The sequence below is a fragment of the Rutidosis leptorrhynchoides genome, chromosome 7 (assembly GCF_046630445.1).
Source record: "Rutidosis leptorrhynchoides isolate AG116_Rl617_1_P2 chromosome 7, CSIRO_AGI_Rlap_v1, whole genome shotgun sequence".
NCBI lineage: Eukaryota > Viridiplantae > Streptophyta > Magnoliopsida > Asterales > Asteraceae > Rutidosis > Rutidosis leptorrhynchoides.
Genome location: NC_092339.1, coordinates 343,130,821 through 343,202,909, shown reverse-complemented (window position 1 = coordinate 343,202,909; position 72,089 = coordinate 343,130,821). Strand labels below are relative to the sequence as shown.

Sequence of the window (72,089 nt, the reverse complement as noted above, 5' to 3'; positions counted from 1 at the left end):
GAACTTTTGTATCCTCTTGCATTTCTAGAATAACAAAGTCGACGGGAAAGATAAGTGAGCTAACTTTTACAAGAATATCCTCGGCTATACCTATGGGAGTATAAAATGATTGGTTTACTAATCGAATACCCATCCGGGTTGGTTTTAAGTCTCCTAAGTCAAGTTTTAAATATAACGAGTAAGGCATTAGGTTAACACTTGCACCTAGGTCGGCTAGTGCATCGTACACTACCGAATCACCCATCATACATGGAATGATAAAACTACCCGGGTCTCCCAATTTTGGAGGTACATTTTGTTTCTTCAAGATGGCCGAACACTCCTCATGGAGGAATATGGCAGAAACGTCGTGGTATTTACCCTTCGAAGATATGAGATCTTTCAAAAACTTCCCGTAATTGGGCATATCCCTAAGAACCTCTGCGAGTGGCATGTTAATGCTAATTTGCTTGATCATGTCCGCAAATTTCTGATATCGACTCGCGAGTCTATCTTTCTTCAATGCTTTTGGGTATGGAATAGGTTCCTTATACACCTTTACTGGTGGTTCTTCACTTTTCTTCGATATGACCTCTGGTGGATCATCTTTTTCTTGTTCGTTGTCAACTTGCTCATTTTTATCAACCGGTACTTGTAAAATAGAAGGAGATAAAGGAACTTCCGGGGACTTTAGAGTCTCCGGGTTAATAGTTAAACCACTTCTAGTAGTTATAGCAATTACATGCTCATTTCTTGTTTGGTTGTTGTTGGGATTCACTTGAGTATTTGAGGGGAGAGTACCTGGTGGTCTCTCTGATAGTAACTGTGAGATCCTTCCAACATCTCTTTCTAAATTCTGAATTGTGGCTTGTTGATTTCGAATTTGCTGAGTTTGGAGCTCTGCATTTTGCTCGTGCTTAACCATAAAATCTCTCAAGAGATCTTCTAAACCGGATTTCTTCTCGGGTTGTGGTTGTATGAGTGCTTATGGTTGTGGTTGATTGTGTTGGAAATTATTTTGATAAATTCGTTGAGGTTGATTTCGGTTATTTAAGTGATTGTAACCTGGTGGTGCATTTCTTTGATTTTGATTTGGGAAATTCCAGTTATTTTGGTAACCTGGATTTCCTCCTTGATAGTTATTATTATTTGAACCTGAAGGTCCTCCTATTTGATAGCTGTTTATAGGAGGATATTTTCGGTTGTTTGCTTCTATTGCTGGAAAATCATTGAAATTCATTTCACCTTTTCGCAAGTAACCTAAGAAATTTGCTTGCTCTTCCATTGTACTTTGATCACAATCTCTAGTAAGATGGGGACCTTGGCACAGTTCACACCCTACTCTGATAGCGTGCATTTCTCTGGTTACCTTCTCAATTTGCCGTGTTTGATTTGCTATTTGGACTTTTAAAGAAGCAATTTCATCATTACTTTCGATACTAGCAACCTTTGATGATCTAGAGAATTCCATCTCTTGATGCCAATTATGGGAATGGGCTGCTATATCGGCAATGATTGTGTGAGCGTCTTCAGGTGTTTTCTTCATGATCGAACCTCCGGCTGCAACATCTATATCTTTTCTAGTTGCCACATTAACTCCTTTATAGAATATTTGGACCTTTTGGAATGTATTCAACCCGTGTTGAGGACATACCCTAAGTATTTTGTTGAATCGGGTCCAAGCTTCATAAAGAGTTTCATTAGGCTTTTGCATAAAGTGGTTTATATCACTTTGCAATTTTGTTGCTTTTGAAGCAGGAAAGAATTCTGACAAAAACTTATCCATCATATCATTCCTGTCTTCAATATAACCTTCTGGTAATGAGTCTAGCCAATCTCTTGCATCATCCTTTAAGGACCATAGAAAGATTTTTAAACATGCAACTTCATCGGTGACATCTTTGATTTTGAAAAGCTTGCAAATGCATACAAACTTACGAAGATGCTCGTTAGCATCCTCATTTAGGGCTCCACCGAACTGACATGTATTAGTCACCATATGGAGAAATTGACCCTTTATTTCAAAACCGTCAGTCATAGTGGGTTGAATAATTGCGTGGCCTTGACCTGTTCTTGTTGCCTTCATTAATGCTTCCATCGTTTGATTTGTAGCCGCCATCTCTTCTTCTTCTTTGATAAATGGCTCTATGATTGGTTGGATAACTGGTTCAGAGTCAGATTCTAAGGAAAGTGATTGTAAATTCTCAGCAAGAGATTCTACTTCTTAAGCTCTTAAGCGTTCGTGGAATTCCCTTTCGGGTTCAGGATATGAAGGAGTTAATTCAGTGTTGGAGGAACGTAAGTTCATGCATTAATTTCTATTATGAGATCATAACACAAAAAGCTTTTCTAGTTTTACTTACTTGTTTCTTTTTTAGTGTTCTATGTTTTAAAATTACTAGTACTTCCTGCTTCTTTTTGTTGTTTTTGTCCTTTATTAATTCTTTGCGGTTCCGGATTAAGTTTAACGAGTTTAGGATTTTCTGAACGGATCATACAATTGGGAAATTGTACAAAGAACTAAAGGATTTATTCATAAACTTTGAACTTTCTTGGAAATGAATTTCCTCGAGAGGATCGAATAACATAAAAACAATGATAAAAACCCTTAAACAAACAGATTTTCCTTCTGATTTTGCCCACGTTTCGAATAGCCAAAAGATGCAGCAGAGGGGCAGGATCCTTCTATTGACCAATAAAATTGGTGATCCAACAACCCGGTCCACGTACAAATCCAACTACTACTACGAATCAGAAAAATTATCTATTTATTTAACTGCCAACTCCCCGGCAGCGGCGCCAAAAAGTTGATGATTCGAAACGCAACCTTTATTTATTGAACGGATTTGAGTTGTTTTGTTACACGAATTGATTTATTGTATATGTGGTATTTTAATGAATTCAGGTTGATTTCACACATATATAGGCAACTAGTCCTATCCGCGTAGTTTAGTTTATTGGTAAATCCGATTCGTTCCACAGGGAGATGGAGTGTTTAATGGTTTTTAATAGTCTTTGATATTAAACTAGTTTAAAAAAAGTTTTGGATTAGGAATAAATATCATACAAAAAAAATAAAATACAATTTAAATAAAATTAACTAAATTACAAATTTAATTATTAGAAAATTGGTTTTTAATCTTCAAGTTATATTTGAATCGATCATAAAACCAATTACTTTTCATGTTTTCATGTTACAATTTTGATATTAAACCAATTGAGTTGGGGAGTGATATTGGGGTTTTGTTTCTCTGAATGTGCTAATGTTTAACAACCCCTCATATTGGTCTTCTAACCCGTATCTTTTTAGCATGAGGGTTATTTAAGTCATAAAAATTATTAACAGTACGTAAATGAAACTGATAGAAATATTAATTTAATTTACTCAATGAATAAAAGTAAAAATAACAACTTACAATATAAATAAATAGGAGTGTTTACTTAAATGTGTCACCTCTAGATCCATGGATTGTTTTGAGTTTAAGTCCTATTAAAATGTTTTAGTATAAAACTTTATATTTTTCTTTCGAATATATAAAGTTTCGACTAGCTAAATTAAATCTAATTTTCATCGGATCTTATTTAGATAGTTACTATTCCTCAAGTATTTAAATTGAGACCTAATTTAGTATTGACTTTCGCCAATACCCAAATCATAATGGTTTCCCTTTTTACAATTTCACTATTATATAACTATTGATATTACCCAAACCACCGAACTTTATTTCTAAATTAGTGTTAATAACTTATTCATAAATTCGTCTAGATCATTATTAATGTTGAAGCTTAATTTATATAAATAAAATAACTTTCGTTATTTGAATCTAATAAATTAAGTGACAAGAGTTAAATATCTAGGTACATAATAATGGTTCTTTTAATTAGGCTCAATGTTAAAATACTCAAGTTACATTTTAATTTTTACAAATGATAACAATCCATTTCACTAGGGGCTCTACATCTAAGCAAACACTAGGGAAATTTAGCTACTCATTATGCTAGGGTAAACATAAAAATAAAAACATACAAACATAATAATAACGATAAAAATTGATAACGATAATTTTAATAGAATAAACTTACGAAAATCTTCACTTTCATTAACTTCAAACGGTAGAAAAATTACAATAACAATACCCTTTCACTCGTACAATAACACCCTTAATCACGAACAATACACCCTTAATATTGAAACTATCCTAAATATTGAACTCGGAACTGAAAATAAAATTGATACAGAGTACTTAATAAAATAAAAATGAAAACAGACGTGAATAATTATTTTTTTGTGATATGTTGATATCTCTCCTATCTCTCGTAAATTGTCTGTCTCCTCCCTCTTTTAATTTGTGTAGTACTCTGTATGTATAGCATATGCCTCTTGAAGTAGTAGGTGGAATTGAGTGTTCACTTCTCTTTTTTGCTGTAAAGGACCAAAGGCTTGCAAAAGTATTATATTTAATCATAAAGCCACCGTCCCATTTTCTCATTGATCTTTATTTTCACTAATTTATTCCATGTGTTGTGTAAAGAGACTGTAAAGCTTCCATCCAGCATAAAGAATTATTTATTTACTATAAAGTTGGCCAACTCATTTTGCTTTGTTTGAATTTTACATTTTTCAACATTACACGTTTTGTATAGGAGCTATACAATCCGTGTACTTCATTTTTAGAACTAGACATGCAAATAAAAGTTGTAGTTCTATGAGTTACGGACGTCTGGACACCTGATTCGCCTTTTTTCGAGTCCGTATGATTTAGTTATGATTTTTTTTTCGTGCAGGCGCGCAGATTTCGTGATTCCGATCGTTTTAACTTGTAGTCTTGAGGCGCGATGTTTGTAGTCTTGAAGCGCGATGTTGTAGTCTTTTTTTTACTCATTAGAAATCTTCATTTTGATCTTTATATCATTGAAAATCGATAATAGCATTTCATTCGACGCTTTGGACATTTTAACCATTTACACACCGAAAACTACTCGAATACACATAAAAGTCATAATATTTTGGATTGATATTGCGACAAACTATATGTATATTTTTAGCAATATCAAGACGAATGAAATGTGTTCCGTATGCTTCGGCTATAGGATCCATTATGTATGCCATGTTATGTACTAGACCTGATGTCTCGTTAGCTTTGAGTTTGGCGAGTCGTTATCAACAGAATCCAGGTGAAGAACATTGGATTGCTGTTAAGAGCATTCTTAAATATTTGCGGAGAACTAAAGATATGTTCTTGGTTTACGGTGGTTTGGAAGAAGAGTTGAGTATTAGATGTTATACAGATGTTAGTTTCCAAACTAAACGAGATGATTCTCGATCCCAGTCAGGGTATGTCTTTGTCATGAATGGCGGGGCAGTTGATTGGAGAAGCTCAAAGCAGAGCACAGTTGCACAGTCTACACCGGAAGCAGAATACATTGCTGCCTCAGAAGCTGCTCAAGAAGCTGTCTGGATTAGGAAGTTTATTGTTGAACTCGGAGTAGTTCCCAGCATTGAATCCCCTATGGAAATGTACTGTGATAATTCAAGTGCTATTACTTGCAAAAGAATCACGTGTACGTAAAGGTAGCAGACACATTCTTCGAAAGTTTGACTACATTCAAGAAGTCGTTGAGAGGAATGATATTAGTATTCTTAATGTTCATACATATGATAATGTGGTTGACCCGTTCACGAAGCCCATGACACACAACAAGCATGATGATCATGCTAGTAGTATGGGACTTCGTTATGCTGCTGATATTTTTAATTTATAATTTAGTATTTGGATATTTTTGGAACATTAAACAGTTTTATCATAATGAATTGATATATTGATGGTATGATCGTTTTCATATATATCACTGTGTTCTATATTAGCATGTTTAATCCATGAGTAATTGTTGATTATTCAAAATCTCCATAATCAATCATGTTATGGGAATAACATGAATTAAGATTAATATGAAGTTTTGGTTATATTTATTGATGATAAATAGTTAACTTGTAGAGACCAAAATTCATATGTATTCATTGATGATGAATGTTGGAATGACCCATCCGAGATGTCACTACATGGATCATTGTCAGTAGTGAATCTTTTAGTGATTATGTCTTTATGTCCTTAGACTTGAGATGCACGCCAGTTTTGATATGTGGAACATTGTACTTTGATATGGTTAAACGCTGTCCTGAATAAGGCTGTTATAAAGGCCATTATTGGGTATAATGTAAAGCTCGTGATAGACACGTGTATGCAATATAGGATTTGTTCCTCTAAAATGTTTGGAGTTAGATACTTTTTGAGCTCCTAGATGAATGGATAAGATATTTGTGTGGTCGCACCCAAATGTAATTAAGATGATACTTAATTAATTTGGTGATCTAATTCAGTTCTAAGATCGAGAAACAAAATTGTTAAACAAATGAGAATGACCAATGATCCATATCTCAAGTTTAACTAAAGTATCTGAAACAAAAGGACGAATGACATTTAAAACTTACCATAAACAGTTTCGAGAAACTACCCTCACATGAATTTGGGGACAATGACGTGTTGCTAGACGCTTACCATTATTTGTATAGTTACTTAGTTTTATGCCATGCACAAGTGGGAGTCTGTAGGATTAATGTGCAAGGTACAACATATAACTATATGGCCAACTTCATTTGAGCCTTCGGGGTTACACACATATACACCGAGACGTCAAATAAAAAATATATATGATGTATATATATTACTCAAGTAACAAAATAGTAAATCGAAATTAATTCATTTACTATTCATATGAATAGTAAATGAATCGAAATTATTTAATTTACTATTCACATGAAAGCGAAAGCGACATGATATAAATTATTAATTATAAGTTACATAACATACCCTTGAAGTATTTGAGAAATACGACTTTATGATATATATTCGTTCTAATTTGGATTCACGAATTTTTCAAAAAGGTTCACGGGTGTTTTGAAAAAATATCTTTATATATCGCACCAAATTAATTCATATCGTATCCTTTCAAAAAACTAAAACACATATTACATATTTTGATTTCATAATATTAACCAAAGGTTGATTAATATTACTTGGGTTTGGACTAGCATCCATTGACGGTCGTTTGAAGTGTAGTGTGGACTATCCAAAGAGACGGTCATACTTTTGATTGTAAGTTTCTCTCCGTCTCATCAATTCTCCGAGAAAGGTATATCGTTAACTCCTCTTTTGTTTTATATTCATGACAATTATTATGGTGTAACTGGATTATTGGGAAAGATTAATCGTATGCATATTTCATTAAATAAGTAAAAATTTAATCTTGTTAAATTTTGTTCATAAAATAATAAAAGATTATTATTTTAACTATCCGCTGCGTTAATCTGTTTTGGTAAAAGTACACACGATTTTCCAACACCAAATTATTGCAGGGGTGTTGCAAAATTGAACTATTAGGTCGTAAAAAGCCAAATATTTGTTGAATGAAATATGTTGAAGGTCATGCCTTATAGTAATAAAATGTGGAAGGAAGCAAAATTATTTGTTTCCTAATTTGTAATATAAAACTAGTGTTTAATTCAAGTCCTTTAAATCAATAATAAAGATGATATGATCACGATGTCAAAAATTATCGGTAACAATAACAGTAATAATTTTTGTAAACATCAATTTTTTCTTTATGTCATCATCAATGTCATCGCGGGTAGACTTCATTTCTCCATCATCTCGTTAATAACTAAGTAGAAAAAATTTATAAATAATTTTATGTCAAATTTGTGTCGTATACCTCATATGGGGTGGACCAGTGAGAGGCTCCACAAATACATCAAACATTAACGTAATTTTCATAGACGTCTTCGAACAAGGGTAAGATGGACGATGACCGATTAGGGCTCAAAATTATAAAAGGGCACAACAATTTTTTGATATATATCTATATATAAAGATATAAAGAGTTGATCAACGTCTTTGTTTCTAAATATGATAGGAGGTGAGTTATTTAAATACTGAGTAAAGTTTATATATAGTTGGAGGATAATATTTGAGAATAAAACACATTGATAAGTGGGAATGGACACGTGATATTCATGCGACGAGAACATCTAATCAATTTGATAATTTGATGAACGATGTTAAGGATGTTCGGTTAGTTAACGCACCGGATTCTTGGAGATGGAGTATAACTACCGATGGTGAGTTCACAGTTAGTGGCACAAGGCGTTTTATCGACAAATTAAGTCTTCCTATCGGTACATTGTCAACAAAGTGGTACAAAGTTTTGCCACGGAAGGTAAACATTTTTCTATGGCGGGTAGCGCTAGATAGGTTACCGACTCGTCTCAATTTTTTCGCTCAAGGTAAGGATATTGATGATATAAGGTGTGTGTTGTGTTCGTCGCGTATTGAGTCGTTGAACCATGTTTTATTTTCTTGCGAGTTTGCCATGGAAGTGTGGAGGCGAGTCCGTATTTGGGTAGATATTAACCTTCCAAGTTTTGATGTTTGGTCCGATTGGTTGACGTGGCATCAAACCTGGCAAGTCTCTTTGAGCATGAAGAATCGTCTCTTTGTTATTTTTGCGGCTACCACTTGGTTGATTTGGAGATTTCGTAACGACTCTTTATTTGCCTCGAATAAAATTAAAAAGAACGAGATTTTTGATTTGATTTGTATGTTTTCTTTTAATTGGGTAGTTGATAGAGGGAAAGAAAATGTAAGTTGGAATGATTGGCTTTTAAAGCCGTTGTAATTTGTAATGTTTCGGTTGTTCTCTCCTTCCTAGTTTCTCACTAGGGAGGAGGTAATAAAATATATATATTTTTTTAAAACACATTGATACGACCGTCTTGAGAACTTTTTCATATTAGTAAATTTTATTGTAATCCTTTTATATTTATTAAAAAACTTAACGTGTATGTCCATTTTAATTTTCGCTCAGTACCTTCTAAATTGTTGACACGGCATGGTAATTTGGTCCTAACTTTTTATGTTACTACAAAGTCTTTTTTAGTTTGAAACATAAAAATATGTTTTTGTTAGAAGTTTATGTCATGTATTACTCAAGTCTTTTTATAATTTGAAACATATAAGATTGTTTACCTTTTAATACATAATGTTGCATTTTCTAGATCTCTCTCTTCTTCTCAAAGCTAACTATTTACCACAAATTTCCCCATGAAATTCTCTTTGGTCCATATTATTTTTTTTACGTTTTCAATCTTGATCTAACCTTATCCTTACTGGTCTTCGGCTAATTATCCTATTTCTCTTTGTTAATGTGAGCATCGTCAAAAATTGATTTAATGAGAAAATACGCGGAGATATTAGATTTAGGGGTGAGAATGGTGGCTAGGTTTCATTCTCATTGTCCTCAAACTGCTCGTATGTACTATCATCCACCTTCAAAGTCTACTTGTTGGAGTATGATACAAATTCAAAGCGAGCGGAAGCATTTTTAAAACTTTACAAAATTATACTCTTCCACGGATCATTGTACAAAACTTTAGCAAACAAAACAAAATTAACGAAATTAAACAAGAGAAGATTAGAATACAACCTTTGTAGCCTTTTGAAGATCGAATCTGAAAAACTCAAAGAAGAGTTCCTCTAAACGGTAGACACCCAAAGTTCCAACCTTGTTTCAATCTATACCTTCTACTTAACGGATCTTTTCTTTTTTCTTATTTCCACCAAAACCGAACCCAATTATAGATCTCAAGTATTTTGGTTACTTGAAAAAGAGAAAGAGAAATATCATTTTGTATGTGTGTTTTTGTAGCTCAAGTTTCTATATCTTTTCAATACCAAGATTTGGTATTATATAGAATTAAAATTGATACAATAATACATATAATACAAATATAAAGATTTTGAAAGATTTGCAAAATCAAATCTTTATATAAAATAAGATTTACAACTCAAATCAAATCTTATTTATATCAAATCAAATCTTATATATTATATAAAATATGATTATAGTACAAATCTTTATATAAAATAAGATTTATAAATCAAATCAAATCTTATTTATATCAAATCAAATCTTATATATTATATAAAATATGATTTGCAAAATCTAATCAAATCTCTACATATTTAGATTTGTAAGTATATGTACACACATAAAAAAAACTTACTTAATTTATTAAACCATTAACTAATGATTAATAAATTAATTTCCGATTAGAAGGTATATCAAACAATTTACGATTGGCCTTTGTGTGTGACCGAATAGGATAAATGGACTTTTATTATTAAATGTCATGGGCATATCTTCAGAATATATGTACCACGGTCAAACCACGGTCGAACCACAGCCAACCCGAGAACATATTTCCAACAGACTCCCACTTGCACTGACATTAATAATATTGGCTAGTCTTAAAGACACACCATGTGTAACAACTAGTCTGCTACGTTACACTCCTATATTTTTATTTATATCAATCATCCTTTTGTTCTAGATATCTTTATGAACGTGTGACATGGTTAAGTGTCAATCATCATCATTCAAGATTATATTTCCCGATAGAGATTTGTGGTGATCAAATAGACTGCTATTGCATCAATTCAGTCGTAGCATGGCCATGCATTTAATACAGCACAAATCAACGAGGGGCCCAGAGATATCGCTTCAACTTGCTATGAGAAGAAGGAACAAATTGCTTCAACTGTATAGACATCCACCACATCCCATATTGTACCTGATCTGCACCCTTATGACTGGCATTTACGCACAGCGTTAAATACAGGTCAAAGTAGAATATAGTTTGTATCAGGATTCCTCATACATATCCACTCTAGGATAAATGATATTGCCATCTTAGAGCTTACTTGTGACTTAAAACCATGAAGTAGCATCTAAGTGTGGTCATTCCAGAACCTTGAATCAACTATCAAGTTCCTCATGAATGTAGTTTCATATAAGCCTATATTACTACACTTCATAGCAGCCTTAATTCAATTCTCTCTTCCTTAGAGAATGACCGACTGTGGAAGTTTATGAAATAGTATTCATTGGAAGTTAAAACATGCAAAATGAAACATGGCAATATACAATGAAATGATCGCATCGTGCGTATAATATAATCTCAATATATTAATCATCAGATCAATTGCAACATATATTATTGCCCAATGTTTAAAGTTTCAAACTTAACATAATAAATACAATCAAACTTTATCATTAATGACACGAATGCCAATAGACATGCTATGAGCATCATGCTTAGTCTGTGGCAAAGGCTTGGTGAAAGGATCAGCCAAGTTCTTAGTCGTGTCTACTCTACTTAATAATATGTCATTTTCTGCTACAAGTTGACGAATGTAATGGTACTTTCTGAGTATATGCCGTGTGCGCTTTTGTGACCTCGGTTCTTGAGCCAAGACAACCGCACTCACATTGTCGCAGAAAATCTCAACAGGATCATGGATTGTAGGAACCACTCCTAGATCCCCGATGAATTTCTTTATCCACATGGCCTCTTTAGCAGCTTCATTTACCGCTATATACTCGGCTTCTATCGTAGAATCAGCAATAGTACTTTGCTTGCCACTTCTCCATGTGACGGCTCCACCGTTCAACATAAATACAAAACCTGATTGTGAAGAGCAATCATCTCTATCTGATTGGAAACTAGCGTATGAGTATCCTTTGACGCTCAGCTCGTCATTCCCGCCATAGACCAAGAACATCTCTTTGGTCCTCCTAAGATACTTTAGAATGTTCTTGACTGCTATCCAATGAGCTTCACCAGGATTGGCCTGATAACGACTAGTCATGCTTAGTGCATACGACACGTCAGGCCTAGTGCATATCATCGCATACATGATCGATCCTATAGCTGAAGCATATGGAGTACGACTCATGGTAGCTGACTCCAAGTCAGAATTAGGACATTGAGACTTGCTCAATATCATTCCAGGGTTCATAGGAACGCACCCTTTCTTAGAGTTATGCATACCGAATTTCTTCAGTATCTTATCTATATATGCACTTTGGTTTAGCCCAATTAATCTCCTTGACCTATCTCGATAGATCTTTATTCCCAAAATATATGATGCATCTCCTATGTCTTTCATGGAGAAAAATTTCCCTAGCCAAGCTTTGACATCTTTCAGTGTCGGGATATCGTTTCTCATGAGTAATATGTCATCGACATATAGTACAAGGAAGACTACAACACTCCCAGTAGACCTAACATAGACACATGGCTCATCTTCGCCTCTAATAAAATCAAATTCTTTGATCTTCTCATTAAAGCAAAGATTCCAGGTACGAGAAGCTTGTTTAAGTCCATAAATGGACCTTTGAAGCTTGCACACACTATTAGGATACTTAGGATGTACATAACCCTCAGGTTGTGTCATAAACACATCCTCTGTTAGTTTACCATTAAGGAAAGCTGTTTTTACATCCATTTACCATATCTCATAGTCATAAAATGCAGCTATGGCAAGAAGTATTCTAATGGATTTCAACATAGCTACTGGTGAAAAAGTTTCATCATAGTCTACACCATATTGTTGCGTGTAACCCTTAGCCACCAGTCTGGCTTTGAATGTGTGTACATTTCCATCCATATCGGTCTTCTTCTTGAAGACCCACTTACACCCAATAGTTTTAATACCTGGTATATGATCAATCAAGATCCAGACTTGATTATCATGCATGGATTGGATCTCGTTGTTCATAGCCTCCTTCCATTTGGCAGACTCGGGGCCTGTCATCGCTTCCTGATAGGTAATAGGTTCATCAGAATCTATATTTTCGTCATCACCCTTGATGTCAAAGCAGAGGGGTATAAAATACTATTAATTTTACTAGGAAAAACTATTAAATACGATACAATTTTACACAAGATATTTATTTATTTATAGAATGGATATACTTAAACCTTGCTACAACACTTATAGACAGTGTACCTAATCGTACAGTAGTGTAGTTTTTAGTAAGTCCGGTTCGTTCCACAGGGAAATCTTTAAACAAAGCTCAACGCTATATTAGTTTACTTTTATAAAAATACAAATATATATATATAAGTAATATTATTATTATAAAGGAGGGTTTTTACCGTTTAATGACCGGTTTGTCGATTTTAAGACTTTAGTCGCAGTTAAAACCTAATGTAAAATATAAAATAAATACAAGACTTAAATTAAAGCGTAAAGTAAATAACGATAATGAAATTGCGAATAATAAAAGTGCGATAAAATAAAATTGCGATAATTAAAAAGTACGATAATTAAAAGTGCGATTAAATAACAATAAATAAAAGTGCGATAATTAGAAGTGCAATTAAATATAAAATAAAGGAAATTAAATATGAAATAAAAGAATTATGCTTATTTAAACTTCCGTAATCATGATGTTTGACGTGTTGATTTTAGTTTTATGCCCATGGGTTAATTGTCCTTTGTCCTGGATTATTTAATATGTCCGTCTGGTTTTTGTCCGTAACAGTCCATCAGTCATAAATATAAAGTGCGAGTGTCCTCATCAAATTATTCTTATACCCGAAGTTAAATATTCCAACTAATTGGGGATTCGAATTGTAACAAGGTTTTAATACTTTGTTTAATGAATACACCAGGTTATCAACTGCGTGTAAACCAAGGTTTTACTACTTTGTTAACAATTACACCAATTACCCTTGAATGTAATTTCACCCCTGTTTTAATTATTCTAGTGGCTATTAATCCATTCCCGTGTCCGGTTAAATGAACGATTATTCGTACATATAAATACCCCGCCCATCGTGTCCGATCGAGTGTATATGGTAATTTATAGGGACGCCCAATTGTAAATCTTTATATTAACATTAACAAACTATCATTTAGTTAAACAAATATAAAGCCCATTAATAGCCCATAGTCTAATTTCCACAAGTGTCGTTCTTTTGTCCAAACCCCAATTATGGTACAAAGCCCAATTACCCAATTTTAGTAATTAGCCCAACATCATGATTACTTCATTTTAAATAAGCATAATAATAACTTAGCTACGAGACATTAATATAAAAACGTTGAACATAACTTACAATGATTAAAAATAGCGTAGCGTTACACGGACAGAATTTCGACTTACACCCTTACAACATTCGCTAACATACCCTTATTATTAGAATTATAATTAAAATTAAAATTAAAATATAAATTATATATATATATATATATCGTATATATGAGAGAAGAGAGAAAATAGAATATCAAATTTTGATCAGAATTCGGTTTGCTTTATAGGGATTTTTGATTTTTGGGGCTCCGCGACTCGCGGCAAAATCCTCCTCAAACTCCGCGAGTCGCGGAGAATGTATTTACAGCTCACACCCTTGGAGTCTTTCTCTGCCGACGGTTTATAATATATATATATAGTATATATATAATTAATATAATTAATTATATATTATATTATATTTATATACATAGTTAACTTGTAATTTTTAGTCCGTTGCGTCGAGCGTTAAGAGTTGACTCTGGTCCCGGTTCCGGATTTTCGAACGTCCTTGCGTACAATTTTATATTTTGTACTTTGCGTTTTGAATCTTGTACTCTTGTAATTTCGAGACGTTTCTTATCAATAATTGGAACCTTTTTGATTGTCTTTTGTACTTTTGAGCTTTTTGGTCGTTTGCGTCTTCAATTCGTCGAATCTGTCTTTTGTCTTCACCTTTTATTATTTAAACGAATATCACTTGTAAATAGAACAATTGCAACTAAAAGCTTGTCTTTCTTGAGGAATAATGCTATGAAATATATGTTCGTTTTTAGCATTATCAAATATTCCCACACTTGAGCGTTGCTTGTCCTCAAGCAATATCGTCTTGAAATACTAGAATCACTTCTTTATTCTTCACACTTTGTACATCAGTGATTTCTATACGGCGGTATAAACAATGGTAGTAACGATATGGTTTACAGTCCCACATGACTATAAAAATTTAGATCCATTAAGGAAATTGGATCTTTATGAAAACATTTGATCTTTTGAAAATTAAATCTAGTTTTTACCCTAGATAAGTTTTCCGGAATAACCCTTTACCGGTGTTTGCAAAATATTTTTGTGGGTTTGGTGGGTTTCAGATTTGAAAATTTTAGCTCAAAACTTGCGGTTTTGTGTCACCCACTTGCTAACCTTGTATTTGGAAAGCAACACGTCCAGTTTACTTGTTCCGTATATTACCTTTCGGCAAACTACCGTCCGGTTGTAAAGGAAAGCGTTGAACAAGCAACTGTTAAGGCAATGTCCCGTGACATGCTTTTGATTATGGTCTATAACGTGTCGGATGCAATTACTATCCTTGGTAGGAGCAATAGTAAAGCTCACCCTTATAATTTTTCGGTCTGGCACAAGGTCCTGTCTTTGACCACTATGCAACCACCGTTCTTACGGTTGACACCCGATTTAGTTCAGGTGACCTAATGAATTCCAGGTGAATTCCTAGGATTTTACGTTCAATGGTAATGAACGCATTGAAAATAGGGTTTTCAGAAAACAAATCGGTTTGTAATTTTGATCAAAATATTTTCTCGTTTAAGCTCGAGTTTAGATATCATCGAATTCCATGAGTTTGTAATTCTCAATCTTTAAGGTCAATCTCTAGGATTGAGTAATATCAGTCTTAAAAGCTGATTTTTAATCTTTAAGGAGATTATCCTTTCTGGGGATCTGATTCATTACTCTTATCAAGCTAATTTGCACGGTGCCTCCCCATTGTACGAGATAAATCATTCTCATGGTTAGGATAAATCTGACCACATGGCGACCCTGTTTAATGCTGAGGTCCGTGGATTTCCTGCTGATTTTAGTGATGACTTTTCTAGATTTTTCGTCAACCTACAGCTGGTCTGGACGACAACTTCATGACCTAGATCAAGAAGCGCGTTTCTTTTTCGGAAGACTTTACTTCCTTTTAGTGATGGAATTGATTCATCGTGTAGATCCATCTCTTCTTTTCTTTTATCGGGTAAAACAGTTTAGTTTAGTCCAAAGCAAAAGTATTTTCAGTTATTTGTTACAGATATATGTGACATATGTTTAAGATAACTTGGTAAATTTTCCCACACTTTAGCTTTTATTTTCCTTTTTATCGTCCTCTATTCCATTTTAAATGAATTTTAACATTTTAGTTTGTTTCTTAATTTATGTCCTTTCCGAGGTAACAATAATTTCGGTGTTAAAACCTAGTTTTATCGTTCATAAATATGTATAAACATGATTTTGAGTTCATTTAATTTAAAATTTTGAAAAATTTTACTAGAATTGGGTAGTCAGTATATAAGACTAGGGCTGTTCTTTTTTATCAGAGAGCACTAGATTCTAATACAACTACTGCTTTACTAGTATTTTTAATGGTAACCAAGTGTTTAAGATAAAAATTTTAAAATCAGAAAGAATTTAACCCCTTCCCACACTTAAGATCTTGCAATGCCCTCATTTGCAAGAAATCAGTAACAATTTAAATTATTGAGGGTGATTAGTGTGAAAATGATTAAATTTTACCAAAGTTTCCAAATATATTGGCGTTTGTTTGCTGAATGATAAATGGTGCATATCATTTGTTCATTCCGTCTTGTTGTTATTTCACATATATTTTGCATCTTGTCGTCAAAATTAGTTGCTTTTGCTGAACTTAATGCCAGTCTTTGAAAATGCGTTGTTTTACCCTGTTGTGTACATAAGATAAACTGCAAACATATATACATATTTTTGAAGTTTGGTATATTACCCCACATTCAAAAATTATTAAAATCTAAGAATAAAAGTTAGACAATTATAAAAATGATTACAATATTAACAAAAGTATTAAACGTATCAATAATTACAAATTACAAAATAAAAATAAAATAATAAGTAAACTAAGGATGATATTGGTACCAATAGGGGTTCCAGGCATAACCATAAGTGCTATAGAATGCTTCGGCAGGGTCATACGTAGGATATGGTGGCTGCATCTCTATAGACCAAGGAGGGAAGATGGGTTTCGGTGTAGGAATATAGTTTCTACCTATATGTTGGCAATGAGCTATGATTTGGTTCTGATGAACTTGCCAATCTTCAAATGCTCTCTGTCTAGCATTTTCGTATTCCTGAGAAGCTATAAACCTATGCATTTCTTGCATCTCATTCCCCCCTCCTACATTACCTTGCTGCTGGTTTCTCTCCACCTGTGGATGTCTACCATGGTATCGTACTGCGGAGTTATTTCGCCTCTTCAAAACTTTCGCACCATGGTATACATTTAAACCTATAGTATCGCGGGGTTCCGGCTCTTCTAGTAATAATCCCCCCCGACTTATATCCACACCGAGATATTCACCAATCAAAGTAATAAAAATACCACCTCCTATTATGCTATGTGATCGCATCCCCCGAACCATAGCTGATAAATAATAACCCACACAATATGGTATACTTACAACGCTTTGTGGGTCTCGAATACACATATGGTAAAACAAATCTTGTTCATTTACTTTTTCCTTGTTCTTACCCCTTTGTGTAATCGAATTAGCTAAAAACCTATGTATTACTCTTAATTCGGCTCTATCTATATCCAAATAAGAGTAATTTCCCCCTTTGAAACGGTGATGGCTTGTCATTTGACTCCACACACCGTGTGTATCAAAATTTTTATCTATCTTTCTACCGTTTAGTATCAATCCTCTACAATCGGCAGACGCTAACTCCTCAGGCGTATATATACGTAAAGCCTGAGCCATGTCCAGTAAAGACATGTGGCGCATCGAACCGCCTAACAAAAATCTAATAAAAGAACGATCGGTTAAACTAGCTACCCGATCATTCAACTCTATACTACATAACAATTCTTCACACCATACTTTATATACAGGTCTACGTATGGTGAATAAACATATCCAGTCATTAAAAGAAGAATTACCATACCTCTGTACAAGTAATTCCCTAATTGGCCCGGCCAATTCTACAGCTTCTAAGGGTCCCCATTCTATGACCCTCGGTACCTCAACAACCTTGGAATGAAGAGTATGCAAACCCCGTTGATATTTTGGATAATCTATCCAAAGTCTGTCAAATCTCAGGTTCGGGTGCAACTCTTCCAAGTGCATATCGGAAAAGGTCATGACTGGATGAGGTATATCCTGCTTGTAGTAGTTATCCACCTCCTGTTGTTCCAAATTCTCAGCAGGAGCATTGCGGGCTTGGGATGAAGATTCACCCCTTTCATTCTGCAAAACACATCAAACATAATTTTTGTGCATCCAAATATGCATTAGTGTCAGCAAAATCATCAATCAAAATAATTACAATGACATTATCAATTTATATCAAACTTAAGCTTATTTTCACATTTTTATCAAATCTACACTTTTTCAAATAAGCATATACAAAAATTTTCGCCAAGTTCATAAGCATTCAACTCAAATAACATGTCAAAATAATCATTACTAGCAATTAAACAAGTCTCAAATGGCATTATCTTTCAAAAATCAAGTTCATGAATTTTAGACTTGAAAAAGTCCACTTTAATTCTCAAAATCATGTTTAGGCTCAAAGTTTGGATCATTTAACTACCTAAACACGTTACACTACTCAATTTAGCAACAATTCATGACAAAAATCGGCCATAACCTGTTTATATCAAAAAGCCCCAAATTTGCTCAAGAACACAAACCCTAGATTATTCAAAATTTGAAGTTTAAGGCTTCTAATCATGTTAAACAGCATCAATCTAGGTTATACAATCATAATACATAAACAATTTAAGTCTAATTACACTAAAAAGCATCAAAATCAAATTGGGGAAAAAATGACTCAAGAACACCAAATTTCAAATTAAATGGTGTTTAGGTGTAGAAATTTACCGTTTTTCTTGAGTAATTCTTAGATAGCATCCTTCTCAACATGATTTTAGCAAAAAATTTGGTGATTAACGGTTAAAAATTGGGATTTTTGGGGTGTTTTTGGGTGGTTTTTCGGGGTTATGTTCGCAGTATTTTTGGGTGTGGAGTGTGAAACTGAGCTGTTGCAGCTCTTATTTTTTTTTCTGTAATCCGGTCCTCCCTCGAGTCGCGGGGATTTACCCTCCAAACTCCGCGACTCGCGGAGTTTGGTATATTTTTTTTTTTTTTTATAATCATTAACTTATTAAAACAATTAAGTAATTAATTTTAAAATTTTGTTTCCCTTGTTATTTAGGACGAGGTCGTTTCGGATCGATGTCCTAGTCCGTCCTTCGACAAAATTTTTAAAATTTGTCTTTTTGTAGCGATTGTTTTAAAAGCTAAGATTTTTGAGTTTTTTTAATGTTTTTGGCATACTTTAAATCAATAAGATTAAAAATAATGATAATAAAAGTTCTCGTCCCTCCCTCGGGTAAAGCAATTTCGGTTCAAAGACCTAGTCTTCAACTTACGACGAATTTTAAAAATCATATTCTTAACTTAATGAGATAAAGTAAGTTTTTGTTTTTAAATTCACACAACTTAAATATGAAATTCAAAATTAATATTAAAAATTCACACCAAACTTAAAATTTGAAATGCATAAAATTAAAAATTTATATTTTAAAAATTAAAAATTCACACCAAACTTAATTTAAAAATTTATAAATTCATATCAAACTTATATTAATTTTTCAAATATTTACAATTTTAAATATATTGTTTTTATAAAGTTTACAATATTAATTTAAGATTTAAATATTAATTTTAAAAACATGGTAAAAATAAAATTAAAAATCTTTTTGTCTTTTTATCCCACTTTAATCAATCAAATATTATCAAAAATATGCGCCCCTCTTTTCGGTAAAGTAATTTCGGTTCCAAGACCTAATTTAACTCATGACAAATTTTTGAAATATTTTGGTTTGATTGTTTAAAGATATTTATACCTTAAGAATAAACGTTAAATTTCGCAGTGATGTAATAAATTTTTGAATGATATCAATAATTTCGGTCGCCAAACCTAATTTTATTCAATACCAATTTAATACTTTTTAGCGAACAAATTAGCGTTTATTATCAAAAGGTTAAAAATAAAAATAAAAATAAAAACTGTACAGACATACCTGTGAAATAGATTTCTTAGTTATATGATCTATCCCATTCATAAGATAGTCGGTTTAATTGGTTTTCCATGGCTACATAGGCGTAACCTCGAGCATTCAGTATCTTTTCTTCTAAACATATGAACGGTCCGTCTCTGCATAAAGTAACAAATTCGGTATTTGAATAGGTTTGATTATTTGAACATTTACCTCCATGTGACCATTTTCCGCATTTGTGACATCGTTCTAGGTGTCGTGCTCTTCTTTTCGCTGCGGATTTTGATTTTCCTTTACCAAATTGTAACTTATTATCTTCGCATCTGGATTCTTTTCTAATTCCGTCCATTCTTTCTCTGATTACAGATACTATTTCACTCGGTAGTATGTCATTATTACGTTTAGTGATCAAAGCGTGTAGCATTAGACCATGGTTTAGTTCACAGGCAGTCTTCATTTTGTAAAAACCTAAAAAAAAATAAAAATTCAGAATGGGGGGAGAAGACTAGTTCTTTAGGGTCTGCTAGGGAAAGACCATTCGGGTTCCATTTTCGAGAACTACACGAAAACAGACAATCTAACTCTAACAGAAATACATATTATCCTTTAAAGACTTGATTCTCCCCACACTTAGTTAGCTGTGGTGTCGAAATTGTGATTAACTTCGTTGTCGACTTCCATCGGACCATGTATGTAATGTTTAACTCTGTGACCATTAACTTTAAATTCAATCCCATTTGAATTTATTAATTCTATCGTTCCGTATGGGAAAACTCTTTTGACTATGAATGGTCCAGACCATCTTGATTTCAATTTTCCAGGAAATAGCTTGAATCGTGAATTGAAAAGAAGAACTCTGTCTCCTTCTTTAAATTCTTTTGAACTTCTTATTCTTTTATCATGCCATTTCTTCGTTCTTTCTTTATAGATTAACGAATTTTCGTATGCTTCATGTCTTAATTCTTATAATTCATTTAGTTGACTTAATCGTAGACGTCCGGCTTCATGTAAATCAAGATTACATGTCTTCAAAGCCCAAAATGCTTTGTGTTCAATTTCTACTGGAAGATGACATGTTTTTCCATAAACAAGTCTAAAAGGTGTGGTTCCAATTGGAGTTTTGTAGGCTGTTCTAAAAGCCCAGAGTGCATCCTCCAATTTAATGGACCATTCCTTCGGATTTGATCCTACGGTTTTCTCTAGAATACGTTTTAAAGCTCGGTTGGTATTTTCAACTTGTCCACTTGTTTGTGGATGATATGCGGTGGAGATTTTATGAGTTACTCCATATCTTTTAAGAACTTTCTCAAGTTGATTATTACAGAAATGAGTACCCCGATCACTTATTAAAGCTTTCGGTGTTCCAAACCTTGCAAAAAGACGTTTTAAAAAGTTGACTACAACTCGTGCATCGTTAGTTGGGAGAGCTTGTGCTTCCGCCCATTTAGATACATAATCAATGGCTACGAGTATATATAGATTATTATGAGATTTTGGAAATGGACCCATAAAGTCAATACCCCAAATGTCAAATACTTCACATACTTGGATGACATTTTGTGGCATTTCATCACGTTGACTTATTTTTCCGGCCCTTTGACATGCATCACAGGATTTGCAAAGAAGGTGTGCGTCTTTGTAAATTGTACGCCAATAGAATCCAGCTTCATAAACTTTTCTTGCTGTTAGTTGAGGCCCATAATGCCCTCCTGTTGGTCCTGTGTGACAATGGTTTAAAATTTTACTAGCTTCATCTCCAAATACACATCGGCGTATTATTCCATCGGGACAACTTTTAAACAGATGTGGATCTTCCCAAAAATAGTGTTTTATATCACTGAAGAATTTCTTTCGTCTTTGGTACGATAATCCTTTTTCAAGGAATCCACAAACTAAGTAGTTTGCATAGTCTGCAAACCATGAGATTTCTTTATAATCTATCTTCAATAGATATTCATCAGGAAAGTTGTCTTGTATGGCCGATTCATTTAGAACTTCTAATTCGGGATTTTCAAGATGAGAAAGATGATCAGCGGCGAGATTTTCTGCTCCTCTTTTATCTCGGATTTCAATATCAAACTCTTGTAAGAGTAAGATCCAACGGATTAATCTTGGTTTAGCATCTTGTTTTGAAAATAGGTATCTAAGAGCAGAATGGTCGGTATAGACCACCGTTTTTGCTAGAACGAGATATGATCGAAATTTGTCAAAAGCAAAGACAATAGCAAGGAGTTCTTTTTCAGCAGTTGTATAGTTTGTTTGTGCTCCTTGTAACGTCTTACTAGCATAATATATAGGTTAAAATCATTTTTCAATCCTTTGTCCTAAAACGGCTCCCATTGCAAAATCACTTGCATCGCACATTAGTTCAAATGGTAGATTCCAATTTGGTGTTATCATGATCGGCGCATTAGTGAGTTTTTCTTTAAGAATATTAAAAGATTTGATACACTCATCCGAAAAGATGAATGGAGCATCCTTTTCTAGGAGTTTATTCATAGGAGTGGCAATTTTAGAAAAATCTTTTATGAAACGTCGGTAAAAACCGGCATGCCCTAGGAAACTCCTAACTCCTCTAACATTGGTGGGATGTGGAAGTTTAGCAATTACATCTACTTTAGCTCTATCCACTTCAATTCCTTCTTTTGAAATTTTATGTCCAAGAACGATGCCTTCTTTAACCATGAAATGGCATTTCTCCCAATTAAGTACTAGATTTGATTGTTCGCATCTAATTAGCATTCGTTTCAGATTAACTAGACATGATTTAAATGTATCACCGAAGACTGAAAAGTCATCCATGAATACTTCCATGCATTCTTCTATCATGTCGTGAAAAATCGCCATCATACACCTTTGAAAGGTTGCAGGGGCGTTGCAAAGTCCAAATGGCATGCGTTTGTAAGAAAAAGTACCATAAGGGCACGTGAATGTGGTTTTCTCTTGATCTTCGGGTGCTATTGGAATTTGAAAATATCCAGAAAATCCATCTAGAAAACAATAGTAACTATTTCCGGCTAATCTTTCCAACATTTGATCTATGAAAGGTAAGGGAAAGTGATCTTTTCTGGTGGCGTCATTTAATTTTCTATAATCAATACATACACGCCATCCTGTTACAGTCCTAGTAGGAATAAGCTCATTTTTCTCATTTGTAATGACAGTCATGCCACCCTTCTTAGGTACGCATTGAACTGGGCTTACCCATGGACTATCAGAGATTGGATAAATTAAACCTGCATCTAGCAGTTTAATAATCTCTTTCTTAACTACATCTTGCATATTAGGATTTAGTCTTCGTTGGCGTTGCACATACGTTTTATGACCTACTTCCATAAGGATTTTATGTGTGCAATACGAAGGACTTATTCCTTTAATATCATGAATCTTCCATGCAATGGCTGGTTTATGAGCTTTCAACACAGAAATGAGTTGAGATTTTTCATCATTTGTGAGAGAAGACGATATTATTACAGGTAATTCAGATTCACCATGTAAATAAGCGTATTCCAAATGGGTTGGAAGTGGCTTTAACTCTAATATCGGCGGTTCTTCTATCGATGATTTGTATCGATATCGGTCTTCCTCTTTTAACATTTGAAGTTCTTCTGTTGTTGGTTCATATCCATTATCCATAAGTGTAGCTAACATTTCAGCTTCATCAATTGGTTCAGTTCCTTCTCCTACAGAACATTCTCCCGTTCCTTGTAATTCTGGAAATTCTTCTAACAATTCAGCATATGGATCTACAGTTTGAATATAATAGCATGTATCATCTGCAGATTGCGGTTGTTGCATGGCTCTATCCACTGAAAAGGTAACACTCTCATCCTCTATACTTAGGGTCAGTTTCTTACCGAACACGTCTATCATTGCTTTAGCCGTGTTTAAGAATGGTCTTCCTAATATGAGAGGAACTTGAGAATCTTCTTCCATGTCCAAAACAACAAAATCTACTGGAAATACTAAAGTACCAACTTTAACTAGCATGTTCTCCATTATCCCTCTAGGATATTTTATTGATCTATCGGCTAGTTGTATGCTTATTCTGGTTGGTTTCAATTCTCCAAGGTCTAGTTTAGCGTATAGTGAATACGGCATTAGATTTATACTAGCACCTAAGTCTGCCAATGCTTCTATTGAACTAAGACTACCCAGAAAACATGGAATTGTGAAACTTCCTGGATCAGATAGTTTTTCTGGTATCTTATTCAACAGCACTGCTGAACAATTAGCATTCATAGTAACAGCCGAGAGTTCTTCCATTTTCTTTCTATTTGAGATTAGATCTTTCAAGAATTTAGCATATCTTGGCATTCCTGAAATCACATCAATGAAAGGAAGATTTACATTTATCTGTTTAAACATATCCAAGAATTTGGATTGCTCGGCTTCAAGTTTCTCTTTCTTCATTTTACTCGGGTAAGGAAGTGGTGGTTGGTATGGTTTAACATAAGGTTTATCCTTAACTGTGTTATCTTCATTAACCTTCTCAACTACCGGTTCTTTTTCCTTATCTTGATCAGGTTGTGGTTCTTGTGGAGTAGGAATAGTTTCATTAGAAGTTACAGGTATTTCAGGTGGTTTAAGTGTTGTACCACTTCTTGTGGTAATGGCTTTAGCTGTTTCATTCTGGGGGTTAGCATTTGTATCACTAGGTAGACTTCCCGGTTTTCTTTCACCTATTAACCTTGCTAGGTTACTCACTTCTTGTTCCAGATTTTGAATAGAAGCTTGTTGATTTCTAAATGCTTGAGCATTTTGTTCATTAGTTTGTTTTTGAGATGTGAAAAACTGTGTTTGAGTTTCAACTAGCTTCGTCATCATATCTTCTAAATTCGGCTTTTTATCATCGGTTTGTTGTGGTGGTTTGTTTTGAAAATTAGGTCTTTGCTGATTGTAAGTATTATTGGATACTTGTTGATTGCTAGGACCTTGTTGGTTGTTGTATGGAATATTTCGGTTATAATTCTGGTTTTGATTGTAAATTGGTCTTGGCGGTTGATAATTATTCTGATAATTATTTCCAGGCCTTTGGTTTATGTATAAAATATTCTCTCTTTGTTCCATTGTTAATTCAATACTGAGACAATCTTTTGTCAAATGTGGTCCTCCACACTGCTCACAACTAATTCGTATTGAGTGAATATCTTTAGTCATCTTTTCCATTCGTCTCTCCACAGCATCTATCTTTGCGGAAATGGAATCTAAGTCATGGCTAGAATCGGCTCTAGCTGCTTTAGATGATCTAACGATATCTTTTTCTTGGTGCCACTCATGTGAGTGGGAAGCAGTGTTATCAATAATTTTGTAAGCATCAGTTTCGGTTTTCTTCATAATAGAACCACCAGCTGCTATATCTATGTCTTTTCTTGTAGTGATGTCGCATCCTTGGTAGAATATTTGTACTATTTGACAGGTGTCTAAACCATGTTGCGGACATCCTCTTAACAACTTTCCATATCTAGTCCACGCCTCATATAGAGTTTCATTTGGTTTCTGTGTGAACGTAACAATTTCTGCTTGAAGTCTTACGGCTTTAGATGCAGGAAAGAATTGTTTAAGAAATTTGTCAACTAAAACGTCCCATGTATCAATCGCCCCTTCAGGTAATGATTCCAACCAATCTTTGGCTTCTCCCTTTAAAGTCCAGGGAAATAACATGAGATATATCTGTTCATCCTCCACTTCTCGGATTTTAAATAGTGTGCAGATCCTATTAAAGGTACGTAGATGTTCATTTGGATCTTCCTTCGGCGCACCACTAAATTGGCATTGATTAGTCACCATGTGTAGAATTTGTCCTTTGATTTCATAATCTGGCGCATTAATGTCTGGATGAGTAATTGCGTGACCTTGGCCAGTGCGTTTAGCTCTCATTCGGTCTTCCATACTTAAAGGTTCCAGATTCTCCATAATTGAATTTGTTGAATCGGTATCACTAGATGATTCTGATTTAATGGTTCGTTCCTCAACAATCTCTGTTTGAATGATTGGTGGCTCCGGAGGAAAGTTTAATGGTTCAGGATCTATGAACCGTTCCTGAATATTCTCCGGATTCTCAATTGTGAGGTCGGGTTCAAAAAATGGATTATCGGAAATTTGAACTGAAGTACTTGGTCGACTGGATGACGATTCTAAAGAAAAATCAACGGCGGTTATATTTGCTAAATGTCTTGATCTAGTTACAGGTGGTGAACGTACAAAATGTGGTGAACGTCTTGCTCGGTGCATTCACTGAATATCCTATTAGTTTTTAAAAAGGAAAGAAAAATTATAATAAGTTATCCAATCAATAGACTTTTCTGATTTTGCCCACGTTTCGAATAGCCAAAAGATGCAGCAGAGGGGCAGGATTCGTTTGGTCTCAATATAATTGAGGACTGTTTGGCTCCAATAATCCGGTCCACGTACAAATCCAACTATTACTACGAACCAGAAATTTTGATGTCTATCAATTTAACCACTTAAAATAAATTTTCGTAATTTTAAGAAATTTAGATAAGAAGTAGAATAAAAATCTATGTCCTAAAAACTAGAATAGCGAGAAATAAGAGAGAAAAAGAGTTCGTCGAATAAGGTCGAAAAAGAAAAAAATGGTTGAAAAATAAAAGGTGACGGAAAAATAAAAGAAACTTATAAAAACTTAAAAATACTTGACTAACCTAACCTTATTACTACAACTAACTTAAAATTATAATCGCAAATTGAAATTACTAATTGGAATGATAATTGATACATAGTAAAAGGTCTAAAAATATTAAAACTTACAAGAAAAACTAAATCTCAAATGGAAATAACTTAAAAAGAAACTAAAACTTAAAAAGGCGTCGCAAAATTCTAAAGCACTTAAATCTTAGTCTAAAGAAAAAGTACTTAAGGAATTCTACGGCAAAGCCTAAAAATCTAGGAGTAAAAATAACTATAGCAAAAACTAAGTTTAAAATTAATTATGAGAGAAAAATACAAATATTATGCTACAATGATTAAAAAGGGACAAAATATAAAAATATACAAAAAGTTGTAAAAAGTACAATTTTTATAAAAATATTATTTTTATATTATTTATTTAATAAAACTACTAATTTTACAATTTAATAAAACTAATTAATACTAAATAAAACAAATTAAATAAAAAGTAAATCTTAAAATAAAACTAATAATAATAATAATAATTATTAGGGTTAAATAATAATAATAATAATTAATTAATACCCGTAATTAATGCTGAATTAGGGCTTCTGTCCGTGTGTCAGGTACCCTCCGCGAGTCGCGGTAATTATTGCATCAAACCCCGCGAGTCGCGGGGTTTCAAATTTCAGCTGACAGCTTTAAATTCGACGCGTTTTTTCTTTATTTATTTTTTTTTTATTTTCTGTTTTCTGTTTTTATATAAATAAAAGATATTAAAATAAAACTTATATTTTTATAAACTAAAATAAAAATAAAGAAACTTATAAAACTTAAATATTTAACAAAATCTTAAAAATACTTATATTTTTGTTTTTCTTTTTATATTTTTGAATAATTAACACGTATTTTTACAAAAACGAATTTTTAATAGAAGTAAGCTAAAAATCTTTTTTTTTTTTTATATTAGCGTTGCGCTTCCGGCGTTTAAGAGTGTCCCCGGCAGCGGCGCCAAAAATACTTGATGTCAAAGCAGAGGGGTATAAAATACTATTAATTTTACTAGGAAAAACTATTAAATACGATACAATTTTACACAAGATATTTATTTATTTATAGAATGGATATACTTAAACCTTGCTACAACACTTATAGGCAGTGTACCTAATCGTACAGTAGTGTAGTTTTTAGTAAGTCCGGTTCGTTCCACAGGTAAATCTTTAAACAAAGCTCAACGCTATATTAGTTTACTTTTATAAAAATACAAATATATATATAAGTAATATTATTATTATAAAGGGGGGTTTTTACCGTTTAATGACCGGTTTGTCGATTTTAAGACTTTAGTCGCAGTTAAAACCTAATGTAAAATATAAAATAAATACAAGACTTAAATTAAAGCGTAAAGTAAATAACGATAATGAAATTGCGAATAATAAAAGTGCGATAAAATAAAATTGCGATAATTAAAAAGTACGATAATTAAAAGTGCGATTAAATAACAATAAATAAAAGTGCGATAATTAGAAGTGCAATTAAATATAAAATAAAGGAAATTAAATATGAAATAAAAGAATTATGCTTATTTAAACTTCCGTAATCATGATGTTTGACGTGTTGATTTTAGTTTTATGCCCATGGGTTAATTGTCCTTTGTCCTGGATTATTTAATATGTCCGTCTGGTTTTTGTCCGTAACAGTTCATCAGTCATAAATATAAAGTGCGAGTGTCCTCATCAAATTATTCTTATACCCGAAGTTAAATATTCCAACTAATTGGGGATTCGAATTGTAACAAGGTTTTAATACTTTGTTTAATGAATACACCAGGTTATCAACTGCGTGTAAACCAAGGTTTTACTACTTTGTTAACAATTACACCAATTACCCTTGAATGTAATTTCACCCCTGTTTTAATTATTCTAGTGGCTATTAATCCATTCCCGTGTCCGGTTAAATGAACGATTATTCGTACATATAAATACCCCGCCCATCGTGTCCGATCGAGTGTATATGGTAATTTATAGGGACGCCCAATTGTAAATCTTTATATTAACATTAACAAACTATCATTTAGTTAAACAAATATAAAGCCCATTAATAGCCCATAGTCTAATTTCCACAAGTGTCGTTCTTTTGTCCAAACCCCAATTATGGTACAAAGCCCAATTACCCAATTTTAGTAATTAGCCCAACATCATGATTACTTCGTTTTAAATAAGCATAATAATAACTTAGCTACGAGACATTAATATAAAAAGGTTGAACATAACTTACAATGATTAAAAATAGCGTAGCGTTACACGGACAGAATTTCGACTTACACCCTTACAACATTCGCTAACATACCCTTATTATTAGAATTATAATTAAAATTAAAATTAAAATATAAATTATATATATATATATATATATCGTATATATGAGAGAAGAGAGAAAATAGAATATCAAATTTTGATCAGAATTCGGTTTGCTTTATAGGGATTTTTGATTTTTGGGGCTCCGCGACTCGCGGCAAAATCCTCCTCAAACTCCGCGAGTCGCGGAGAATGTATTTACAGCTCACACCCTTGGAGTCTTTCTCTGCCGACGGTTTATAATATATATATATAATATATATATAATTAATATAATTAATTATATATTATATTATATTTATATACATAGTTAACTTGTAATTTTTAGTCCGTTGCGTCGAGCGTTAAGAGTTGACTCTGGTCCCGGTTCCGGATTTTCGAACGTCCTTGCGTACAATTTTATATTTTGTACTTTGCGTTTTGAATCTTGTACTCTTGTAATTTCGAGACGTTTCTTATCAATAATTGGAACCTTTTTGATTGTCTTTTGTACTTTTGAGCTTTTTGGTCGTTTGCGTCTTCAATTCGTCGAATCTGTCTTTTGTCTTCACCTTTTATTATTTAAACGAATATCACTTGTAAATAGAACAATTGCAACTAAAAGCTTGTCTTTCTTGAGGAATAATGCTATGAAATATATGTTCGTTTTTAGCATTATCAACCCTCAAATATGTGTAAACTATATTTCTTTGGTGTTCGACGCACTCTATCAGATCTACGTATGGGTGGTGGCTGTAGGTCAGTTTCTCTTTCAATTGCAGGCTCGTCGACCTCTTGAGGAGAATCGGTTCCAATATCGGTTTCCATGTCGGTTGATTCTTGAATTTCTTCAAGGTCAATTTTGCTCCCACTGGTTCCTTTCGATATGAGATCCTTTTCAAGGAAGACTCCCCTTCGAGACACAAAGACTTTGTTCTCAGTAGGATTGTAAAACAAATATCCAAAAGAATCAGTCGGGTAACCAACAAATAAACACTTTTCAGATCTGGGTTCAAGTTTATCTTGAGCTTCACGACGAACGTAAGCCTCACAACCCAGATTCTTAGATATGAGAGAGACACAGTTTTACCATGCCATATCTCATATGGTGTTTTGGAAACTTTCTTGGTTGGGATGAGGTTAAGGATCCTTGCGGCAGTTTGTAGGGCATAACCCCAAAAACTGATTGGAAGCATTGTACGGCTCATCATGGATCGAACCATATCAAGTAATGTTCGATTCCTCCTTTCAGCCACACCATTATGTTGTGGTGTTCTAGGAGGAGCTAATTGTGAGATTATCCCACAACCCCGTAGATGATCACGAAATTCATCATTAAGATATTCACCACCTCTATCAGATCGGAGAATCTTAATTCTTTTGTTCAGTTGATTTTCTACTTCGTTTTGGTATGCCTTGAACACTCCAAAAGTTTCAGACTTTTGTTTAATTAAATAAACATAGCCATATCTACTGAAGTCATCAGTAAATGTAACGAAGTATCGTTCCTTGTGTCTAGTAGGCGATCTGAACGGACCGCACACATCAGTGTGTACCAACCCCAACAGATCCTTTGCCCGTTCACAGCTTCCTGTGAAAGGTGCCTTTGTCATTTTTCCTGATAAGCAAGATTCGCATTCATCATACGATATTATATCAAATGATTCTAGAATTCCATCTGACTGAAGTTTGGCTATGCGTTTCTTGTTTATGTGGCCTAAACGACAATGCCATAGATACGTTTTATCCAAAACATCTTTGGATGAATCAACATTGTAGATTGAACTATCATTTAGCTTTGCTGTGGTTTCTAAGATGCCTTTACAAGGACTAGCCTTGAAATAAAACATCCCATTTTTGTGAACAAATATTGATCCATTATCAAAACTAAAATTAAAACCATCATTAAATAAAACATCAAAAGATATAATGTTTCTTGCCATTTCGGCACTGTAGCAAACATTAGATAAAACAATACATAAACCAGAATCAAAAGAAAGCTTGTATTCTCCAATCATGTCAACAGAGGCAACATTCTTATTCCCCATGATTAGATTAAGCTCTCCGGTCTTCAGCTTCCTACTTCTTGTGAGTCCCTGCACATTTGTACAAATGTGAATACCACATCCCGTGTTCAATACCCAGGAATTAGAAATAGTAGTATTGTTTAGTTCAATCATGAACAAACCTGAAGGTACGGCGACTCCCTTAGCCCGTAGTTCATTAAGTTCCTTCAAGTACTTAGTACAATTGCGCCTCCAATGTCCTTTATCCCCACAATGAAAGCATATTGCTTCTTCAGGAGACTTGGTTTGCGGGATCTTTGAAGTAGAAGAGTTAGCAATGCCCTTAGGTTTAGGTTTAAAGTTGGACGTGCCAACCTTACCCTTGCCCTTGTTCTTGCCCTTTGCTTTGTTTTTCTTCTTCTTAATCCCACCTTCACGAATGGCTAGAACGGTAGTTGCGGGTTTAGCTTTGGCCATGTTAGCCTCAGCGGTTTTTAACATGCCATGGAGCTCCATGATTGTTTTCTCCATATTGTTCATATTATAGTTCATAATGAATCCTTCATATGCACTAGTCAGCGAGTTCAGGATAAAATCCTTTGCAAGCTCCTGACTTATGGATAAACCAAGGCGCTCCAACCGGTCTATGTACCCTTTCATTTGTAGTACATGGATACTAACACTACTTCCCGTTGACATTTTGCAAGATACGAGAGCTTTCACGGTGTCAAACCTTTCTTGCTTTGCTTGTTGTTGGAACATGTCCTTGAGTTGGTTAAGCATGTCATATGACCCTAAGCTCTCCATACCCTTTTGGAGCTCTGGAGACATGGTCGCCAACATCAAGCATGCTACCTCATTAGACTCGGAACGCTGTTTTTCAAACTCGTCCCTAGCCGCTTGAGTAGCTCTCGATCCGGGTTCTGCCGGTAAGGGTTCCTCAATAGCCCTGATCTTTCCTTCCATCCTAAGAGCAATTCTTAGGTTGCGAAGCCAGTCCATGTAGTTCAAACCCGTAAGCTTGTCCTTTTCGAGGAGCCCTTTAAGGCAGAAATTAGTGATTGATGACGGAGTAGGATTTGTGTTTGTTGCAGTCATCTGTCATATTTTTATTTTTAAAGTAAGTTGTATTAGTTAGTTTGATATGTTTAAACCTTGTTAAGATAATTACCCAAGTGTGTTTAATATTCAAACAATTATAATTAACAAGGCTAAGATCCATATTTCACTTATGTTAACGACGGGTTCGCCGCGGATCGCCAACCATAAGCTATTTAGGTAGGTAACTATATTACCAATTTCATCCATTATGAAATTCTTAGGTTCTGCGGGATTTAGTGATAATCAATTATTTCACTTGGCATGTTTAATTCCTTCTACGCTAATCCTTCCTCGTGGCGGGTTTTCCGCAAACCACGATTTTAGATTGTAAACCGTCCGTGATAGATACACGTGAAATCTGGCCCAAGACTCTCGGGTATCGCGAAATTCACCTCACCCTTCCCAACACCCAATTAAAGTCCGGCCCAAGACTCTCGGGTATCGCGAACTCTAACAGGTAAAAGGTTCGGATGTGTGTACTACTCATGGATAGCGTAAAGTTTACATTTAAAACGGGTTTTTGTTTTCTTTTAGCAAAAGTAGTTTACACCATTTTAAAACATTTGCTAATTATATATTGCGTGTTGCGTTTGTTAAACTAATTTTAACCAAACCGTTTTATATGATTATTGTCCCTTTTGTTTTTTTTTAAAAAACATTTTCTAGCTAGCATGGCATAGACAAATAATAAAACAATAATAATCATGACACGCAATTATCGGTAGTATGCCTCGAGTCCTATGCGTTTTTCCGGTGAGCCAACACACGAAAAAACATGGTCAACTAGGGACATAACCTTGTGTGAGAATTGGCTCCCACTAAAACCGCCATCTCCATTATATGCTCGGATGGGCCGCCTTGTGAACATCGTCTTCTTGATTTCAATCTTGGTTGCATTATCTTACAAAATAACTATTCTATTTTCTATACTATTACAAATACAATATAAATAGAAAGACGACATGCAAGTCGTTTAATAAATTATTACATTCATCCCGAATAAATAATAAATTAAATCATACAACTAAACATCCACACAAGGGTCTTATTGAGGCAAATACTACCGATTTCATACAACAATCACATACATAACAAATGGAGTGCCAACCGTCCATTTTCATATAACATGTTTCGATAAGGATTGATTTAAACAACACTTAATGGCACTTATAATATTCAATCCTTGTTTACATAACATATGTATGTAAACCCACTTCATATTTTGTAAGTATGGTTTTCATGCCAAAACCATCCAAATAAACATATTAAGTGAATCAAAACATGTTGGAGATTTATTCACCTTACCAAAGCATAAAGTCTAAAATTAATAATTTTAATTTTCTCATTTCATGTAAAACATGAAAAGAATTCATGTACTTTATTTTCCTAAATATTGAATCTTTAATAGTCAACATGCAAGTTACCATTAAAATTTTCGGATTTTGGCAGATTCATACATGTAACTTTAAATGGTCATATCTTACTCATTTCTAATCCGTTTTCGATGAATTTTTTTTTCAAATTTAAGTTCTTTCAGTTAGCTTTCAAATGCAATTGGTCTCATTCAATAATATTGAGTTTAAAGCCCCGAAACAGTCCATCAAATACGGACTGTCCAGGCTGAAAAAAATTAAATGAAAAAAATGAATTTAACCCATTTTACATTTTGCCAAAATCCAAGATTCAAATTAGTATTTAGGAAACATAAAACATAAATTATGATACTTGTTTTGCATGTTTGTTATGCATGATCATCTCCAAGAATCATGCACAACGCATCCATCAAAACTAAATATCATAAGAAAAGTTTGTTAAAACTTGTACAAGATGGCTCGGATACCACTGTTGGAGTATGATACAAATTCAAAGCGAGCGGAAGCATTTTTAAAACTTTACAAAATCATACTCTTCCACGGATCATTGTACAAAACTTTAGCAAACAAAACAAAATTAACGAAATTAAACAAGAGAAGATTAGAATACAACCTTTGTAGCCTTTTGAAGATCGAATCTGAAAAACCCAAAGAAGAGTTCCTCTAAACGGTAGACACCCAAAGTTCCAACCTTGTTTCAATCTATACCTTCTACTTAACGGATCTTTTCTTTTTCCTTATTTTCACCAAAATCGAACCTAATTATAGATCTCAAGTATTTTGGTTACTTGAAAAAGAGAAAGAGAAATATCATTTTGTATGTGTGTTTTTGTATCTCAAGTTTCTATATCTTTTCAATACCAAGATTTGGTATTATATAGAATTAAAATTGATACAATAATACATATAATACAAATATAAAGATTTTGAAAGATTTTGAAAGATTTGCAAAATCAAATCTTTATATAAAATAAGATTTACAACTCAAATCAAATCTTATTTATATCAAATCAAATCTTATATATTATATAAAATATGAATATAGTACAAATCTTTATATAAAATAAGATTTATAAATCAAATCAAATCTTATATATATCAAATCAAATCTTATATATTATATAAAATATGATTTGCAAAATCTAATCAAATCTCTACATATTTAGATTTGTAAGTATATGTACATACATAAAAAAAACTTACTTAATTTATTAAGCCATTAACTAATGATTAATAAATTAATTTCCGATTAGAAGGTATATCAAACAATTTACGATTGGCCTTTGTGTGTGACCGAATAGGATAAATGGACTTTTATTATTTAATGTCATGGGCATATCTTCGGAATATATGTACCACGGTCAAACCACGGTCGAACCATAGCCAACCCGAGAACATATTTCCAACACTACTGGCAATAACTTGAAATCTAATGTGCCATTGGCCTTCGAGAATCATGTGAAAACGAACATTTTAAAGCGATCATAAGCTTCAATACTCGTACCGGCTAAACTCAGAATTCTTTAATGTTTGTGTGGATTTTGTACATAAATAAACAAATGTATTTGGTTAGGAGTCACATTCTTCTTTTAGATGGGGCATGTTCGGACAAAAATAATTCATTCATCTTGCAAGTAAAATAAAAAACTAAAATAAAATGTAACGTACTCAATAAAATAAGACTGGCCTTTTGGTCATTTGTATAGATTTCGGACCAAGCAAGATAGTGTGATTAAATTTCGAGGAGCTTATGTAGTCGAGTTAAAGTTAAGGATGATTATGTTTAGCTTGTATATCACAATGACTATTAATGTATGTTAGTTGATATAATAACAAAATTTCTTAGTACATCAGTAATGTTGTTACGTATTATGTGTTGCAGACTTGCAGATGTTATGTAATAGAAACGATAATGAGATTCACGTTATGTTGTGTGTTCGATAACTCATAGGAGCTTATGGGATTGTTCATTATCAATTTAATATGTACAGTACACAGTTGTATATTGTATGTTCAATTTAAGTGTCTTTGATATTTAGCTGTTGTTTTACTACTGTCAGTTACTACTACATTATAACTTATGACTTGTTCATTGAGAGTGGCCAAATCACTATACAATATTTATAATTTCTTTTTTTAAAGTATATATGAAGAAAAAGTGATTTCATTAATATTTTATACTTATTGTGTTTGAAATTTACTTTTATGTCCAGTAGATGAAGAAAAAGTGAGCTTTTGATTGAATTTATTGATTATAGATTTAACGATATATCACCATATCTCCTTCATGCAAACACCAATTTAGTTTCAAAAACTCAAACACTCATAAACTTATAGATGACAAAATTGCTAAAATAGTCCATGTAGTTTGTATCAAAATGCTGATTTAGTCCCTATGCTTTTTTTGATAGATTTCCTCCTCGTGGTATGCAAATGTTGCTGATTTCGTCCCTCTGACTGACAGACGTTAAAAAATTCCGTTAACTTCAGTCACATGTCAAGCACATGAGGGTGTTTTAGTCATTTACAATCCCCATCATCTTTACCTTCTCCATTCTTCTACCATCATCCACATTCATTCATCTTTCTCAAATCCCCAAATCCCAAACCCTAATCAACACTAAATTCATTTCCATTCTCAAATCTAAACTTTAACCCAAATCCAAATCCAAATCCAAATCCTATCTTCCCAAATCAAAAATTTTAGCAATTAAATTCATAACCCACTCATTTTACTTAACAAAAATCCACCTGCTTCGTATAAACTAATGCTTCGTATCAGTAAATGAAAATCAACTTTAGAATCACAAAACTAATGCTTTGTATCACAAAACCCACCATCTGCAAAAGTCTCCACTAAAGTTAAATCCTCTCATTCGAATACATAACAATAAAACAAAATTCGATCAAAGTACAAAGTGTCAATCTTGCCTTCTGTATATTAAGATGTTCAGAATATAATTATTATCTGCAAAAAGCTAACAAAATAATAGAAAATGTTTCCCATTTTTTCAGATGATCCGGATATGGGTTTCCCATATTTTCAGATCTATTCGGATTCGGACCCATGTCAGATTTATCACCACCACCATCGGAACTATACCACCACCGTTTGCAATCGAAGTCAGCTGAACCACTCCTGTTTATGCTTGAAACCACCAACCTCTGAATCTGATGACTAAATCAGCAACCTTTGAAGCTGCAAATGGGTTCTACTTTGATGATTAAATTATCAACCTTTTGAATCCGGGTTGTGGTGGTGGCGATTGAAGGTGAAAACGAAGGGGTGAAGATGACGGGTTGTAGGTGAACGATAAGAGGTTGCAGGTGAAAGATGACCGGCGGCGGTGGTGGTGACGGGTTATGTGACCTCCGGCGACGGTGGTGGTTACGGGTTTTGTGACTTCCGGCGGGGTTTGGTTACTTACTTGATTGATCTTTGGTTTGAGATCTAGATAGACTAGATCTAGATAGAAAGCAATTTTTAGGTTGTTTGTGTTTGATGTGTCAGATTGGATTTTGGTTTTGTAAATCGCGTGATTGAAGATGTAAAGATTAAAAAAGATAATTGGTAGTGAGTTGAAGATCAAAGAGATAAAATGGTGCTTTATTGTTGTTGCTGCGATTTAGTAAACAAAGGATAGGGAAATTGCTATTATCATTCAGTTTGTATACAAACTGAAATCGACATATTCTATTAGTTTTAATTTACATTTTTAGGTTTACATTTGTATTTATATTGCTTTTTTGTTTGTAGTAATTAATTAATTATTAATTATTGGATTTAAGTTTGTATCTTTTGAGATTTAATTTGAGTGTTTATGGATGAAGATGATTAGAGTATTTGTGTTAGTGTTGAAAAAATTATGGATAATGTTAGAAGTTTGTGTTTGTTAATTGATATGTATAAAGAAAATAAAAAATTAGGGTGAGGAGATAAAGACGAAGGAGATGAAAGAGACGACGTAAAAAAATGAATTTTGTTACAAACTACGGGATCATTTTAGTAATTTTGGTACAAATTACAGGGATGATTTCAGCAATTTTGTAAATAAAGGAAAGAAATAGACGAAAATACCCTCACATGTCTGGCACATTATTGGAGTTAACAGAATTTTTTGACGACCGTCAAAAATAGAAATTAAATCAGCAATATTGACAAACTACTGGGACCAAATCCATCAAAAAAAAGGATAGGGATACAAATCACATAAACCATTTCATCAATTTTGTCCTTATAGATTTACAATTATAAATTATATTTTTGATGGTAGGCCACAACCCCTCTCAGCCCCTATAATGGTCCATCATTGACCAAGTGCTCGGTGCTTTTATATTTGCTTTTATTTCATCATTTAAAGTTAAATTGTTTTAGTACTAATAAATTTTATTATATTCAATTTTTCGTAGTTGTTTCTTTTATGTTTATGTCAGTTAAGATCAATGGAAGTCAAAGTTCGTAACGCCCGACTAGTTCTCAACTTAACCGACTAGTCCCTCCATGAATCTGCTACCAACTAGCGACTTTTAAAACCTTGAGATGATTAAAGAAACTAATATTATAAACAACTAGCTTAAGACCCGTGAAATTCGAGAGATTTTTTAAGGGTCAAACAAATGTCAACAATTTTATATAGCATTTGTTAGATTGCTATCCATATGCAATAAACTTTTGCTAAGTGAAGTAATCTGACAACAACAACAACAACAAGAAAACCCAATACCACATGAGTGGTGTATGAAGGAGGTGAGATGTAGACAATCCTTCCCCTATCTTTGTATAAAAAGAAGTCATTTTTCCACCCAAAGTGATACACTCCAAGAACAAAAGTTCAGTACACTCCGGTTATTGTTTAAATAACATGCATGTTGTTTAGTAGAGAATGTGTAAGAGTAAGTAATGTGGGGGCTAGTTTTATTAGACATTTTCTTCGAACTTCATTCATTTACATTTTTTTTTTCGTACATGCATTTATTAGAACACAGAAAATATAAGATTTGATGCTAAAAAAATGAAGGTAAGAAAACAAATTCATTGTAAAACACAACCTAATTTTAAAACTAAGACAAACTTTTGTAATTGCAGTGAAACTCGACCTATTGAAGCCACAGGTTTATTGTTAGTTGACAACCCGCATAATAAGTTTTAACTCAATTCATGATTAACATGGGTCAGGAAAAACTCGTGCCAATTACAAAATGTGTCAAATAAGATCCATTACACGTCACTAAATTGATGTAAAATAACTTGAAAGTAAACAGCTTGTCATGCACCATATTCTAATTTTATCAAATGATTCAATATCCATTAAAATGAACCCATGAATCACAACTGATTCCTTAAATTAAAAGACGTTTACAAATGTCACGAGCTGTATACTAACCTAATAATGAGAGACTATCTCCACCTAGCTGCTTTATACACATATATACCTGTAAAGTCATAAAAGTAAACAAATAAAGATGTGTGAAAAATGTCTGAAATCAGCCAACATGTGAAGAGAGAAGCATAATTAGTACCATAGTCGTATTATCATGTAACAGTGGAGTAACCGCCCATTACCATAAACATCCAATCAATCGGAGTGTGTACTTCCCCTTTTTATGAAGAACCTGCAAAACAATATATCTTCATCAAAGACACCATTGAGATTGACGCTCAACATCAAATCATTGTTCAAAACAACTAAATCGTTGTTCAAAACCCACATAATCATTGTCCAGATGCCTAATAAATCCCTGTAGTAAATCTGAATTTTTAGACGTGAATATCTCTTGGATAAAATAGTATAACAAACCTCACACCAAGATAAAGAGAGACCCTTGTTGTTTACCTCTTACGTCACCTTCATGTTGTTTGATCTCAGTTTAAGCTGGAAAGTAACCACTACAGCCGCCAGAAACCCACCACCAATGCCGCAGTAAAACCATCACCACCAAAAACTTTTTTTCATTCAACAACCTAATAGCTGAGCTCGTTTTGAATGACTGATAGTGGAAAGAAAAACTTGGTTTAGTTCGAGTAATACAACTAATTTCCAAAATTTGGTGACCATTCTGTATTTTCAGCGCCTCATGGATTTCAGGAACATCAGTAGGACCATGATGGTGTGTTTTTAGATTTTCTTGTACATATTTAACTTTAATGAGACTTTAACAGGCTATATGCTCCGACAGTAGAATCATTACATGAATTGTGGGTTAAATGGGTCAGACAGAAATAAAAGCTCATAGGGAAACAACTCATATGGGTTAAATGGGTCAGACAGAAATCACGCGTAGTCTATTTTTATGGACATTATTAACTCATATGGTTTATTTTTTAATGGGTTAAATGGGAAACAACTCATGGGGCATTTTAACTCAAATTTGCTAAATAATAACTCAATAACTATACTACAAATTGGTGCGTCTACAAAACACAAAGTAAATATGTTTGCATACAACTTTGAAACCTCATATTGTTAGTATTATGCAAAACCTTTTGTAGTATAATTGGGAAGTCAAAAAAACATATCCCCTCTTCTGTCATTTATAGTTTATAGTTTAGTATCATCATCATCCATAGTTCTTGAGACCATACTCAGTCATTTTAAATTGACCTATATTTTTCCCAGTGATATCTATACCAAGCATATCACATAGCATATCTCACTATTAATGATTATAACATCACTGAATAAATCAGTTTAGTAATAAAGGTGTTATCTTGAATAAATAAAGATTAATTAAAATTTAAAGATACAATTTAAAAATAGATAAAAAAGACAAGGTCAAGTTTCCCGGATAGGCCCATTTCAACCCAAAGACCATACAGATAACCCATATTGACCATTATACCCAACCATTAGTTATTAGAATAAAAATTTTTAGCAAATTTTGCAATCTTAAATAGTTAGAGAGAACATTTCATTGGTGTAGAGAGTGTAATAACTTCCTTCATTTAACTCAAGCCCATCTATTTGACCTTGGTATGGTTCCTGTACGATCAAGCTTCTACATTATCTGTAGTTGAAGAACTATATCAGATGTGTCTTTTTCATCGGTCCAATAAACCCTCTAAATGATGAAGGATTCACAAGTAGTAGGCATGCTGAAATATCAAATCCAAAAAACCCAAGAAAACCTACAAAAACACAACATATTTTTAACTTGTGATAGTTGTCATTCCCTGGTAATATAGAAGCTCATGATGCTATAGATGGTTTAAAGTATATGATAATTTATTTAACTTGTAGTTGATGCTAGTCATGATGTACAATGTCTTAAAGCAAATTAGTTAACGAATCATAGATTTTATATGGATCAATTGTTACAAATGTATATGATAATCTTTTTAAAAACCAACCTACAACGGTAAGAAAATATATACAGTATTTAATAAGCAAACATACTTCCTCTTCCATGAGTTAAGTAACCCTCATCAACCCAAAGTCTAAACCATTTAACCAAATGACTTATTAGTTTGAATTACTAAAAGGAAAGAAGACTTACGGTAACAGCATCCCTAATATTTATGACTCTCAACCAATGCTTCCTTTTATTTAGATTGTATACTGTGGAATAGCCAAAATCAGATTCAAAAGCAGATGCAAATTAAAATTGGCTAAGAGAATACATGGGTTAGACTCCACCATACTTTGCATCTGAGATGTAAACCTAAATCAAAGTCAATTCAAAAAACAATGAAAAAAACCATCCTGGTATCGAAATTTTTTATTTATAAACAAACCATAATCGAATTACAAAATAAAAATATTAAATTCAAAAATTACTTCATACCTACCACCGCCGCCGCCGGAAGATTCTTAATTAAGGAAAAAAATCAGAAAAACCTATTTTGATATCGATGATGACTTATACGAACCATAATTTTACTGATTGGATTTACTTGAAGGATTGATTGTCGTTCAATTTGGACGATGAAGGTTTTTTTATGAGAGCAAAATAGTGAAAATAGTCCGCCCAAATTCTAGGTTAGAGGGTGTTTTGGTAATTAAATAATTAATGAAGATGATTATGATGTCATTAGGAAGTTCAGGGAAAATAAATGGTTTAGATTTTTTTTTTTTTTTTTTTTTTTTGAAAGACAAGAAAATTATATTAATAATAAGAAACAATACACGAAATATAACTAGCCAGGAGCTAGACAAAACACACGAACAACACGCAACCGCTTAAATAAGACGCACACACACAAACTCAACACGAAACTATAGAAGACGCACAATCACGAGGACAATAGAGGTGACCCGACTCGACAAATAAGAAAATCTATGTTTCCGAGTCCGATGACGCGCAAGAAGAGCAACACGAGCACCAACCAATATCCTCATCTGATTCATTCATCACATTCTCGATGAAATATCTTTCGTGCCACCGAAAGTTGTCTCGACGACGGTTACGTTTCATATTATACCTTCCCCACACATGTTTAATAAAACGACTTTTGATCAAAGGTGGGACTTTTTTCTTTTTAACACGAAAACGAGCAACCGCGGTATATGCTAGACTATCCATATTTTCTGGGCTAGGGTCGCCCACTTCTCTTTCGTCTGAGCCCAGGTCCAGCCCATTTGGGGCCTGATTGTTCATACCACACTCACCATAATGATCTGGCCCAATAAATGTTTTTGGCCCATTCTGGAATTGAGCATCTCGTGACTGGGAAACTGAGCTAAAAGGGTCACGCGTGCTTATACCTACCTCGATACCTGAACCTACAACATAGGAACTTGCATCAGCATCCCTCGGCGATTGGAATTTTTGGGGCGGCGTGTCACCATCCAAATTGAAAACTGGTGTAGAATTCGAGGCTGAACAACCGCCGGACGGTGGTGGGTCTATTACGGTGGTGCTATCAACAAGATCTTCCGGCTTGAACTCACCATCTTCCACCTCATCATCATCGATCACTGTGACATTTTCATCAACGGGCGAGGACCCACCATCAATAACCTCATCCTCTTCGGTATTCTCAGAAGGTTTGTTAGCCTGAAAATCTTTCTTATCATCTTCACAATGCTCACCCAAATTAGCCAAAACATTAAAATTACCTGAAGAGTCTGAACTCATAAATGACGATTCATCTTCATCTTCACCCATATTTGACCCCTTGGCCGGCTCAGATTGAATCCCCTCTTTAACTTCATCGATACGCGACTTATTAATTTTGACCAGAGACCACGAAATCCCTTCTTTGTTGAAAATGGTTTAGATTAATTTTGAAATATTAAATGAAGGGTTAGGATTAGTTTTTATTAGTTTAGATGACCTATTTTTGATTTTGTTATTATATATAAAATAGATAGATAGATAGATAAAATAGATAGATAGTACTCTTAAGACTTTGAAATAGACAATGAGAAACATTCAAGTAGTTCAACCCATTTAACAAGTTCCCCTTTTAGTTAACTTTTCTATTTGACTTGTTAGATATAAACCTCAACCAAAATCGGCTCATTGATAGGTAAATGGAGGTAGAAACTGCCACATCTAAGACATCAGTAGCAGACTACAACACTATAATCTATTCATTTTCTAAAAAAAAAAAAAAAAAAGCATGGCATAAGAGTATTTAAGGTAGCAGATCAATATAGCAGATCATAAACCTATACTATCTGCATGACATATAATGGTTGGCAGCTTAATCCTCTGATCCTACAATACCTGGCACAATAATAACGTTACGGAAACCTTCAATATAGCCTGCAAAGCACAATTATCAGCATCTCTTTCTCTATTTTCAATTTTAAAAATGTTTGTAAACCATGGGGAGACACAAATAAGGTCCTTAGTAAATATGTCAAGCTTTTTTCTTTGATGTTGGTTATACACAAGTTACTGATAAGAAAATCAAAATTATCATTCCTCTTTTTCACTGAGTGGTTGTTAACAAAAGAAAAAAAACAAAAAAAAAAAGACAAGTGCACTTACATAGCTGATCAAAACTGAATGATCAAAACTGAATCATTGTATCCTTTCAATCCCTTTTAGTTATAAGTAAAAATTTAATATATTATCTAAACAATTACTGCTAATCAACCATCTAAAATACCCTACAAAAATGATCATGTCATGTTTATTTCTGAAGTGTTATACCCTTCATTCTTAACCACTAAACGAAAGTTCTTTAACAAACTATTAATCTCATCAAACCTAAAATTATTCGTTTCACCAGCACCAAAAACATGAGTATCATTATTCACCTCAATCCAACTAAAACCATGCACCTTTTTAACTCCTCTATCTTTCATCAAACTTCTAGTTTTATCAACGCCTTCCCATTTCCCTGCATCCGCCTGCACATTCGATAACAACATATAATACCCCGAATTCTCCGGGTCCATTTCAAAAAGATGCGAACACGCCAACTCAGCAAGTTCAACGTTCCCATGGACCCTACACGCACCTAACAATGTCCCCCAAACGCCAGCATCAGGTTCAATAGGCATAGACTTTATAATATCAACCGCTTCATTTAATCTACCAGCTCGTCCAAATAAATCAATCATACACGCATAATGCTCCATTCGAGGGGCAATATTATAATCATTTATCATAGATTTAAAATAATTATAACCTTCATCAACCAAACCTGCGTGATCACACGCAGATATTATTGCAAGAAATGAAACATGATCAGGATCGAATCCCGAACCTTTCATTTGTTCAAACAAAGAAAGACATTCGTGATAACGACCATGGTTTCCATAAGCGGAAATAATACTATTCCATGACACTTCACTTTTCTCTTTCATTAAGTTGAAAACGTTAATCGCAGATTCTAACTTTCCACATTTAGCATACATGTCTAATAACGCGCTCTCCGCATAAAGATCCGTTTTCAACGCACCTCGGATCATGAACCCATGAATCGCTTTCCCATGCCCGAGTAACGACAAGTTCGAGAATGCGGAAAGAGCAGCCGATATGCTTACGGAGTCGTATTTACATCCTTTCGCACCCATTTCACGAAAAAAGTCAACCGCTTTCTCGGGTTGACCGTTTTGGCAACAGCTAGTAATCATTGAATTCCAACAAACAGAATCTTTTTCCGGCATTTTATCGAACACTTGGTGTGCTAAATCAAGCCTTCCACATTTAGCATACATATCTGTTACTGCGGTCCCCACATGACATCGTCCTTCGAACCCATTTTTAAGAATCTGACCATGCAACTCTTTGCCCAATTTTAAGGCAGACAAACCCGCACAAGCAGGTAAAGAACTCGAAAGTGTAACTGCATTCGGTCTCATTTTCTGTATAAGCAACCGTCTAAAAATATCCAAGGCATCGGAGTTTAACGCGTTAAGCACATATCCAGATATCATAGCCGTGCATATGACGATATCAACGTCAGTACTACATTTAAAAACATTGTGTGCCATATCCACTTGCCTACACTTAAAGTACATATCAATAAGCGCGTTTTTAAGGTATTCGTCCAAATGTACATCGTGTCTTAGGATATAACAATGAATTTCTTTACCTAAGTTTATACATGCTGACTCAGATATACACGGTAAAAAGCTTGCCAGAGTGACGGTATCTGGTTTGGTTCCAACTGATATCATCTCACGAAGCAAATCTAAAGCTTCATTCATAAGTCCATTTTGCACATGCCCACCGATTATAACATTCCATGTAACCGAACTAACTTCTTGAACGTCATTAAACAGCTCCCGCGCATAAAACAACTTTTTAGACTTCGCATACACTCCAATCAACGTGTTAACCACATGAGGATCCGTTACTAATCCGCACTTAATAATCCCTCCATGAACCTGAGTACCGAGCTTTAAATTCGCATCAGACGCACAAGCAGATAAAACACAAGCATACGTCACCGGCCCGGGTCGAATATCGGAACTTCTCATTTCGTTAAACAACAACATAACATGTTCATAATTCCCAACCTTTAAGTACCCATTAAGTATGACATTCCACAACACATCATCTCTTTGAGGCATTTTATCAAACAGGTGACGTGCATCATCAATACACCCATTTTCAGCATACAATTTTATCAAAGAACTACCTACATAAACATCAACATCAAAACCCATAACCCGTATCATATTACAATGAATATATCTACCCAAATCAATCGCCTTTAATCGAGCACAAGCTTTAATCACGTACGGAAAAGTGTATTTATCAGGACAAGTTCCGTACCCCAACATTTTAAAATAAACCAAAATTGCAGAATCAAAACACCCCATCATAGTAAACCCTCTAATCATCCAATTCCATGGCGATGCAAAGAACAAATCAAGTTGATGAAACATAGTTTTGGCATCGTTAAGTTTGCCACAAAGTATGTACATTTGAAGTAATCGTGAACCCAGTAAACCAACATGGTTGATCCCGTTAACAACAATTTGAGAGTGAATTTGTTGGCCGTGTTGAATTAGTTGTGGATTGGGGTTATGATTTGAACAGGACTGTAAGACTGATGCAAGTTTAGATGTTAATTCGTCCTTGGTGTACGGATGAAACGCAATTGGCGTGTTTGTGATGATAGATGATGATATTTGAGAGTATTTTCTGTTGAACGAGAAGAAGAGATGTCTTCCGTACATTTGATAACGGTTTTCGTCGTTTTACGTTGGACGTTAATGTTGGAGGTTTTATTGAAGTTTTGTGTAGGGTAAAATAATCGATAGCCGGATAAATTACTGAATCGTGGTATCACTTTCCGAAAGTAATTATTCTACCCTTATTGCCTGGGTTATACGAATATCACTTTGGGATAAGACAGAGATTAGTTCTTGTTATTGGCCTTTTGCATAAGAGTATTAAGGTGTTTTTGTATCTATTTTTTCTCATGAATGATAGTCCTTATTTATAGGCACTCAAAAACAAGTATTATTCCACGATGAAGATGTTTCACTAACTAATTTCTTTTTCAAATCTAAAACAAATCTTTTTCATAAATTTGTTTGTTTTATTTCCAACAACCAAATCTAGGAAATTGATTTTCATAAAGTTGTTTGTTTTATTTCTAATAACAAAATCTAGGAAATCGATTAAATCCTTTTCATAAAGTTGTTTGTTTTATTTCCACGATGGAGATGTTTCACCTAGTGCAGGAATAATACTTCCGTAATCACTCAAATTTGTGATAATGGAAAACCACTTTCGGGTCCGGGTAATCTATCACTTAATGGGTGTACACTCCGTACCTCCTAACCCATTTACAAGTGTAGATTAAATCCCTCAATTACACTAAATTTTCAACAATCCTCCCCAATTTAGTGCAATTCGTTTCATGAGAATTAAACAAATTAAAACAAAAACTCATGCATAAATGAAAATATCTTAAAGATTGAATTTTCACCTTAGTACATTACACATTCCAAATATTCGAAAATCAGGGTGTTCTAAGAATTGAACCCTTCAACCCATTTGAATAACTGAAAATAATATACACATAAGTTTTCAAATACTCTAAAGCTATCCTGACACTTTACAAGCCATGTGTCCATATCCTTTCATGAATGTATCCAAAGCTAAAAGTCCAAGCTTTGTTGAAGCGGCAAAACTTCACATTCACATAGGTAGTTCACTTCAGTCATGCACCTGCTCTTGCACTTTTTCAAATGAACTGTTAAGAAGCTAGACTTCAACCTCACCTTCAGCAGGTCCGAGTACATACCTTACCTTGGGATGATATAAAATTTATGTACTCCAAATTTCTAAGTATAAGCCTTCCGCATTGAATTCAACTTCTAATTTTCATTGGAAGGGAATTGGGTATCTTATAATTAGACATTTATGTGGACTTTAAACCCATCCCCACAGCAGACTTGTCAACCAAGTCTCTTGCCAATCCCTTCGTCAAGTGATCAGCTAAATTCTGTTGTGACCTCACGAACACTATAGAAATCACCCCATTCATGATGAGTTCACGAATCATGCTATGTCTGACACCTAAGTGTCTAGACTTTCCATTGTACATCTGGCTATAAGCCTTTGCCAATATCGCAGCACTATCACAATGGATAGACATGGGTGCTATAGGTTTAGGCCATAATGGTATCTCATGGATCAAGTTTCTAAGCCATTCTGCTTCTTTACCAGCAGCAGCTAAAGCAACAAACTCATATTCCATCGTTGAGTTGGTAATACATGTCTGCTTCTTAGAAGCCCATGAAATAGCACCTCCCCCAAGCAAGAACACCCAACCACTCGTTGAAGAATGATCTTCAATATTGGTTATCCAACTCGCATCAGAATATCCTTCTATTACCGAAGGAAACCCATTATAAGATAAACTATAGTCCATAGTTTTCTTCAAGTACTTCAGTACCCGCCTAATTGCTTGCCAGTGATGAGTACTAGGATTACTAGTATATCTACTCAGTTTTTCCACAGCAAAAGCAATATCCGGCCTTGTACAAGTCATGGCGTACATCAAACAGCCAATCACCTGAGAATACTCAAGTTGTGATACAGCTTCACCTTGATTAGGCATAAGCTTCTCACTTGGATCAACAGGGGTACTCACAGGAGTACATTCAAAGCAATTGAACTTTTTCAACACCTTCTCAACATAATGAGATTGACAAATCGAAATTCCTTTGCTTTCACGTTTGATCCTAATGCCAAGGATAACGTCAGCCTCCCCCATATCTTTCATGAAGAATTTTGATGACAAAAATTCTTTTGTTAAATCAACCTGACTTTGGTCAGTCCCAAAGATTAACATGTCATCAACATATAGACAAATTATAACTCTTTTACCAGAATCATCAAATTTGCTATATACACATTTATCTGCTTGGTTTAATTTAAAACCACTAGATAAAACCACTTCATCAAATTTCTGATGCCATTGCTTAGGTGCTTGTTTCAAACCATATAAGGACTTCACAAGTTTGCACACCTTGCCTTCATTACCCGGCATGACAAAGCCATGAGGTTGGTTCATATAAATCTCCTCATCCAATTCACCATTCAAGAATTCTGTCTTCACATCCATCTGGTGAATAACCAGATTGTGAATTGTAGCCAAAGCAATCAACAGTCTAATGGTAGTGATACGTGCCACGGGAGCATAAGTATCAAAATAGTCAATTCCAGACTTTTGTCTAAAGCCTTGAATGACTAACCTTGCCTTGAACTTTTCAATAGTTCTATCTACCTTCATCTTCTTTTTGAAGATCTATTTGCTGTGACAACCCGGAAATTTCCAACCAAATTTAAACTTTAATCTTTATATGTTTCTGACACGATAAGCAATATTTGTTAAGTTAAATTTCAAGAATTTTAAACTATGTTCATACATTCATTCAACCTCGACCAAGTTCCAACGATTCACGAACCATTAAACGAATATGATTATATATGTATATGTGTATATATATTATAACTTGAAACGTAAACAAAATATTAGATTAAATACTTTATATGATTGTATCTGTTTCAAAATGTTTATCGATGGAATTAGAAGATAAGATCAAATGATTGAATTATCAGATATATTAAATTATGATTACAAGTCTCTGTTGAAAGGCCCACGTTGATTTGAGAAATCTATTCATTTTAACAATATTCGGAAAATGGTAAAGTGATTTATAAATATGAACAAATTGTCAATCATTGAGAACTAGACAAAGGATAGTGGAAGATTGAATCTCATAAAGACTCGATTGATCTATTTAGTTTCAAACGTACAAAAACGTTTTCAGTTTAAAAATAACTTTATTATTAAAACGTATATAACTTTTATAAATATCTAGAATTACTTTTGACAACTCATTACTTAACTAGTATGATAAAGATAACGATATTTATATTTTATTTTATTAAATATATATAACGATTTAAATTAATATTATATATATTATACGCGTATTATACGTACATAGTTTTATACTTTTACTATACTTAAACTTTACCTTTACTTTATTTTTACTTTACTTTAACTTTAATAATTCATACTTTAATAATTCACTTTAATAATTCATACTTTAATAATTCACTTTAATAATTCATACTTTAATAATTCACTTTAATAATTCAAAAATCTATTATAAATAGAATTCAATAGGTTTCATTATTTTATAGAAACTTGAAAATAGTTTTCTCTAAACTCTCTCAATCGATTTACATATATATATTTACTCCGTATTATCTCAAGATATTATTAGTATACATAAAATATTACGACGGAGTGCTGTTCGAGTGATTTCGAAGTTGTTTTTTTTTCGAGTGGGATAGGATTAAGGAAATTATGGGTTATAGCTATGGAGGTGATTGAGTATGGTTCATGGGTATGCTCGTGAGGTCAATATAGTGTTTATCATCTCCGTTGCGTTTATGTACCTTTCCTGCAATATTGAATCTCAATATTGATATGTGAGTACTCATAATTTAATTTTTACATACTAATAGTGTATCCCTGACTAGTGCTCGAGTATATAGGATTATGCATGCTTGTACTTTTGATATTGCCATTAGATAGGTTATGTTGATTCCTGAATTAGTTACATATACGATTGAGATAAGGTATAAGATATGCATGTCGTTAGAAAGCTAGCGAAAAATAGTTGAATTTTGGTTTAAGAATCACTTGAATCCAAGTAACGGTTAGAAAGTTATGAAATAAACAAATTGCATAATTAATTTCGTAATTAAAATTGCTGATGATAATTAGTGAACTAATTTTCTGGGTTATAAAAAGTGGTTATTTGGATTCTACTCGTCGAGTAGATGAATTTTCATATAAAGCACGTTTCGTTTCGTTGAACGGTTGTCAAGTTATGGACAAAAGAAGTTTTGCAAATTTTGATGAAATGTCGAAACGGGAACTGAAATTCTCGCTGATCTGCGTTGTTTCATATATAAAAAAAATACCACTGAATTCTTTGCTGTAAGGTCTAACAAACGACTCTGGCCGTTTGTCAATTCGAGTCTCGACGATTTTTCTAAAAATCATCAAAGTTGACGGTTTGGTCACATTTTAAAATTCTAAAAAGAGCTGAAACTTTTTTATTTAAAAATTTCAGTTTTGTATCTGTTGTCATGGTCGGCCTGATATGTGTTTACTCTTGCCAAAAATCATGTTATATCTTTGTGGTAACGAGAATTTGCAGGCTTTGACCGTTTGTCAATACGAGTTTTGAGGAATTTTCTAAAAATCTCCAAAGTAGGCTACTTGGTCACTTTTGTAAATTTATTAAAGCTGAAAAATTAACTTTAAAACGCCGAAAACGCGTTGGTAACTACGAGTTGTCTAGATTTAGTTTACTTCTGTAATATTTATGCTTAATCTTTTTGGTAATGTGTAACTTTTATCTTTGGCCGTTTATCAATCGGAGTTCCGATAATTTTTCTAAAAATAGCTGAAGTGGCCCGTTTAGTCATGTTTGACCGGAAATCATTTTTGTATAAGTTATTATATATTTGCATGCGACCTCATTTTTACCTTGACCTTTGACTTTTGACTTTAACCTTTGACTTTTGACTTTGAACTTTGACTTTTCCTGTTAACTTTTTAGTTAACTTTTTGTGTTGATTTTCTCTAAAAAAAAAAAAAAAAAAAAAAAAAACCTAAAATACTATTTTATGATTATGAAACCATTTGTGTTACGTTGTTTCACACGTCACCTTTTACTAGAATCTTAATTGAGCATGAGTAATATAACATGTTACTATACTGTAGAGTCAGACTCGAGCTATAGGATAGGATTACACTATGACCTGACCTAAATTGCTATACAAATATTGACCAACATATAAATATATATAATTAATATAGGTTCGTGAATCCGAGGCCAACCTTGCACTTGTTCAATGACGTTATATGTATTTTTACTACGAAATACAGTATGGTGAGTTTCATTTGCCTTTTTACCCTTTATATTTTTGGGACTGAGAATACATGCGCTTTTATAAATGTTTGACGAAATAGACACAAGTAATTGAAACTACATTCTATGGTTGAATTATCGAAATCGAATATGCCTCTTTTTATTAAAGTCTGGTAATCTAAGAATTAGGGAACAGACACCCTAATTGACGCGAATCCTAAAGATAGATCTATTGGGCCTAACAAACCCCATCCAAAGTACCGGATGCTTTAGTACTTCGAAATTTATATCATGTCCGAAGGAGGATCCCGGAATGATAGGGGATATTCTTATATACATATTGTTAATGTCGGTTACCAGGTGTTCACCATATGAATGATTATTTTTGTCTCTATGCATGGGACGTATATTTATGAGAACTGGAAATGAAATTCTTGTGGTCTATTAAAATGATGGAAATAAATGATTATGATAAACTAATGAACTCACCAACCTTTTGGTTGACACTTTAAAGCATGTTTATTCTCAGGTGTTAAAGAAATCTTCCGCTGTGCATTTGCTTATTTTAAAGATATTACTTGGAGTCTTTCATAGCATATTTCGAAGAACGTTGCATTCGAGTCATTGAGTTCATCAAAGATTATTATTAAATCAATTTATAGTTGGATAGTGGATATTATGAAATGGTATGCATGCCTGTCAATTTTCGATGTAAAGAAAGATTGTCTTTTAAAAACGAATGCAATGTTTGTAAAATGTATCATATAGAGGTCAAATACCTCGCAATGTAATCAACTATTGTGAATCGTTTATAATGTATATGAACGGGTCCTTTCAGTTGGTATCAGAGCGGTGGTCTTAGCGAACCAGGTCTGCATTAGTGTGTCTAACAGATAAGTCGATAGGATGCATTAGTGAGTCTGGACTTCGACCGTGTCTGCATGTCAATAGTTTTACTTATCATTCTGTGTCAAAAATTAACTACTTATCATCCTCAGGAAATTACCTGCTTATCATTTTTAGTCTAAGACACGTCTTGCTGCATTGATTGCATGAATAGTGTATAGACAAAAATTCATATCTTAGCGTATCTGCTAAATCATATCTTATCGTATCTATTACTGTAAACGTTGCCTGATATATCCCGTAAATTCCTCCGTAATTTACGAAATCTTTTGTTCTATATATATGGATATTCTATGTAATTAGAATACCATCCGATAACCGAAAATCATTTCATATCGAAAAAAAAAAAAAATCCTTATTCAATCGTACGAAATGGAATTCATCATTAATTCAAGTTCCTCGGATTTCGAAATGGAATCCCACTCCAGCTCCGAAAGCAGTGTGACCGGAATAGATCAACCAATCAGTCATCACCTATTCTGGATGAATTGGGGATGGGTTCGTAGCCTCCTCAATCATTGGAGACAAGAAGAAGGTGATCCCTTCCATCCACCACATTGCCCTCTTGATGAAGAACCTGAAGCACTTACCGGCGAACCTGTTCGAAACACCATTTTCTCGCTCATTTCCAGAGTATCTCGTCACGATTATATATTACATCAAATTTTAGATTTTATTTATCCGCTCGTCCGAACCGACAATCACCCCGGTGTAATAGAAGAAGTCAACGAGCTTCGCGCTCGGGTAGTGGCTTTGGAGAATATGGTGCAGAGATTACAAACACCAGCAGCAGCATCAGCAGCATAACCAATAACACCATCATCAACGCCAATAGTACCATTACTTCCCCAACCACAACCACGTCGTAAACCTCAACTTTACACTCTGTCCCACGAGCACCAATGTCATACGCCCTGTAGATACCAAGGAATACCAACAACAATAACCGACGAAGTATTAATTCATAACTTCATTGGAGAAACATTCCGCGCAGATTATGTAATCTCTAAAGTCTTAGAGATTATCTAATCTAGCCCTAACCATAAATCAGTTAAGCGAACCAAAATGATAGAAGGAAGAGTAGAAACCCTAACAAAAATGGTGTGTGATTAACAAGCTAAAATTGTTTTACCAACAGCATCAACAGTACCGTCAGCGTTACCAGCATCATCAGTACAGTCAACATCAGATTCAACAACACCTATAACATCACAAACTCCGTCAGCTCAAGAATCACTATGGACATCATTACGAATCAATAACCTGTATATTGTATCAACGAGTTATGAAGAATTAACTCATTCCCTTTGAAGAAATTATATGTATATTTTATATATTTTGAAATAAAAATAAATCTTTCCGTGCTAAGCTATTGTGTGTGAATCTTAACTACTCGGTTAATTCATATTACAAATATGCAATAATGTACGTCCTTCGGCCGTAACTTAACCAGCGTTAACTACAATCTCTGTCGCAATTCAACAAATTCCAATTCATAATAAATCAAGTATATATTTGATTTTACACTTTCATCATCGATGTACCCGGAACTTTTCAGATAACATCATTCGTACTTTGCGAAATTCACAAGAATTCCACGAACCGAACATCATACATCAACAAATAACGAAGTATTGATTCATAATTTCAATGTCATTAAAGAAATACTGCGTAAAAGTTATGTACTTTTTAAAGCCTTTAGGGATTATTCAATTCTAGTTTCAACCGTAAATCAAATGAATTTAATTTAACATTAACTCATTAAATCTATGTTACATCTGAAGAAAATATACATATATATATTTTCATAAAGACTGTAATAAAATTCTTTTGTACAAAATATTAATTGTGAAATTTTTTTTAACGGGTAGGTAATACCCGAGATATATATAAATTCACAATTAATATATTACATTCTTCGAATCTGATTCAGCAAATCATCCATTATACTCCCTACTTTCACAACAATATACATTCTTTTATAGAAATAAAAACAACCATACTCATTCAAAATTTAATTACATATTCTGATTTTGAAATCTCAAAATTCAACTTGAGATATGACCAAAATCATCACTCTTAGATCCTTACATCTTTCACAAGCTATATTTTGACTTCAAAACTGTGTTAGAACATCAAATGTATGTTAACGATTACAATCTGTGTTCAAACCCTTCGAAAATTTCCGAAGACACTTCGAATGATGAGCAATCGAGATGATGATCCAACCACATGTTACCCACAGTTATGTACCCGAAAAAACTCTTGAAACCAAAGTAAAAGTTTAAACAACGTATCCGCGTCAGATTCTTTAGCATTTATTAGCAAAAATAACTTTGCGACTCCTATTCAAAGTAGCCAGTTTTGTCACAGCTCCAGCAAGTCAAATTCGACTTTTCAGTCAGACTAACCTTATTATAACCTTGAGATATACACCATCGTTACCAGGGAACCTTTTACATTCCACCACTTTATTAACAGATGTATCAACAACTTCATTACCCTTTGACTTTAGCCTCTCCAAAAAGTCATTATAATTATTCATTGAAACCCCATCATTTACTCATTCGCATCTTGTAATGAGAATTTCCATACGAATCATTGGGAATTAGCAACCAGTATTTTGAAATCTCGCAGCATGTCTACGCCAACAGTTATATGTGTATATATAACGTCTATCTTCTGGATTTAATTTGAATGTGAAGATTCTGAAAAACACTTCGAACTACGAATTGGTTCTCCGAAAATGGAAAAATACTGATGAAGCAGCAAAAAAAACTATAAACGACCTTAACAGTAAAAGTTTGATGATAATGAATAGGTGTGCTGGCAAAGCGCAGAAAAAGAGAAGTCTTGGAACTGGAAAACGGATTGAGCAAAGTAGGAAGGAGGCTGTGGACAAATTACAAAGACTGAACCTGACTTCAAAGGATCCAAATAATTCAGTATCTGCTGAAGTCATTAACGAATACCTTGCTCCTGACTCTAAACCCCTGCGGACAATATTCTTCATCATCCTCTGATATTAGGAATTCTAAAATATCATCATATCTTTCATTATAAATATCCCCCATATTTCTGACGATATTTTCTTAATTTTTCTTATTTGAAATCATTTACCTCTTCGCGCTATCTGTATTACATCATAAAAGAAACTATTTTAGTTTCTAAATTCTGAAACATTCAAGTTTAAAATAGGAATATTTTGAAGTAGTGTTGGGAACTGAAGCATGAATTAGTATAATATAATGACACTTGATCAATGTGATTATATTACAGTAAGTCATGCTGAGTTTCTAAATGGAACGTGATGATTCACAGATCATAACATCATCATGTGCCATGTTATACGACTCTTGTATTCTATTTAACCTCTAAAATATCAAGAAAATATTTCTTGATGATTCGGCTTTTTCCAAGGTATTTTAGTAATTTGACAAGTCAAGATCGTGCCATCACAATTTCCTTCCTAGAACATTAACAATGTTCATTTTGAAATTCATATCTGTGAATTCTGGACCATTACAAGCGGTGCTTAATCGCAAGAAGAAGAAACGAAAGGACAAAACTCCGAAATAGAAATTGGGGTATAAATTGCAGCAAATAAAAGAGAGCATTAACTGTGAATGATAATGATTATAGAAGACAGAAGCAGAGACTTTGAAATATAAGGGAACATATAAAGCCCAACGACAAACCAGAAATTATAAACCATATATATCGATACATATAGCAATATAAAGACACGGGAGAACTAGGAACACTATAACCCAAGAGTATAGTAGAAGTAAATAGATTCTTCCAGCGGTAGATAAAAAAAAGAAGAATGACCGATATGAAAGTTAGAAGTATATCGAGAATCAGAACTGGATGGAGCATATTGATGAATACTTTAAAATATGAGTTGAGGGGGAAAGAATAGAAGGTGATGAAACATGACTAGGAACTTAGAAATCAACAGATTTAACTCACACAATGGTAGAATAAGTGAATCAAACCCTCTAGTGAATAGGTTAAGTTTTTTTTTGATTAATTTAGTCAAACCACAACTAAATCAAGTGTGATTAGATCAACACCTAGAGCTATTATTCACCACCTGGGTGATTTAGACTGAGAGAGAATCGAAGGAGCTCACTAGATCTGAGTGTGTGTAACAAATGAGAGGCTTAACCTAAAATGAAGAACATAAGACTTTATATACCCCTGCTGTTGATACACCCATACGATTCATTCATCACACGTACGAGTTGGCTTCATCAACCGTACGGGTGATCACTCACTCGTGTCTTATCATTTATGTTGTAATTGTGACTTAGCTCAGCATCAACCATGCGTATGAGCCTGTCAGCTATACTAGTGAGGCTTCACTCGTACGTCTGACTAAGTCTAACATAGTCAAACATCTAAATCTCGTTCCTGCAGTTCCTGTAACCACATACAAACACGGATAGGATAATAACGAGCAATCATGGTGGCCTGTAAACTGTTGTACCTGCAATAGACGCGGGTAGAAGTCTAGGGACTTGCATAAAATGCATCAACAGATGGTGTGAGTTGTAAGGAAACGAAGGAGGTGAATTTATAAGAAAATCTCCGACAGAACAATTAAAATGGATGATCGCATTTAAAGCGGATCCTAATTCCCTTGATTACCGGAGAGTCAAATCTTATTAAGAAGATTTTCTTCAAATCCCTTAAAATCTGGGAATCAATCATATCTACGTCAAATGATAAGATGAATCCACACTTACTCATTTCACTCTTCTATGTTAGCTTCATTCGTACTCTTCATATAAATGGATTGTTTATCCAAATTAATGATAAAACTCTAATTTTCAGCCCGTGTGCATCATGAAAACATACTTATTATCATTCACGACCTTTCCACTCAAATTTCGGGACGAAATTTCTTTAACGGGTAGGTACTGTGACAACCCGGAAATTTCCAACCAAATTTAAACTTTAATCTTTATATGTTTCTGACACGATAAACAATATTTGTTAAGTTAAATTTCAAGAATTTTAAACTATGTTCATACATTCATTCAACCTCGACCAAGTTCCAACGATTCACGAACCATTAAACGAATATGATTATATATGTATATGTGTATATATATTATAACTTGAAACGTAAACAAAATATTAGATTAAATACTTTATATGATTGTATCTGTTTCAAAATGTTTATCGATGGAATTAGAAGATAAGATCAAATGATTGAATTATCAGATATATTAAATTATGATTACAAGTCTCTGTTGAAAGGCCCACGTTGATTTGAGAAATCTATTCATTTTAACAATATTCGGAAAATGGTAAAGTGATTTATAAATATGAACAAATTGTCAATCATTGAGAACTAGACAAAGGATAGTGGAAGATTGAATCTCATAAAGACTCGATTGATCTATTTAGTTTCAAACGTACAAAAACGTTTTCAGTTTAAAAATAACTTTATTATTAAAACGTATATAACTTTTATAAATATCTAGAATCACTTTTGACAACTCATTACTTAACTAGTATGATAAAGATAACGATATTTATATTTTATTTTATTAAATATATATAACGATTTAAATTAATATTATATATATTATACGCGTATTATACGTACATAGTTTTATACTTTTACTATACTTAAACTTTACCTTTACTTTATTTTTACTTTACTTTAACTTTAATAATTCATACTTTAATAATTCACTTTAATAATTCATACTTTAATAATTCACTTTAATAATTCATACTTTAATAATTCACTTTAATAATTCATACTATAATAATTCACTTTAATAATTCATACTTTAATAATTCACTTTAATAATTCAAAAATCTATTATAAATAGAATTCAATAGGTTTCATTATTTCATAGAAACTTGAAAATAGTTTTCTCTAAACTCTCTCAATCGATTTACATATATATATTTACTCCGTATTATCTCAAGATATTATTAGTATACATAAAATATTACGACGAAGTGCTGTCCGAGTGATTTCGAAGTTGTTTTTTTTTCAAGTGGGATAGGATTAAGGAAATTATGGGTTATAGCTATGGAGGTGATTGAGTATGGTTCATGGGTATGCTCGTGAGGTCAATATAGTGTTTATCATCTCCGTTGCGTTTATGTACCTTTCCTGCAATATTGAATCTCAATATTGATATGTGAGTACTCATAATTTAATTTTTACATACTAATAGTGTATCCCTGACTAGTGCTCGAGTATATAGGATTATGCATGCTTGTACTTTTGATATTGCCATTAGATAGGTTATGTTGATTCCTGAATTAGTTACATATACGATTGAGATAAGGTATAAGATATGCATGTCGTTAGAAAGCTAGCGAAAAATAGTTGAATTTTGGTTTAAGAATCACTTGAATCCAAGTAACGGTTAGAAAGTTATGAAATAAACAAATTGCATAATTAATTTCGTAATTAAAATTGCTGATGATAATTAGTGAACTAATTTTCTGGGTTATAAAAAGTGGTTATTTGGATTCTACTCGTCGAGTAGATGAATTTTCATATAAAGCACGTCTCGTTTCGTTGAACGGTTGTCAAGTTATGGACAAAAGAAGTTTTGCAAATTTTGATGAAATGTTGAAACGGGAACTGAAATTCTCGCTGATCTGCGTTGTTTCATATATAAAAAAAAATACCACTGAATTCTTTGCTGTAAGGTCTAACAAACGACTCTGGCCGTTTGTCAATTCGAGTCTCGACGATTTTTCTAAAAATCATCAAAGTTGACGGTTTGGTCACATTTTAAAATTCTAAAAAGAGCTGAAACTTTTTTATTTAAAAATTTCAGTTTTGTATCTGTTGTCATGGTCGGCCTGATATGTGTTTACTCTTGCCAAAAATCATGTTATATCTTTGTGGTAACGAGAATTTGCAGGCTTTGACCGTTTGTCAATACGAGTTTTGAGGAATTTTCTAAAAATCTCCAAAGTAGGCTACTCGGTCACTTTTGTAAATTTATTAAAGCTGAAAAATTAACTTTAAAACGCCGAAAACGCGTTGGTAACTACGAGTTGTCTAGGTTTAGTTTACTTCTGTAATATTTATGCTTAATCTTTTTGGTAATGTGTAACTTTTATCTTTGGCCGTTTATCAATCGGAGTTCCGATAATTTTTCTAAAAATAGCTGAAGTGGCCCGTTTAGTCATGTTTGACCGGAAATCATTTTTGTATAAGTTATTATATATTTGCATGCGACCTCATTTTTACCTTGACCTTTGACTTTTGACTTTAACCTTTGACTTTTGACTTTGAACTTTGACTTTTCCTGTTAACTTTTTAGTTAACTTTTTGTGTTGATTTTCTCTAAAAAAAAAAAAAAAAAAAAAAAAACCTAAAATACTATTTTATGATTATGAAACCATTTGTGTTACGTTGTTTCACACGTCACCTTTTACTAGAATCTTAATTGAGCATGAGTAATATAACATGTTACTATACTGTAGAGTCAGACTCGAGCTATAGGATAGGATTACACTATGACCTGACCTAAATTGCTATACAAATATTGACCAACATATAAATATATATAATTAATATAGGTTCGTGAATCCGAGGCCAACCTTGCACTTGTTCAATGACGTTATATGTATTTTTACTACGAAATACAGTATGGTGAGTTTCATTTGCCTTTTTACCCTTTATATTTTTGGGACTGAGAATACATGCGCTTTTATAAATGTTTGACGAAATAGACACAAGTAATTGAAACTACATTCTATGGTTGAATTATCGAAATCGAATATGCCTCTTTTTATTAAAGTCTGGTAATCTAAGAATTAGGGAACAGACACCCTAATTGACGCGAATCCTAAAGATAGATCTATTGGGCCTAACAAACCCCATCCAAAGTACCGGATGCTTTAGTACTTCGAAATTTATATCATGTCCGAAGGAGGATCCCGGAATGATAGGGGATATTCTTATATACATATTGTTAATGTCGGTTACCAGGTGTTCACCATATGAATGATTATTTTTGTCTCTATGCATGGGACGTATATTTATGAGAACTGGAAATGAAATTCTTGTGGTCTATTAAAATGATGGAAATAAATGATTATGATAAACTAATGAACTCACCAACCTTTTGGTTGACACTTTAAAGCATGTTTATTCTCAGGTGTTAAAGAAATCTTCCGCTGTGCATTTGCTTATTTTAAAGATATTACTTGGAGTCTTTCATAGCATATTTCGAAGAACGTTGCATTCGAGTCATTGAGTTCATCAAAGATTATTATTAAATCAATTTATAGTTGGATAGTGGATATTATGAAATGGTATGCATGCCTGTCAATTTTCGATGTAAAGAAAGATTGTCTTTTAAAAATGAATGCAATGTTTGTAAAATGTATCATATAGAGGTCAAATACCTCGCAATGTAATCAACTATTGTGAATCGTTTATAATGTATATGAACGGGTCCTTTCATTTGCAACCCAAAGATTTACAACCAGGAGGTAGATCAGCTAACACCCAAGTGTTATTGCCCATGATAGAATTCATCTCATCATTAATTGCCTCTTTCCAGAATGCAACATCCTGAGACCTCATTGCTTCATCATATGTTTTAGGATCATCATCAACATTGAAACAATACGAATATTGGGTAGAAACATCATCCCTAGAACCTTCAATTAAGTATAACTGAAAATCAGGTCCAAATGATTTAGGTTTCCCTTTTCTTTTGCTTTTTCGAATCTCAAGTGACTGATCAACAGCCTTTTCAGAGACTTCATCATTACAATCCTTATTGATTCTATTGTTACTTGGAATCATATCCTTTGGTCTAGGTATAGATGAAAATCGATTTTCATCAAAGATTGCATCCCTTGATTCAATCACAGAATTAATTGAGACAAACTCATTAGGCTCTATAACATAGAACCTATACGCCTTGGAATGTTCAACATATCCAATAAATATGCAATCTATACCTCTTTCACCCAAACTTTTCTTCTTGGGATCAGGCAGTCTTACAACAGCCCTACAACCCCATACCCGAAGATAGTTCAAGTTAGGTTTTCTTTTATTCCAAAGTTCATAAGGTGTAATCTTGTTCCTTTTGTTAGGAACTCTATTAAGCAAATAACAAGCTGTTAATATAGCTTCTCCCCAAAATCCCTTACTTAAACCCGAATAGGATAACATGGAATTAACCATCTCTTTGAGGACCCTATTCTTCCTCTCAGATATACCATTTTGTTGTGGAGTATAAGGAGCTGTGGTCTCATGGATAATACCAACGGATTAGAAATACAATTGGTCAATGTATTCACCTCCCCTATCCGTTATAAGTCTTTTAATCAATGCCTTTTGTTGTAATTCTACTTCAGTTTTAAATATTTTAAATTTATCTAATGCTTCATTCTTAGTATGTAACTAATAAACATAGCAAAACCTAGAAGCATCATCAATAAAAGTCACAAAATATTTCTTGTTCCCTAAAGTAGGAGTTGCATGCAAATCACATAAATTACTATGTATTAATTCCAAAATCTCAGTATCACGATGTATATTTTGAAAAGGTTTCTTAGTGATCTTTGTCAACATACACATTTTACACTTTTCCATTGTTCATATCAAAGGCTGGTATTAATCCATCTTTAGACATATCTTGCATTCTTTTAAAGTGTACATGTCCTAGTCTAGCATGCCAAAGAATAGAATTATTTATGCTAGTAGTAGACATACAAGCAATGTCAACACTTACATGTTCAATGTTTAGTCTAAACATTCCATTACTCAAATAACCAAATTCAACAAATAAACCATTTTAGATAGAACAAACTTGTCAGATTCAATAACTTGCTTGTAACCACAATTATTCAACATACTACTTGAAACCAAATTTTTCCTAATTTGTGGTACATGCAAAACATTAAACAAAGAAACAATCTTTCTAGAACTAAAACTTAAATCCAGATGACCACGTCCATGAATAGAAGCTATTGACTCATTTCTCATATGAAGAATTGATCCATCAGTCACCGACTCGTAAGTCTTGAACCAACATCTATCCTTACATACATGAATAGTAGCTCCAGAGTCAACCCACCACGCAACATCATCATCCTGCACAAAACAAATCTCAGATATATACGAAACATAATAATTCTCAATTGAATTATTAAATATATTCTGACCTTTCGGGGCTTGGTTGTTCGAACCATTGCCAGAAACCATTTGTGCTAGATCCCTTAGCATTGTTAGTGCCAAAAATAACCTTGCAATCCCTCTTCAAGTGTCCAGATTTACCACACTTCCAACAAGTCAATTTAGACTTCTTATTATGATCAACTTTGTTATTACCTTGATGTTTACGTTTTTCCTTTTTGTCATTATTACTAGTGAACTTTTTATGTTCCACCATATTGACAACAGACGTACCAGCAACTTCGTTACTCTTTGGCTTGTCATTATCCTGCAACCTGAGGGATTCCTCAATACGCAGATGACTACCCAACTCAACAAGAGTTAACTCCTCCTTCTTATGTTTCAAAAAATGTTTAAATTCTTTCCAAGATGGAGGTAGTTTATCAATTATGCTTGAGACTTGAATAGACTCATCCATGTTCATCTTATGTTGTGTGAATTGACCAAGTATACGAATGAGCTCATTGTATTGTTCCAAGACCGGTCTAGAATCGACCATCTTGTAATTATTAAAATTACTCATAAGGAACTTTTTACTAGAAGCATCCTCAGACATATACTTGGTTTCTAAACAGTCCCATAGTTCTTTAGCAGATTCAACATTTAGGTAAATATCAAAAAGGGAATCTGCCATACCATTGAGGATTAAACCTCTAGCAATGTAGTCATCGTTCTCCCACTTGAACCTTTTCCGAATTTGTTCAACAGTGGCATCATCACCATGATCTTCAGGAATTGGTGTGCTGAGTACGTACACCACACTCATGCTGCTCAGAAAGAAGTGCATCTTCTTTTGCCATCTCCTAAAATCAATTCCCTCAAACTTATCAAGTTTAGAGAAATTCACCGTCATGTGTTTCATCGTAGCCGCCATCGATTATAACAGATAATTACTTTCGATTGTTGGAGGTTTTATTGAATTTTTGTGTAGGGTAAAATAATCGATAGCCGGATAAATCACTGAATCGTGGTATCACTTTCCGAAAGTAATTATTCGACCCTTATTGCCTGGGTTACACGAATATCACTTTGGGATAAGACAGAGATTAGTTCTTGTTATTGGCAGTAAACAAGAACTCTTTTGCATAAGAGTATTAAGGTGTTTTTGTATCTATTTTTTCTCATGAATGATAGTCCTTATTTATAGGCACCCAAAAACAAGTATTATTCCACGATGAAGATGTTTCACTAACTAATTTCCTTTTCAAATCTAAAACAAATCTTTTTCATAAAGTTGTTTGTTTTATTTCCAACAACCAAATCTAGGAAATCGATTTTCATAAAGTTGTTTGTTTTATTTCCAACAACCAAATCTAGGAAATCGATTAAATCCTTTTCATAAAGTTGTTTGTTTTATTTCCACGATGGAGATGTTTCACCTAGTGCAGGAATAATACTTCCGTAATCACTCAAATTTGTGATAATGGAAAACCACTTTCGGGTCCGGGTAATCTATCACTTAATGGGTGTACACTCCGTACCTCCTAACCCATTTACAAGTGTAGATTAAATCCCTCAATTACACTAAATTTTCAACAGTTAATCGTTTAGAGCATTGCGAATTTACAGACCATTACTCTGAGACTTTGGATTCATAAACAAAATAGATGTAAATGGGATAAACTAATAAAGTTTTTTTTTTATAAATCCGAGACACGGAAAACTATATCACAGTATTTTTATTTATGTTTAAAAGTAGATAATTAATTTAAAATATATTTAAAATAAATAGTGGACAATAAAATTAAAACGGATAGAGTATTGGAAAACAAATATCTAAGTAGAAAAAATATTTGCATTAAAGTTAAATAAAAAAAAATTAAAAGATAAAATAAAACATTTATTTTGAAACTGATGAAATATTTTATTTTTATTAGCATCATGTATTGGGATCGAGGAGTTCGGCACGAATCTTGGCCTCAAATGGTCCAAGATTCATATGTAAGTCTGCTGTCCCTTTCGTTTTTTATGTTTTTAATGAAGATTATATCTTTGAATATTCGTGGTTTTGGAAGTGGGAAACGTAGTAAATTCGGGGATATGCGTAAATTTTGTATTGCTGAGAGACCTTCTATCCTAGCACTACAAGAAACGAAAAGCATAATTCGAGATGAGAATTGGTTTCTATCTCTGTGGGGTTCGGATGATTGTGGGTACTCCCAAAAGGCTGTCATAGGTAAATCAGGGGGGGGGGGGGGGCAACTGTTATTTTGGGATTCTTCGATTTTTGATGTTAACAGTGAATTGATTGATGATTTTTTTATTTCTATCCGAGGTGTATGGAAAAGCTCAGGTAAAGAATCCATCATCGTCAACGTGTATGGGCCTCACGATGACATCAACAAACAAAAATTGTGGGATGCACTAGACAAGCTTTTGCTAATCAACGGTGTTTCTTGTGTAATATGCGGAGATTTTAATGAAGTTCGTGACCCTTCCGAAAGACTTAATTGTGACTTCATTCCAAATAGAGCTAGGCTTTTCAATGAGTTCATTGCTAGGAACCGTCTTGTTGATCTTCCGTTATGTGGTCGACTGTTTACCCGCGTTAGTGATGATGGATCTAAGATGAGCAAGTTGGATAGGTTTCTTGTGTCGGATGAGTTCCTATCTTTGTGGTCAGACTTAAAAGTAACAGCTTGCGATAGAAAATTCTCGAACCACTGTCCGATTGCCCTCTCTAACGATGATACGGATTTTGGGCCAAAACCGTTCAAAATCTTTGATGAATGGTTTAATGTTGAAGGGATTGATAGTTTGATTGCTCGGTCGTGGGAAGAGCCTATGGACAGAAATCGAAAGGATTGTGTGTTTCGTAATAAATTAAAATGACTTAAATTGGCCCTTAAGGAATGGAGTAAGTCGAATTTTGGTAACCTGGATGCCGAAATCAGTCAACTAAAAAAAGATTGTATGGACCTTGAATTAAAGGCTGAGTCAGGTTCATTATCTAGCGAAGAGCATGCCTCCTGGCTTGAGTTAAGAAAAAAATGGCTCGATAAAGATAGGATCAAGTCTAATATGTTGAAACAAAAGTCGAGGGTGAAATGGGCTCTTGAGGGGGACGAGAACTCTAAGTATTTTCATAATTCTTTGAGACGGAAATACAATAAAAACAATATTCGCGGTGTATTTGTAAACGGTAATTGGTGCGATGATCCTAAGACAATCAAAGATGCGGCTACCGATTACTTCAGCAAAATTTTCACAGAACCTGATTTGGTCAGACCTTCAATGGAGGAGTTGTCTTACAGGTCGATTTCGGTTGGTGATGCAGAGGCTCTTTAACAGTAGTTTTCGGTTGATGAGATTTGGGATTCGGTTAAGGGGTGCGGGAGTACAAAAGCCCCGGGCCCCGACGGTTTCAACTTGGGCTTCTTCAAGAAATTTTGGCATATCATCAAAGATGATCTAATTGATGCAGTAAGGTGGTTTTGGGCTAATGGGGAATTCTCTAAAGGGTGCAATGCATCTTTTGTTTCGTTAATCCCCAAGAAATCAAACCCACTTGGTTTCGGTGACTATCGTCCTATTAGTCTCATCGGATGTTACTATAAAATTGTCGCGAAGATTCTTTCCAACAGATTAAGAAAGGTGGTTCCTAATTTGATTGGTAACGAACAAAGTGCTTTTCTTAGAAATCGATTCAATCTTGATGGTGTTCTAGTAGCAAACGAAATCGTTGATGATCTTAAAAGGAACAAGAAACGTGGAGCTATTTTCAAGGTACACTTCGAGAAAGCCTTCGACTCTCTTAATTGGAACTATCTCCTTGACGTTATGAGATGTATGGGTTTTGGTATTAAATGGTGTGGTTGGATTCTCGCATGCTTAAAGTCAGCTTCCATTTCTGTTCTTATCAATGGATCACCTTCAAACGAGTTCATGTTGTCTAGAGGTGTGAGGCAAGGCTACCCGCTCTCACCCTTTCTTTTTATTATTGCGGTTGAGGGTTTCAATATTCTTTCTAAAGTGGCGGTCGAGAAAAATATGTTCAAAGGGGTCAAGGTGGGGAGAGATAGTGTTATTATTTCCAACCTACAATATGCCGATGATACCATTTTTTTCGGGGAGTGGAGTAAACGCAACTTAAGGAATCTCATGTATCTCCTAGAGTGTTTCGAGAGAGCTTCAGGGCTAAAGGTCAATTACAATAAAAGTTAATTATTTGGTGTTGGTGTCCCGAAATCCGAAGTGGATGAATTGGTGTGACAACCCGGAAATTTCCGATAAAATTTAAACTTAATATTTATATGTTAACACTATTCTGACATGATAATCAATGAATTTTGACAAGTTTTAAAACTTTTGAAATGAGTTTTATACCAACAATTGACCATCCATTTGTCCGACGATTCACGAACGTCATAACTTGTTTAATTGTTTAATTGTGTATATATATGGATATATATATATATATATATATATATATATATATATATATATATATATATATATATATATATATATATATGACTTGAAAATATGATAAATAAGTATCTCATTAAGTATATTAACAATGGGTTATATACATAAAATTAGACTACTAACTTAAGGGTTTCGAAACGATATATATGTAACGTTTAACGACTTAATAACTCTGAAGTTAAAATGAATACATATGTATTGTATTAAGAAGTATTAATACATGTTTAAAAGTATTGAATACATATATTAACATACTTATACTCAACAAAGATAGCTATACTCATTTTCCCATTCGATTTCATCAAGAATTCTACTCGTATTTATACGGTATTTATACGTGTATTATACGCAGCTTCTATACGTACTTTCTATTGGTATATACCAATAAAAATATGCAATTATTTGTGTAATATGTCATCCATGACATAATCAATTTAATATGTCATGCATGACTTAATACATTTTAACTTATACTAGATATTTTTCACAAAACAACAAAAATCAACTTATATATAATATATTACATACTTACACACTTTAAACTATATTTTTTCATTCTTCTTCCTCCCTCCTTCATAAACCACGACCAAAATCACTAAAGTCTTCATTCCTTTGATCAAAATCTAATCTATAATCATCTTATAAGAATCATTCAAGTACATCTTCAATAATTGATTGATCATAAAATCGTTTGCATATTTGGATTCCTCTCATCGTGCTCTATGTAGTGCCCCGACTAAATCCATATGGACGAGAACATTACATATGATTACATCGCGAGGTACTTGACCTCTATATGATACATTTTATAAACATTGCATTCGTTTTTAAAAGAAAAACTTTCATTTCATCGAAAGTTGACAGGTATGCATACAATTTCATAATATCCCAACTATAAATGACCTATTCTGTCATTTACTTAGTAATAATCTCTAATGAACTCCAACGACTTGAATGCAACGTCTTTTGAAATATGTCATGAATGACTCCAAGTAATATCTTTAAAATGAGCTAATGCACAGCGGAAGATTTCTTTCAAACCTGAGAATAAACATGCTATAAAGTGTCAACCAAAAGGTTGGTGAGTTCATTAGTTTAACATAAATAATCATTTCATAATTTTAATAGACCACAAGATTTCATATTTCCATTTCTCATAAACATACATCCCATGCATAGAGATAAACATATCATTCATATGGATTGAACACCTGGTAACCGACATTCACAATATGCATATAAGAATATCCCCATCATTCCGGGATCCTCCTTCGGACATGATATAAATTTTGAAGTACTAAAGCATCCGGTACTTTGGATGGGGTTTGTTGGGCCCGATAGATCTATCTTTAGAGTTCGCGTCAATTAGGGTGTCTGTTCCCTAATTCTTAGATTACCAGACTATATAAAAAGGGGCATATTCGATTTCGATAATTCAACCATATAATGTAGTTTTGATTACTTGTGTCTATTTTGTAAAACATTTATAAAAATTGCGCATGTATTCTCAGCCCAAAAATGTAATGAGTAAAAGGGAGCAAATGAAACTCACGCATATAATTATTGTAAAATAGTTACTAAAGCATTTGCATGTATTCTCAGCCCCAAAAATGTAAAGAGTAAAAGGAGATCAATGAAACTCACGCATATAATTATTGTAAAACAGTTACTAAAGCATTTGCATGTATTCTCAGCCCCAAAAATGTAAAGAGTAAAAGGGGATCAATGAAACTCACCTAATGTATTTTGTAGTAAAAATACATAGAACGACATTGAACAATTATAGGATTGTCCTCGGATTCACGAACCTATAACATTTATATATATTAACACGTATAATAAACATATAAGGGTATTCAACTCAGTTTATATATATATATATATATATATATATATATATATATATATATATATATACATATATATATATATATATAAATTTTAAAATATAATTCTTATTTAAAACATTAATGTATTTATTATTTCAAATTTTGTATATATCTATACATGTTATTTTTATATTAAAATAGAGTTTAGGTATACTTATGATATATATATATATATATATATAATAACTATATATATTTTTTTTTATAGATATCTTTTATTTGTTGAAATAATAATTATGATAATACTAAATAATGATAGTAATTCTAATAGTTAAATTTCATAATGATATATAATAATAATAATAACAATAATAATAATAGTAATAATAATAATAATAATAATAACATTTCATTATATTAATGTTAGTATTTAAATTTAATAATAATAATAATGGAAATGGGAAAAATGTATACCCTCCTAAAAAGAAATGTTTCATATGGGACTCGAACCCAAGACCTCTCGCTCACCCAACCCTCACTTAACCATCCCTCCATTCGATCCTTTCTGATTAAAACCTAACCCATTAATACATACCCAGTATCCATAGCCGTCTGATTCATATTCTATATTTAAAAAAAAATTGCTACAACCGAGGTTCGATCCTATGACCTCTTGGCTATCCCAAACACCTTAGACCATGGATCTGTCACTGTTTTTTTTAAATTAACTTTGTAACTTAAATACTTTTAAGCATTCAATTTTTATTTGAAATAAATATGAATAAATATAAATATCATAGTAATAATATAGATATATATATATATTACTTTCGATAAAAATAAATAAATAAATAAATATGGTAACTTTATACCTAATCCAACACAAATCGGTGTGGGGTTGCAGAACAAGTAACAAATGGATTCTTTTATCAATTATCATCTTTATTATATCAACATGGTGTCCTTCTTCAATCATCATCACTATTCACGGTCAACATCCTCATCATAAACATATACATAATCGAATTATCATCATCATCTTCAATCTCGTCATCATGCATCACTACCCATCTCACACGGCATCATCATCTTTATTGTTTATCGTATATCACCATCAACATCACTTATGATTCGTCAATATTCATCATCTTCGCTAGTTATTATCATCACAGAAATATCATCATGCTTGTTAAAAAAAAGAAAGAGAACCAGAAAATGGCGAGTAACAGTGACAACCGTAATCAAAACAATTGGGTTTTTGGTGGTTCAGGATTGAAACAGGAACACAATAATAGGTCATGGTGGCAGTTTGTTGTTGATTTTTGGGCTGACAAAACAGCTGTAACTTTCGGTGGTGGTGGTGATCTTTGTAGCTTGAAACAGGAAACATAAAAAGGGTTGTAGTAGCTTACGATGGTGTTTATATGGTGGAGGTTATAGTATCCATTGATGGTGGCTGTTTCGGTGGTGAAGACGCTGAGGATGAAGAGGAAAAGTAGTGGTAGGTGAGTTGTTTTCGGTTATTTGGTTCTTCAAGTGATAATAGGACCGAAAGGATCGAATGTAAACAAATACATTACAGTTTATTGTTCGAACCACTGGTTTGTGGTGATGACGTCGAAGGTGGTGGTTCCTTGGTTCGATCTACGTTTTTTTAAAAAAAAAAAAACGAGAGAGATGTATAGAGAGAGAAGAGAGAGAGAGAGAGAGAGAGAGAGAGAGAGAGAGAGAGAGAGTGAACGAGTGAGATGGTTCTTGGTGGTCGCAAGGTGGTTCCTTCGGTTGTTTGAAGAACAAATGGGATTATGATGCCTATGTATATGTAACATATGTATATAGCATAAATATAAAAGCTAGATAGGTAACATATGTGATGGTCACTGGAAACAATGAAAGAAGTAATAAAGGGAAATAAGAAACAAGTGGGATTATATTTTACGTTTAAGTTTTTGCTATGGAATCAATCAAGTATAGTAACATTCACTAATCACAATACAAATTTTCGAATGAAAAGATATAAAGTCACCATGTCATATTCAACACAGTAATTGAAACAATAATTACAATATACTAGTAATTAATAAATTAAAAGTGTGATAATATTAGCCATCATTATTTACGGGTTGAATTTCATATTCCGTTGTAAATCAGTGACGGACTAAAAGTTCTCAGAAAATTCCAAATTTTTAATTTAAATTCATTTATTTATTTTGATCATTATGGTATAAAATTCAATCATTAATTTAATAAATAAAAGTTACCTCAACTGTCCTTCTCATTTACGGGTGAAAAATAAAAAGTGTTGAAATTTAATAACTAGGTCCTAAATATAATTTTAGTAAGCCTAAAATTTGTAGAACTCATTTTCGTACACCATTTATTTTAAAATTACAATAGTTTAAAGTTAACTTGCTTAATATAAATCAAAACATCAAATGAGTATTACAATTATTTAATATTTATTTTTGATATACTTTATTTATATATAGAGATATATTTTAAATAATAACTATCATAATATCATATTTTTATTTTATTTTTACATAATTAATTTTAATACAACAACATATAATATTTAAAGTACATTTCCAAATTATTATATTTATATCTACATATATATTTAAATACATACAAATCTATTTACAATAATTATCTGTTCGTGAATCGTCGAAATTGGTCGAAGGTCAATTGAATATATGAAATAGTTTCGAAATTTTTGAGACTCAACCTAACAGACTTTTCTTATCGTGCCAGAAATATGATATCGTATCGAGTTTGGTTTAAAATTAGTCGAAATTTTCCGGGTCGTGACAGTACCCACCCGTTAAAGAAATTTCGTCCCCGAAATTTGATAGAGGTCGTCATGGCTAATAATAAAAATGTTTTCATGATGATATGAGTTGTTAAATCGAGTTTTATCAGCATTGAGTAATATAAATAAAACAATTCGATTACGCGAAGAGTATAAGTGAAGCTATCGCAAAAGATTGAAATAAAGAAATAGAGATTCGTCTTAACTTTTGGTGTAGTCATGGTTGATTTTCAAAATTCAAGGAATTTAAAGAAATCTTCTAATCAGAAATAAAATGTAATCGCACGATTTATTAGCAAACTGTCGGAATTACGGAAGAACAGAAATATCAAGGAAATATTTCCCTGATATGCTTAGAAATTAAGTAGAATGAAAGAGTTATGTAACATGGCACATGATGAGGATATGATCTGTAAATCATCATCACGTTCCATTAGAAATTTAGCATGACTAACTGTAATATAATCACGTTGGCCTGACGTCATTATATTATACTAACTCATGCTTCAATTCCCTACACTTCTCTAGGAAATCATTCATAATTTAAACTCGATTCTTACAGAATATAGAAACTAAAACAGTTTCTTTTATGATGTAACACAGATAATATGAAGAGATAGATAATTTAGAACAAGAATATTTATGAATATATCTGTCGAAGATATTTATGACGATATTT

The 72,089-nt window shown here is 33.3% G+C and overlaps 2 protein-coding genes across 2 annotated transcripts; one reads left to right on the top strand and one right to left on the bottom strand.

Annotated features, from left to right (window-relative positions):
* Positions 1-43,455: 43,455 nt before the first annotated feature.
* On the bottom strand, positions 43,456-46,014 carry LOC139858318 (pentatricopeptide repeat-containing protein At4g21300-like). Its single transcript, XM_071847174.1, has one exon. It carries the CDS (start codon positions 46,012-46,014, stop codon positions 43,501-43,503), a length of 2,514 nt encoding a protein of 837 aa, XP_071703275.1. The 3' UTR covers positions 43,456-43,500.
* Positions 46,015-64,318: 18,304 nt separating this feature from the next.
* Positions 64,319-65,173, top strand: LOC139860365 (uncharacterized). Its single transcript, XM_071849130.1, has 2 exons — positions 64,319-64,517; positions 64,617-65,173. Exons 1-2 carry the CDS (start codon positions 64,319-64,321, stop codon positions 65,171-65,173), a joined length of 756 nt encoding a protein of 251 aa, XP_071705231.1.
* The last annotated feature ends 6,916 nt before the right edge of the window (positions 65,174-72,089 follow it).

Bases quoted from the DNA above. Each gene is read 5' to 3' on its own strand.
- LOC139858318 (XM_071847174.1), bottom strand. From the start codon at position 46,014: ATGTACGGAAGACATCTCTTCTTCTCGTTCAACAGAAAATACTCTCAA.
- LOC139860365 (XM_071849130.1), top strand. From the start codon at position 64,319: ATGAAGATTATATCTTTGAATATTCGTGGTTTTGGAAGTGGGAAACGT. The intron at 64,518-64,616 runs GTAAATCAGGGG...TTTCTATCCGAG, and splicing joins CTCCCAAAAGGCTGTCATAG to GTGTATGGAAAAGCTCAGGT.